We start from the raw sequence: 72,089 nt of genomic DNA, 5'->3' as shown, positions 1-72,089 counted from the left end.
TCCTTCCAAAGAGTATGGGATGGAAAGGGAGAAGAAAGGACGCGTGACTTTACAGTCGAGGAACCTGACAGACATTACCTAAAGCAGGTGATTAAGGTTAGTGTTAGCAGTAACAAGTTGATAGTATGAGTCCTTGATAAGATATGAGAATGGCACTCTACCTCTGTGGTCTTGTTCCCCCAAAACCATTAGCCCAGGCTAATCACGAGAAAAACATCAGACAAATCCCAATTGAGAGATGCTCTACAAAATGCCTGACCAGCTCTCCTCAAATTTGTCAAAGTCATCAAAACAAGGAACAATGTCATAGCCAAGGGAAGCCTAAGGAGGCATGACAACTAGTTGTCATGTATAGGACCCTGGACCAGAAAAAGGATATTAGATAAAAACTAAGAAGATCTAAAAGAAGATGGACTTTAGTTAATAATTACGTGTTAATATTTGTCCATTAATTGTGACAAGTGTTCCATACTAATATATTTATAGCAGGGGAAACTGGGTTGGGGGTATATGGGAACTCTGTTCTATCTTTGAAGTTTTTCTTTAAATCCAAGAGCAGTCTATAAGAAAAAGTTTATTTCAAAAAAAAAAAAAAAAGTGGGGCCCCTGGGTGGCTCAGTCAGTTAAGTATCTGGCTCTTGATGTCAGCTCAGGTCATGATGTCAAGGTTCGTGGGATCGAGCCCCACCCATGTCAGGTTCTGCACTGACAGTGCCTGCTTGGGATTCTCTCTCTCCCTCCCTTGCTCTCTGCCCCTCCTCTGCTCATGTTCTCTCTCTCTCTCTCTCTCTCAAAATAAATAAATAAATAGACATTGAAATAACAAAAGGTAAGATGAGCATCTCATCTTGGTTTTCCCAGGACTTTCCCAGTTTCAGTCCTGCAAGTCTGGCATTCCTGGAAACCCTGTCACAGCAAAACAAGAGGGCCAGTTACCCTACGATAGTCTAGCCCCCTCCACGATACAGATTCCTATAAGGCACTAAGAATGCATCAATAAACTACTGTAGATTTCCCTTTCCGAGGTTTTTAGTTATTTGTTGCCTCATTTCTTTTAAGCCTGGAACGCTTACAACTTCCCATAACCGACCTAAAAAACAGGACGGGGCAGTAAGGATTTTACTTCAGTGGAAATATCCATGGTGAGAAAAGAAAACTTTCTCAGACACAGGCAAGGTAGCACCTCAACATTTCCAAAGTTAAACGTCCTGTGGCTTAACAAATCATGAGTAATTCATAGAAACGTGGTTACGGCAGCTTGGTGGGTCCTTACAGCATGAGGCCTATGTGGTTCTCATGATTTCAGCAATGAATCACCTATACACCCATAACAAGTCAGATCTATCATTTGACGCTCAATGAGAAACTAAAGCTCAGTACGGCCAGAGCTGGCCCGAGTGGCAGTTCAGACAGACCACTGTCTGGGACACATCCCTACTGCTAAAAATCACAAAGGCACTAAAATGTCATTGGAAATGCAACCAGGTAGAAAAAAGACAGAATCTTCCAGAGTTCCTCCTTGGGGAGTTCCTCCTGGGGTCACTGTATAGGGCTCGAAGAAATACAAATGCTACTCGCCTCTAAATCTTATCAAGAGGACAAAAACAAAGCTACACATCAGAGAAAAATCACCCCTCTGGTGTGGTAGTGGCTTGTCTAATGAATGTCTTGTTGGACCTATACACAAATGGATGTAGGGACTACCTTTCAAACCTAAACCATTTGTAAATAAAGAAGCATCTGCAATTTGATAAGCTACTAGGTTGGGAGGGTGTGGAGGCCCCCCCACTTCCTCCCACCCTCAAAATCGACCTGCAGCCCCTCAGTCCCAGCCAGGCAGGCATCAAATTCCAGAGGTGACCTGTGAATTGCATCCTCAAGAACAGCAGATACCATTAACCCAAGGCCTTTCGTTGTACTGAGAGGACAGTGCGGGCTGGGGACCATGGGGTTCTTCCCTGCAATTCCTGCACACAGAACTTCCAAATAGACTTGGAATAAATTTCAAATGTGTGTAGGTTTTAAGAGTAGACAAATTATTAGTCTATCGAGGCATCCAGGTCCAGGGCAGGGAGGATACTGTATTGAGGGCATAGGGCCAAGGCGTTAAGAATTCAGGGTTTACATCCTGCCTGGGGCGCTTACAGATCGTGTAGCTTTGGGCAGAATTTTGACCTCTGGGTCCCTAATTTCTCATCTGTAAGACAAGTATAATTTTATCCTCCAGATTTTCCATGGTGTTTGTAAAACACCTGCAATGGTCTGGCTGGTAGTGGGGTCTGCATTCCCTCCATGGTTTATATCACTCAGGGATACTGTCCCCATGCTCCTCAAATCTGGGATAGGATGTCCCTGCCCGCCCCCACAATGACATCCCTGAACTGTGTGCTGATGACCCCTTCTTGCTCTTGGAGAAAGGAAGCATCCAAAAGGCAGCTCTCTTGGCCTTCTGCAACTGTACCTGGTCCTCACCTTCCCTCCTTCTGGACGAGGACCCCTTCTGACCAGGGTGATAGAGCCCTCAACTATGACCTTGAAGACTGGGCTCTACTGACTATCCCTTCTCACTTGAACAGTGAACCTGCCCCGTTTCTAATCAGCTTTTAGGCTGGCTCAAGTGTCTCAAGTGTTTAAGAAGAAAAAAAAAAAAAAAAGATTCTTCCTCAGGGCGCCTGGGTGGCTCAGTTAGTTAAGCGTTCGACTTTGGCTCAGGTCATGATCCCATGGTTCATGAGTTCAAGTCCCGTGTTGGGCTCTGTGCTCACAGCGCCAAGTCTGGAACCTACTTCGGATTCTCTCTCTCTCTCTCTCTCTCTCTCTCTCTCTCTCTCTCTCTCTCAAAAATAAACATTAAAAGAAATTTAGAAACAAAAAATATTCTTCCTCTCTCCAGGTTCTGCTCTTAATATGTCTCCCCACCTAGCCAAGCTTCTTATAAGCCATGTCTGTCCCACCACCTCCAGCCCTTCAAGCCATGTAGCCTGGCTTCCTTCCAATCACTTCCCTCTAGGAGCTCTCCGAGCTCATGGGCTCATTTGCCCAAGTCTCTAAGCCTCAGACACAAGTATCGCTCCCCTCAGCTCTTGTGGCACAAGGGATTGGGATTCCTCTACGTCTCTGGTGCTGAAATGCTGGCCTTTCTCAGCATATAGGCCTAATCGTTCTCTCTTCTCCAGCCATACACTGTGGGTGACCCCATCCTCTCATAGCTGCAGTTATGTCCATGTGCTGTGGACTTCAAACCTCTCTGCAGACTTCTGTGTCCAACTGCCTGTGGATATCTCCATTTAAAAAGAAAGGGGATAAGCGCCTGGGTGGCTCAGTCAGTTAAGCATCATTGGTTTCTGTTCAGGTCATGACCTCATGGTTCGTGAGTTCAAGCCCTTCATCAGGCTCTGGGCTGACAGTGTGGAGCCTGCTTGGGATTCCCTCTCTCTCCCCCTCTCTCTGCCCCTCCCCAACTCTCTCTCTCTCTCTCTCAAAATAAATGAATAAAAACTTAAGAAAAAATAAAAAGGGTAGGTACGTTATTAAACTGTCTGATGTATTAGTCTGCTGGGGCTGGCATCACAGAATACCACAGAGTGAGTGGCTTCAACAATGCAAGTTTAGGGTCTCCTAGTTCTGGAGGCTGGAAGCTCCACAACAGGATGTCATCAAGATAAACGTGTATATCTCTGTGTGTCCAAGGGTCTTCTTTTTGTAAGGACACCAGTCAGCTTGGATTAGGCCCCACCCTAATGGCCTCATTTTAGTTTAATCATCTCTCTAAAGGCCCTGTCTTCAAATACAGTCACATTCTGAGGTACTGGGGGTTAGTGCTTCCCCACACAAATTTGGAGAGAATGCAACTCAGCCCATAACAGGCATCACTTGGTATGTTAATTTGTGATGAGTGTGTGAGTCTGAAAGGCTCTTCAGCATCAAGAGGTCACCATTGTCTCCATCCTTACTCCTGGCACCTCATCTTTTGTCTATAGGTCCTTCCCAAGATATGGCGCCCATGTGGTTCACCACCTCCCATGGTCCATCCATCCCAGGCACACCTCTGAAACCTGCTCACTTCTCTTAATCCCCTCTGCCACAAACTAGGTTCAAGCCCCCGTCCTCCCTCATCCAGATTATCACAAGGGACTCCTATCTGGTCTCTCTTCCCTCAGTTTTGCCCACCTCTAACCCGTCCTGCTCATGGCAATGAGAGTGAGTGTTCTCAAACGCACTTCTGATCATTTTAAAATCCTGCTTAAACCTTTCAACAGATCCCCTGACCTCAGAATGAAATCTACATTCTTCAGCACGGCCAACAAGGACGAACCCCAATCGAAGCCCTGCTTCTCTTCCCTTCTCTGAATTTCTCTCAGTTCTTCAAATGCACCACGCTCTTCTGCCTGGGGTCTTCACACATTTTTTTTTTCTCTTCATATTCTACTTCTCCCCAAGCGAACCCCTACTGACTCATCAGTTTTTGGTTTAAACATCACTTCTTCCAGGGATTCCTCCTTGATCTCCCTCTTCAAGGGGATTAGGTGCCTCTCTGTGTACTGCTCTGTATGATCGATTACGTGTCTCCTCCACTAGAGATCATAAGAATAGGAAACAGGTCTGTGTTTCTCTTTTCCCGATGCCCAGCACTGTGTCTAAGATATAATAGATGCTCAGTAAATACTGAATGAAAAAAAAATGAGTGAATGCAAACAGAATAGGGCAAAAGTAATGCGCTCTGTGAGAGAAAACCTGAGTCCTTGTTTCTACTCAGCCACTAAGCCGTTACATCACAGTACACGTAGGCCAAAATGAAAATAAGGTTGGGTCAGACATCTCTCAAAGTCTCTACTGATTCTAAACAACTGTAATTCTTCATCTCTGATTCCAGGTAGAATACACTGTGCTGAATATCCAAGAAAGAGTCCTTTGCCTGCTACTGATTCAGACAGAATGCCAATAGCCCGATGGAAATATAAGAGGCCCAGGAAAGGCCAGCAGAAGACAAAAGTAATAAAAAAGACCACTTGCTGACACTAAAAGTCATCTAGATTAAGATGATTAAATAAATCATTTTCCACAACAACCCAAGGAGAAAACAGACACACCGAATGTGATGACTTTGGCCTCCTTTCCCCATCCTGTGTTTCTCTTCCTCCTTGTTCTTAAGAAGGTGTGTGTCGGGGTGGGGGTGGGGGGGTCTCTTAGATTAAGATGACTAAAGTCAAGTCCGAAACTTCCTCTTAGCTTGAGGAGGTCGTTGTCTATTTCCAACAAGGAAAGTACAGTCTGAGTAGTAAAGGCTCCTTCTCAGTTTGCAAGAAGCAGGACAGGGGAGAGCCCAGGGGAGAAGTTTAATTAAGAAGTCACATCTAAAAGATCTTTAGTCAGTCGTGGAAAATAGAGGGTCCATGTGCTTCAGACCTAAACAAAACTTGGCAGCCACCTTTCTCTTGTTTTATTTCTCCTCTTCCATTTGATGTGGAAGCAACACTTTCTACCACCAAAGAATAAAGGTGACAAGGGCAGAAATATCTGTCCATAGCTGAGGAATGCTTCGGGGGTCTGCCACTACGTGTGCGTTGTAGGGAAAGCTGGTTTAGCCGCAGATTCGCAGAAGTTAAGCAGAAATAAAAGGACACGACACCGTGGAGTTCCATCGGACGCGAGTGCTGCGACAGTTTGTGAGGCGTGGTGCAGAGGGCTGTGGCTACAAAAGTGAAGAAAACAGAGTTTTGTCCCTGAGGAGGTCAGTCTCTCACAGGGGTTCTCGATCTGCGTTGCCTACGGAAATCACTAGGGAGCTTTATACAAAACACGGATGCACTGTTGGTGGGAACGTGAAATGGTACAACCACTGTGGAAAACCATGTGGTGGTTCCTGAAAACATTAAAAATAGCATCATCATTGGGGTGCCTGGGTGGCTCAATCAGTTAAGCGGCCGACTTCGGCTCAGGTCATGATCTCACAGTTCGTGAGTTCGAGCCCCGCGTTGGGCTCTGTGCTGACAGCTCAGAGCCTGGAGCCTGCTTCAGATTCTGTGTCTCCCTCTGTCTCTCTGACCCTCCCTCATTCATGCTCTGTTTCTCTCTGTCTCAAAAATAAACATTAAAAAAAATTTTTAAAAAAATAGCATCATCATGGGATCCAGCAATTCCATCTCTGGATATATATACCCCAAAGAATCGAAAGCAGGGCCACCCATGTTCGGAGCAGCATTAGTCACAACGGCCAAAAGACGGACGCAACCCAACTGTTCATTGACAGTGAATGATAAACGAAATGTGGTATAAACCTACAAGGGAATATTATCTGGTCTTAAAAAGGAAGGAAATTCTGACACATGATGAACCTTCAGGACATTATGCTAAGTGAATAGGCCAGTCACAAAAGGATGATTACTCCTTGGCTCTAGTTCTATGAGGTACCTAGTCAAATTCTCAGAGGCACAAAGTAGAATGGGTTTGCCAAGGGCTGGGGGAAGGAGGTAATGGGGAGTTACTGCTCAATGGGTACAGCGTTCCACCGTCCAAGATGAAAAGAGCTCTGTGGGTGGGTGGCAGTGATGGTGGGACAGGAATGTCAATGTGCCTTATGCTGCTGAATTTTCCACTTAAAAATGGCACAAGATGATAAATTTCATGTTATGTGCATTTTACCACAATTTAAAACTACACAGATACATGATAGTTTCAAAAAACACAAAACACTGATGCCTAGGCCCCCCCCCCCCCCCATGAGTCTGAATTAATTGGAGTACAGCCTAGACACAGGGATTTTTAAAACCTCCTGGCAGATTCGAACGTGCGGCCTAGTTTGCAAACCACTTCTGTGAACCATAAAAACCACCAGTCTACGGGGAAAGAAGTAAATCTGGAGTTAGAATACCTGTTTTCATCATGTAAGGCCACACGAGTGCTTTAAACTTGGCTGAGCCGAGTTTACACCTTCACGTGTAAATTGACACGACAACCCCCCCCCTCCCCAGGGTGGTGGTGTAGGGATTCATTTAAGTTAGACTACAGGAAAGGCTTTTCTATTTTAACAATCATAAGATATAATTAGGTGAAAGAAAATAGCAAGCACAAACAGAGAGCGTTTGCTTTTCTCAAGGACATCTACCGGCCTGTCTATTCCGCACCTGAAGTGGATGGACTGAATCTCTCCTTCCCTCCCTCAAAAGTCTCACAGAACCTTGTTAGCATCTTTATCGTAACACCAACCCTGATGTGATCTGCGTATATGTCTGCTATGAATTGCATTATTTGACAGCATGTAAACCTGAGGCATTCGGTGCATTTCAAACAATATGTCCCTGTCACCAGGGGATTCACTACTCCAAGGACAAGCTTTATTTCCATAAATAATAAGATGCATAGGCACAGAGCAAGAATGGTCCCCCCCCCTCCCCGCCCCAGACAAAGAGATGCTGTGGAAGGTACATAGGATCACAATCCGGACAAAGACCCTGCTGTTTCTGACGCCCAAGCCACTCAACCATACTCTTCTGCGTTGGTACAAATATTAGTGCTATTATAATTAACTTGAAAAGTTAGCCGATGCAAGCCTAAAATATAACACATTTTTTTAATGAGATAGAAAGCTATTTTCCCTTAAGTCTTTAAGCGATATTAAAGCAATGAGCTGGGTCAACCCTCCCAACACACAAGACCACCCACTGCTGAAACGTAAGGAAAGAGAGACAAAATTCCCTGTTCCTGCCTATTATTAGGTTATCCCTCTCTTAATCAAGGCATTCGTTTAAAAATATAAGTAGCTCAGAAAAGGCTAACCTTGACATATAATATACAACACAAAGGTATCTTATTTCATTTGGCCTTCCATAAACTCCAACCAGGAAAATTAATTTGGGTAGAGATGGGCGGAGGTTACAATTTTTTGAGGGTTTGCTAATATGCTAGGCCCTTTATTTTCTCATTATATTGTCACAGCAACTCTATCGGATAGTAATGTGTTCCATTGCAATTAAGAAAAACATTGAATTAAACAAATAGAATGAATTTGTCTCACATATAAAAGTCTGAAAGTAGGAGCTGCTGGCACTGATTCTAGGCCTCTTTTGGCCTTTCCTTTATGCCTATTGCCTCTTAGCCACAAGATGGGAGCTCTAAATCCAGACGTCACAGTGATGCTCTAGAGGGCAAGAGGCCAGGACCACTGGATATTTTCCCCTTTCTCTTTTTTTAATCAGGAAAGCAAATGCTTTGCCAGAAAGGCACTCCCACTGACTTCTGCTTATGTCTGCCTTTGACTGGGTTCTCCAGAGCCTGAAATGGGGGTTCTTATGTAAGTGACTGATTGAGGGAGTGTTTTCAGTAAAACTTTTAAGGGACTAAAGAATGGAGTATAAGGCAGAGGGAAGGAGGTAGGCAAAGATGTGGATTCTGATGAAATCTCACCTCGGCCTTGGGTATGTGGCATAACCTTCCAGTCAGTTCCAAGCAAGGAGGCTGCCCTGGTTGAGGGCAATTCACAGAAGCTGGGGGACAGGTACATTGTCCCAGTAAGGAGAACCGGACAGGCCACCAACAGCATCTTCTAGAATTTTATGTTCCAAAACTAGGTCACATGGCTATTTCTGGACACAGTGGCTATTTGCAAAGTATTCAGTTCGCCAGCCTCTAGAGTGAAATGTGAATAACTCCCAGTCATCGAATGAAGCCAGTTAATGGTGTCTTCTGAAACAACTACTGAGATGGGTTTCTTTTTGTTAAAGAGGGAAACTTTTTCCTACTCAAGATACTTCCTTCCGCGGGAAAGGAATTCCGCTGGAATGGCAGCTCTCAAACTTTGTGGTCTCAGGACCCCTTTAAATTCTTAAAAATTATTGAGGATTCCAAAAAGCCTTCACTTATCTGGGTTATACTGATACCTATTTACCAAAGTAGGAATTATATAAAAATTTAAATATTTATGCATTAGTTCATTTAAAAACAATAATATGGGGTGCTTAGGTGGCTCAGTCAGTTAAATACCTCACTCTTGATTTCAGTTCAGGTCATGATCTCACAGTTGTGAGAGTGAGCTCCAACTCAGGCTCTAGGCTGGGCACATAGCCTGCTTAAAGTTCTCTCTCTCTCTCCCTCTGCCCCTCCCTGGCTCACGCTCTCACTCTCTGTAAACAAACAAACAAACAATAACAAATCCATTAAAAATTAACATAAATAACTTTTTTATCAGAAACAATTATATTTTCTAAAACCGAAAAAAGGTAAGAGTATAATTGTTATAAGAACTGATACGTGAATTCAGCAAAGTCACAGGATACAAAATCAATGTGCAGAAATCAGTTGCATTCTTGTACACTAATAATGAAGCAACAGAAAGACAAATAAAGAAACTGATCCCATGCACAATTGCACCAAGACTCATAAAATACCTAGGATACCTAACCAAAGATATAAAAGATCTTTATGCTGAAAACTATAGAAAGCTTATGAAGGAAATTGAAGAAGATACAAAGAAATGAAAAAACATTCCGTGCTCATGGATTCAAAGAATAAATATTGTTAAGATGTCAGTACTACCCAAAGCAATCTACACATTCAATACAATCCCAATCAAAATTGCACCAGCATTCTTCTCAAAGCTAGAACAAGCAATCCTAAAATTCATGTGGAACCACAAAAGACCCCCGAATAGCCAAAGTAATATTGAAGAAGAAGACCAAAGTGGGAGGCATCACAATCCCAGACTTTAGCCTCTACTACAAAGCTGTAATCATCAAGACAGCATGGTATTGGCACAAAAACAGACACATAGACCAATGGAATAGAACAGAAACCCCAGAACTAGACCCACAAACGTATGGCCAACTCATCTTTGACAAAGCAGGAAAGAATATCCAATGGAAAAAAGTCTTTTTAACAAATGGTGCTGGAGAACTGGACAGCAACATGCAGAAGGATGAAACTAGACCACTTTCTTACACCATTCACAAAACAAACTCAAAATTGATAAAGGACCTGAACGTGAAACAGGAAACCATCAAAATCCTAGAGGAGAAAGCAGGAAAAAACCTCTCTGACCTCAGCCGCAGCAATTTCTTATTCGACACATCTCCAAAGGTAAGGAAATTAAAAGCAAAAATGCACTATTGGGACCTCATCAAGATAAAAAGCTTCTGCACTGCAAAGGAAACAATCAACATAACTAAAAGGCAGCCAACGGAATGGGAAAAGATATTTGCAAATGACATATCGGACAAAGGGCTAGTATCCAAAATCTATCAAGAACTCACCAAACTCCACACCCGAAAAACAAATAACCCAGTGAAGAAATGGGCAGAAAACATGAATAGACACTTCTCTAAAGAAGACATCCAGATGGCCAACAGGCACATGAAAAGATGCTCAACTTCACTCCTCATCAGGGAAATACAAATCAAAACCACACTCAGATACCACCTCACACCAGTCAGAGTGGCTAAAATGAACAAATCAGGAGACTATAGATGCTGGTGAGGATGTGGAGAAACGGGAACCCTCTTGCACTGTTGGTGGGAATGCAAACTGGTGCAGCCGCTCTGGAAAACAGTGTGAAGGTTTCTCAAAAAATTAAAAATAGACCTACCCTATGACCCAGCAATAGCACTGCTAGGAATTTACCCAAGGGATACAGGAGTGCTGATGCATAGGGGCACTTGTACCCCAATGTTTATAGCAGCACTTTCAACAATAGCCAAATTATGGAAAGAGCCTAAATGTCCACCAACTGATGAATGGATAAAGAAATTGTGGTTTATATACACAATGGAATACTACTTGGCAATGAGAAAGAATGAAATATGGCCTTTTGTAGCAACGTGGATGGAACTGGAGAGTGTTATGCTAAGTGAAATAAGTCATACAGAGAAAGACAGATACCATACGTTTTCACTCTTATGTGGATCCTGAGAAACTTAACAGAAGACCATGGGGGAGGGGAAGGGGGAAAAAAAGTTAGGGAGGGAGGCAAACCGTAAGAGACTCTTAAAAACTGAGAATAAACTGAGGGTTGATGGGGGGTGGGAGGGAGGGGAAAGTGGGTGATGGGCATTGAGGAGGGCACCTGTTGGGATGAGCACTGGGTGTTGTATGGAAACCAATTTGGCAATAAATTTCATCTTTAAAAAAAAAGTGTAATTGTTATATATTTTTACAACCTTAATGTCTGGCTTAATATAAAGATAGTTGGATTCTCATAGCTGCTTCTGCATTTAGCCTGTTTTGCAATATGTTTTTTTTTTTTTTTTAGTTAAAGTATATCAAGAAAATGGAACTTCACAGAGATATATAATTGGAAAAGGGAGGAAGATTTTATACGTTCAGATAATTGTTGGTATTCTGCTTTGATACTACACCAAAATTCAACAAGTGGTAGTTTCTTAAAACTTAATTGCAATATAAAATATCAAACCACATCAATGAGCTTTTCAAACTCTGTTACATTAAAATTCTCTGACCAATCTTGCAGTTTGAATGGATGTTGGTAACATCATCTATCGAATATTTAGGAAGTTTTGGTTAACTGAGATAAGCAGATCTTCCAAATGTCGCCTCATTTCATTAGACAGTACCCCAAACCCATGTTCATTAATCACCACCAATATCATCAGAAAAGTCTTTAAGTATTGGAAAGCTGTCAAGCCTATTATGATAGAGACAAGCTTTCTAAACTTCTAATTTTTTGCTTAATGGCAAAAATTGCATTATTAGCAACAAATACTGCCAGTTAGCTTGAAATGACAGTCATTTACGTAGAGAAAATGTTTGCCAAATGCCCAAGTCTGAATAACCATAGTTTGTTTTCCAGCAGTGTCTGGAAGGTACAATGCTGTTCTGGAGGGAAAATCTATTTTAGCTCGCAACACAAACAACAGCACAAGTGCTTTTCCTGTAGACAACGATTGTGTTCCAGGATCCTGCATCAGTACGCACAATGGTTGATACGATCAAAATAATTATAATTTATTAATTATAAAATTAATGATATATATACACATACATTTAAGTAGGCTCCACACTTAGCGTGGAACCCAACATAGGGCTTCAACTCACAGCCCTGAGATCAAAAGTTGGATGCTTCCCCAACTGAGCCATACATGCACCCTTGAAGACATTCTTGAATTCTTGTTTTTGGCTTTTTTCCTGAGAATGGGGCAGGAAAGAACACAGTGACTACGAATACAATTTGGTGTCCCCACCCTGATTCATGCTAAGACACAGCAGTTTCATCCATCAATGCAAAAATCAACACGGTGGAAAAGACAAATAACGTCTTAGCGTTATTATGGAAATACTTTTGACTTTGCTGAGTTGAGCAGGTCTTGGGGACCCCTGAGAGGGTCTTGGGGACCCAGTGTTCTGAAGACTACACTTTAAGAACTTCTGTACTAGAATGCATTGCCAGATTCATTTTTACTTCCTGCCTGCCACTGACTTCCAGAAAGAAAGGGAAAGCTGAACTCCGCATGGCCAGCTCCTTCTTAGTCTCAATAATCAGAATCCATATTTCTTCCCCTCCTGGAGAGTGAAACAGGTTTCTGTCAGTACTGAAAGTCCTCTCCCTTTCTTACTAGTTACCTTGCTTATTGCTTTTTTAATCCCTCAGTTTACCTCTCTAGGTAACAAGCTGTTTGCAGCAGTGACCCTGTACCAAGAGGGGACATATGACCTTGTCTTAGACACTGGGATGCGCTTCTCTGGGTGTCTCACACGTGTCTGGTTGAATCCTAGTCCCCTAACCACTAGATATTTGTCTTAAAGTCGCTTAACCAGTAGGTCTGGGGAAGCAGTTCCTCCTGGAACAAAGGGAAGGTCTGCTCGGGGCAGATGTCTTCTTGGCACTGTGCCTGCATGTTCTGGAATCAGCATGAGAATTTGATTTTGACTATCCAGCCCGATGGCAGGCAGTTATGGTGGGACTGCCAATCAAAATGCACTTCCTCCCAGGCGTAAGGGACATGTTAGAAAATCAAGCATATTTCCCTAGAATCTGAACCTTGAGTTAAGTGACTTCGAGGCTGAAAATGAATGATCATTTATCCTGAAAGCAGACCCAAAGAGACTGTTGGCTAGCTCTTGCCATCTGATTTCTAGTTCTAGCAAAACCACAGTTCATCCATTTTTATTCCTGTTCTCTGAGCTACCCCATATCCTCCTGGTAAAACCAGCCAAAGTCTGTTTCTGTTGCTTGTACCAGATGACTCTGATTGATACACCCCTGAAGACAAATTGCGAGCTCTACCCTAGGAAGCATAAACTGCTTACAACTCCCCAAATCATAATTTTCCAGGCTCGCAAATGTTAAGATCCACCAGCCACCCATTATATCTCGCTGAGGCCCAGGATCTGGGACTTGTGCATATTTTCACGGCTGCTGCACTCATTTCCATGCCACCTACTGTCAAGCCACAGTGGGAAATCTTTCCACAGCTATTTCCTGGGGAAGCGATGATATTTCCAGAACCCTTGCAACATAACCTTTTAATTATTATTTGATAAGGAAACATTGTTTGCCGGATTTTCGTATCATGCTTTCAGCACAGAATATGTTGGGGGAAATGAGCATTTATGCTTTGGTGCATGACCAGCTGAAGCCATATAAATCCACCAGGTTATTTAAATATCATGCAAAGCAGAAGCCAGAGAAGTCTGAGACGTGACACGAAATTTGCTATTATCCTGATCGCACTGGCTAGCCTCTATACAGATGATAATGTGTCTATTGATTCTCCACAGTCAGCAGTATGAAGCTTTGTATCCCGGAACAGAGTTTGATATGGCAGGGATCGGAAATACACCACACGGCGTTCAGGGTCGGGTGAATATCCTATATGTTGGGGTCACAGATTTGGATGGCTAAGGAATCAGGCAAAACTGAAAGTAGCAGACTGATGGGGACAAGGACCAACCAAAGAGCTCATGTCTCCTATCAGGGGAGGAAGCTGACGTTCCACTCCAGACAATGGGAGCCTTCCCTAAAAAGGAACCTGTGAGCTTTGCGACCATTGCATATCACTTTTCACATCACAAAGGGGGATAGAAATAGAGTTGCTTTGAAGTTCAAATGACATAGGAATACTGAAACATGCTTTGTGAAACTCTGAAAAGGATGGGTTACTGTAAACTGTCTAGTCCCACATTTCCCAGCAAAGTTTACATGTCCTCAATATAATTATTTAGTAACGCAGAGATGAAAGTTCCCATGGAATTCTGCTCTTTAAACAGAGACACTCGGAGACTTTGATGGGTCACAAACAATTTACAGGGTCGAAAGTGTTAGCATAACTACATGCAGGCAGGGAGACACAGGGTGAAGTCTTCAACACGCTGATATCAGGATTAAGATGGTCCAATGGCAGTGCCTGTATTTTAGACCTCTCATAGTAGCTGTCTGCAGTGTCCTAAGTAGTGTTTATTATTGTTGTTGTTATTATTATTACTACTATTTCCTTCCAATGTCACATGACCGGCTATAATTACAGTGAATTGACATCCTAAAACATAGCCAGATGATGGTGAGCAAAGAAGAAAAGACTGAAGTTCTTCTGGACAAGCTACTCTGTTTATTCTCAGCCTTAGCAGTAAGCAGACTGGTAAAGGGCATGCCAAAGCCCAGGGGAAAAAAAAAATCCCCCACACAAAAGTTTTTTTAAAAGGATTTGCATCTTAAAAGTGATCATCGTGAGAAAACAGAATTGTGACTATGTATGGTGATGGATGTTAACTAGACTTAGTGCATCGATCCTTTCACAATACATACAAATGTCAAATCATTATGCTATACACCTGAAACTAATATAATGCTATATATCAATTATATCTCAAATTTTTAAAAAAAATGATTTGTGGCTGGATTTGACTTGTGCTCACCCAGTTTATCACCATTGGTCCAAAGGGTATATCGGAAAAGAGCAGACATAAGTATTGCATTCGTTGGACTGAATGCCAGGTGACAAGACATGCATGTTTTGTCAAATACCTTGTCTCTTTCAACATTCGCAATAAGCCTACCAAATATGTAAACATACCCTCATTTGCACATATAAGAAAAATGAGATTCAGACATCTTAAATACCCACCCCCTGTTACGTAAGCGGCAAGTGGTTTTGCCAAACTTTGTTCCCAGGTATGTCCAAAGCCCTTGTTTTTTTCCACGACAAATCAATGGCCTAAATGTCCACCCTGCACAAAGAGATGTTTTGGTCAGTCAGCCTATGAAACTTCAAAAGGTTGAATTCATTACAAACGTCCCATAACCAATAATTATCACATAAAAATCTGGGTTTCCAGTTTGGGAGAAAGACAAAATATTACACTATCTGCCAACCTTGAACGTGCAGTTGCCATCGTTTCTGTCCACAGATGCCGGATGGTGGCTTTCCGTCTTTCATGGGGCCACATCTACCCCCTCATATCCCACTAACTCATATCAACTGTGCTTCATTTGCTAACCTTACTCACCTGGTTCCTGTGGACACTGCAGTTTGCCCCATCTCCCTTCTGTCCAGCATGTGTTTTCATCCCAGACAAAGGGCAGCTGTCACATTCTCCTCTACCATCCCTGGGCAGAAAGTCTGGGGAGTACTGGGAAATACACACTGTCAAAGTACAGCTAATTTGCCTATGGATTTTCTTGAAATTGTGTGCTTTTGGAGATGTTTAAAATTGGAATGCTACTTTGGGGCGCCCGTGTGGCTCAGTTGGTTAAGTGTCAGACTCTTGGTTTCAGCTCAGGTCATGATCTCACCATTTGTGAGATCAAGCCCCTGTCAGGCTCTGTGTTGACAGCATGGAGCCTGCTTGGGATTCTCTCTCTTTTTTTCTGTCTCTGTCTCTCTCCTCTCTACCGCTCCCCCACTCATGTTCTCTCTCTCTCTCTCTCTCTCTCTCTCTCTCTCTCTCTCTCTCTCTCTCCCTCCCTCCCTCCCTCCCTCCCTCTCTCAAAATAAATAAACTTTAAGAAGTTTTTGAAGGCTACTTTAATCAAGGTACACTGAAATCAGTGCATTCTTCCCTTTCCTTACTGACCAGAAAGAAATGTGCATCTTTGTTCAGACTTTAGTCATGTAAATAGCCATTTTACTCCAATGGCTTTGTCCCTAGAGAAGGCACAAAACTTAACTGGTGGGGACACGTGACTCTCTTCAGTTTGTAGCCAAATCTGCCATTGAGGTACTTGTCAACTTGGCAATCAAAACTATGCCCTCTCACCAACTACAAACTCTGAATGCTAACAAGATCACCCTACATAATGTCTCATGTAGAGTCTTAGAGTGCCAAGGGTCATTGAGATCTACACAGGTCAACGGGCTGTTGGGTTAAAATACACACACACACACACACACACACACACACACACACACACACACTGTCCAGTGAAATAATTCACTGGTAACTGGCTTTGCCTTACTTCCTCAGAGTCTTCCTTAACTAATCCAGTCTCCCCCTCATGTCATTTGCTCCGAGCAGTCATGTATTCAGTCTGTTATAGGATTTCATACTGGTTGAATTATTAGCTCTTGGAATGGAATTGTAGAATTTAAGTGCTGAAGGCAACTTAAAGGATCATTTAATCCAGGCCTTTCATTTTATAGATGAAGACAGTGAAACCCAGAACATTTAAATGGTTTGCTCAAGGTCACAAAGATAGCTGAAAAAGGGCATACTTGACCCAGTTCCATGGTCTTTACACCACAACATGCATCCATTTATGATGTACCCTCCCAAGCACAAGTCTGAAAATAGGGTGGCCTGGCTATGAGGTCTATGATTTACTTTTAAATGCTTTAGCTCAGACAGTGTGATATAAATGTGTGTGTTTGTTAGTCTCAGTGCACACTCTCGGGGACACTTGGTTGCCCTGATCAAGAAGTCACAGCTAGCATTTAATCAAAATGCCACACACCAAAGAAGAGTATCACAAGGCTCTAGCTACCTTCAATCAACACCGGAGGCTTTGCTAATTATAATAAGTGTTATTAATAGGCTTTCATTGGTGAAATTAGTGACCCTTTTATTAGCATAATGGATACTATAAATGGACCGCCACTGGTAAAATTGCTGAGGTTCAAGAGAAAATGTTTTCGAGACATTCCTTACCTTTTCACAAACAAGGTGAACCCTTCACCTTTGCCCAGAAGGATGGCATCCGGGGCCAGAATCAGAAATGGTCCTATGTCCAGCCCTGATTTCAGATTCTGGTTGGCTGATACCACTGTAGGGGCAACTGAATCCTGCCTCTAGCTGGGACATCTGCCCCAGCGAATCCTTCATTTAAGATGTGGTTAGAGCTCCTAAAGAGAAGAGAACTGGGGCTTCCTAAGATTATGGAACAGATTGCGTGAACTCTTCCTGACCCTACTTACTAATGCATGTTTATTAAATTAATGTCCATATGTGGGTAGAATATGGCTGAACACTCACTTTATATATAAACTAGTTATAGTGAGATTGTCAGGAAGTGTCCACTGTCACTTACTTCTTATTGGCAGCTACTGACACCAGGAAGAGTCTAAGAGTTGTGAGTGACTACTACGAGTTGAATCGTATCCTTGAAAAATTCACATGTTGAAGTACCAGCTCCCACTACCTCACAATGTGACCTTATTTGGAGACAGGATCTTTACAGAGGTTATGAAATTAAGACGAAGTCATTAGGGTGGGCTCTAATCCAATATGACTGGTGTCTTTACAAAAAGGGGTAATTGGGAGACAGATCCAGGCACAGAAAGAACCCATGTGAACCAAAGGCAGAGAGGAGGAGGATGTGTCTATAAACTAAGGAATACAAAGATTACCAGCAAACCACCAAAAGCTAGGAGAAGGGCATGGAACGGATTCTGTCTCACAGCCCTCAGAAGGAACCAGCCCTGACGATACCTTGACCTTGGCCTTTGAGACTCCAGAATTGTGTGACACCTGTGAAACGGTTGTTTAAGCCACCTCTTGTGTGGTACTTTCTCACGGTAACCCTAGCAAATTAATACAATGACCAAATAGGCATAGATCTGTTTGTAAAAAGACTTCAATAATTGTTTGGGCTGGTAAGTCCAGTTTCACAAGGGTTGTAAATAGCAAATAACTGTGTAATTCCCCAAATATCTAATTGCGTTAAGTTGTACCCCCGCTTAAAAATCTACCCAACAAACTCGATCGGGGAAGGAGGAGGTTGACACTACCTAAACCACTGTCAGTGCTCTCTAGCCAAAGTCTGCCAGAAACACACGGACAGTCAAACAAAGTTGTGCGTATTGTCTCATTGCAACAAGGGAGAAGGCACACCAAAGGCCGTCATGAGGTCTCACCCTCAGTAAGAGGGTGTTCGAAAGGACTTGAAAGATTTGGGCTTGGAAATGATTTGGGGGATAGATAGTTCAAGGAAACAGAGCTTCGAACTTAATCGAGTGCTGTCAGAAAGCAGGATGATTCTATTATTGGATATTTTAATAATTCTCATCTGAAAGGCAGAAAGAGCAAAATGAAGCTAGAGCTGTAACTGGTAAAGAAGCAACAGCCACTCATATTAGCCCATAAAGGGCGGAGTTTTGTGGTTTAGGTAATGTTCTCCCTTTTACGTATGCTCAGACATGATTATGAGGTTGTCATATTTTTCTTTTGTCCCATTATGGTCACAGAGTGTCTTGCATGATATTCGTGTTCTGTGAAATTGTTGATGTTTTAGCTGGGCGTGCCAACTAGTCCCACGCCCAACAGAGCTTGCTTTTCTCTTTCTCACCTCACCTCTGATCAATCTTAACATTATTAAGAGACAGGGCAGCTGGATGACACATGTCGCCAGATATGATGCGAGAATAAGTACATCACATTATCTTGGCATACCGCATTATCTTGTCAAAGAAGAAAAAAACTGAATCTAAATCTAATTCAGCCTCTAAGCCAGCACTGTCCAGCGGAAATATAATTCAAGCTACATGTGTGATTTTAAAGTTTCTAATAGCTACATTTAAAAAGGCAAAAATAAAGAGGTGAGATTAATTTTACAATATATTCTATGTAACTAATATATCCAAAATATTATCATTTTAATATGCAATCAATATAAAAATATTAATAAAATATTCCATTTTTTAATCATAAGTCTTTGAAATCTGGTATTTTATACTTATATCAAGTCAGATAAACCACATTTAAAATGTCCATTCACAATGGGACATCTGGGTAGCTCAGTCGGTTAAATGTCTGACTTCAGCTCAGGTCATGATCTAGCAGTCTGCAAGTTTGAGCCCCGCATCGGGCTCTGTGCTGACAGCTCAGAGCCTAGAACCTGCTTCAGATTCTGTGTCTTCCTCTCTCTCTGACTCTCCCCCACTCACACTCTGTCTCTCTCTCTCAAAAATAAACAAACATCAAAAAAAAAAAATTTTTTTTAAATGTCCACTCTCAGGGTGGCTGGGTGACTCAGTCAGTTAAGCATCCAGCTCTTCAATTCACTTCAAGTCATGATCTCACAGTTCATGGGTTCGAGCCCCACGTCAGGCTCTGTGCTGTCAGCTTAGGATTCTCTCTCTCTCCCTCTCTCTCCCTCTCTCTGCCCCTCCCCCACTCTCTCTCTCTTTTCCTCTCTCTCTCAAAATAAATAAACTTTTAAAAAAAGGAAAATAATCTATCTTTAGGTTTATTATTTTAGTTGTGATAAAGTTTCACTGGTACATAAATAGGTCAAAACTTACCAAACCGTAAACTTTAAATACGTTTGGTTTGCTTCAATAAAGCTGTTTGATAAAACCATCTACTATAGGACCACAGATACTTGAGAGCCCAGTACAGATTAGAAATTTTCACATACATTAGCTCAATTGATGAGGGAGACAATTTATTAGAACTTTTTGTTGCAAGTGACAGAATCTTAATTCCTTCTGACTTAAGACACAAAAATGAGGAGAGGATTATTGTCAGACCTGGTATTTAATTGTACCCTACTTATAAGCTGATAAATTAGCCTTTTAGTATTTCATGGATGCTGGCAGAAGACACAAAGCTCTAGAATCAGAGACACAGGACTTTACCACTCATGGTACAATAAGTAGCACAGGCATTAGCACACTTACTTTGGTTCCCTTAACCCAGAGTCCTTCAGGGTTACACAAAATGGCTCAGATGGATGCTCTGCACCCAGTAGGTTTGCACCACAGCTGAGGAACACTGAGTTTAGGAAATCTATCACTTTTCTAGCAAGCAGTAAGAAAGCCTGGTGGTTTTGTTGTTGTTGTTGTTGTTGTTGTCTTTGTTCTTTTTGTTGTTGTTTTGTTTTGTTTTTGTCCCGGAGGCAGACACCAACTCATCCTTCCAGGTTGTTCACTGCAAATAGTACTATGAGAAATGGCCCAGTAAAGAGTGGCCAGGGCCTTGTATTCTTGGCCGTAAAATGTATAGTAGTGAGAGAGACCCATGGAGGCCTCTCTCTCAACAAGTATTAGGTAATGTAGCTGATAAATTCCTCTAGAGACATTAAGTCTGTAGCTTCAGGATCAAGGAGCTCACATGATGCATTCATACCTCTCTTTATCTCTGAGCTCTTTTGTCTGCTGCGTTGGCATTATTCTCAGACAGACTCTTTCATGTGGTACAATTACCTCCCCCTGGCCAGACTTGGGTCACTCCCCTTTCCCTGATTTGTGGCCAGGGGGTAGACTGCTTTAGTCGGCCAGGATCAGAGCAACTCTGTATAGTTGGGCAGATTATACAGTAGACAAAATAACCACTTGTAAGGAGGTGCCCTTCATACTAGATATAGATCTGTATATGAATTGCAACAATTTACAACAGATATTCTGAAGAAGGTACTGTATGGGTTGTCCTGGCCAGGGCCATGTGTCCATCCTCAAGCTGGGAGGTGGGGTCAGTCCTACTCAAACTAGAGTGATTATCCAAAGTGACACTGAGGAGCATTTTCAGGAGTGGGAATGGATTCTGGGCAGACAAAAACAACAGATGCTCACTAGATGTGAGTACTATTATCCCCATTTCCTAGATGAGGATACTAAGATTCTGTAGTTGAGAAACCTGTTTAAATTATATAAAACTACAAGAAGGGACAGACTCAAACAGAGATGTGTCTGATTCCACAATATACTCAGTTTCCATTTAACCATCCCATTCACTGTCCTTAATAGGTCAAGTCTAAACTTACTTGGTATTCAAATTCCTCCAATGAATATTCTCACCTTACTCATCTAATCTCAACCCTCTCCATTCAACATTGAAGCCACCCTACAAAAGGAGTCTTTACTGCTCTCACACATTCCTGCTAGGAACCAATGATCCTTCTATTCTACTCAATAACCATTCGCTCCAAAACTCGAAACCTATGCTTCCTTAAAGTCAAGTTCAAAACTTGCATCACAAACTCCAACTTCTTTCCACAAAAGGAAATATTTTATATTAGTTTGAAGTAACCTCAACTCACCACTCAATGTCCCCAATGGGGCTTACATGCTAACAAGCTAGAGATCATGCTTTTCCTTACAATACATAATAGACAGCTTTTAGAACATCTAGACAGCCCCAAACTGCACTTCTTAGAATTCTTTCTACCCCCCAACAGGAATGGGCAACTAGCCGCCATTTTCACATTGAGTGAGGCTGTGCCAGGCTGGCCTTGGTGATTGGACAGGATATTTCCAGCTGACCTAACCCGAGTCAATCAGATTTTCATCTGAGACATGGGCTTGAATCCAACACCTGGCTGTGCCTCATCCTTTAGGGGAAGGAGCTGGAATAGAGAAGACCATAAATTCAAAAATGTACAGGCTGGCTACATGTGACCTTGTGTTCTGGAAAGCAGTGAGAGTCAGTTTGCAGAAAGAGGAAGAAAAATAAATAGACTCTTTATGAGGAAGAATTAAAGAACACAAGTTGCCTCTTCCTGGAGGCTTTCGGTTCCTGATTCCAATGTCAAGACCTTCTAGCACTGCCTACCTTTTTTTTTTTTTTTTTCCATGTGAGACTCCTGGGTTAGTCTGAAGTAAGTTCCATCTTCTGCAGTCAAAGAGCCTAGGCAGACCTAACCTAAGGCAGGGCATACAATAAGCACTTAATTTTACACTCAGTGAATGCAACAGTAAGGTAAATGATTAGCTTGTTATTTCTCATTACCCAGCATCCAGCCATTCACTTACCAGGGTTTGCACTTTAGAGGTGGCGAAAGAGGTGCTGGAGGAGGGGGACTGCTGGCAGGTGGCAGAGTCCCCAGGTGAATTATGCGGAGCCTCGGTAAAGGCAGGCAGGGCGGCGGGAACGGCATGGAGGGGTATGTTGTAGGAGGCTAAGGAGACAGAACTAGGGAGAAGTGAGGACGACTCTCCAAGTCCCCGCTGGGTAACTAGGGGCCATAACGAGGCCACTCACCCAGTCCAACCAAATAGAAGGGGAAGGAGCACGTGCAGGAAAGTAAGGAGAACTGGGGAGAAGCTACATGCACAGGCTTTTCTACCTTTCCTCAATTTCCGTAGCATAGACAGCTGGAGAAACCAATTTTAAAAATCACCTGCTTTCCATTATGGAGTCAGATTCTCCCTTTTATTACCATCTCTTTTCTCAGGCTCAATGACAGCCTGTTATTGGATTTTTAATCTGATGAAATTGATGTTGAAGGAGAGGAATGTATTATTTGAGGCCTCAAGGTTATGTCAATTTTGCTGGTTCTCAATGATCCACATTCTGTGTTGGGCCCTACCTGAATGAGGCTCTCTGGGGAATCCTAAATGATGCCGGGGAGTTGGGGAGAATGGGGAGGGTATTCAGAACTGTCTCTCCCCTCTGCCTTTCTTCACTTCTCACTAAGGACTAAACCGTGTCTGTCTCAGTAAGGGAGGGATCTGAGAATAAATAGTCCAGGGAGGGTGGCTGACGTGCAAATCTACCTCAATAGCCAGCTCAGAAAGAGGCGGATGGGGGGGGGGGGCCTGATTTGGGGCAGTATGTAAAGGGACAGGGCAGAAGCCTCCCCAGGTAAATAAAAGTTTTAAGAGCTCCATACATACCTTCAGGTGTGCTGCTCCCTCTCCCTGGACTGCATTCTTTACCCCCTTCTTTGCTTGTCATACTCCTACTCCTGCTTCAAGACTCAAGTGAAAAGAAACCACCCAATCCTGTACATTGTTAGTTGTTACATAAAAGTATATAAAGAAAAAAAAAAAAACCAACTGGAATAATGTCCCTTTTTCTTAATATCTTCCTCATACTTATCCAGGAAGCATGAGTTTCATCCCCCTTTGTTTTCCCACCTCTACCATGGTTTTTATCACACTGTTTGAAAGTTTCAAAAGGATTTCTGGCAGGATGGCTGAGTGATTAAGAAGGGCACAGATACTGGAGCTAAAACTATCTGGATCTAAATCCTGCTTCTGCCATGTACCAGCTGTGTGACCTGGGGCAAGAAATTAACTCTCCGAGGTCCTTACTTTATTCACTTATAAAATGGGATAATAGTACATGCATCATAGGGTTCTTACAAGAATTAAATGTTATGTGCCTAAAAGGGTGTCTGATGTACAGTCAGCGCTGTGCAAGAGTGAGCTCTCATTAATACTATTCCCCTTTTGGGCTACTAACTCGCCCAGAAGTCAAGCCTGGGTCTAATTTTATCTGTGGCCTCCAAACTAAATAAATCTTTGCACTTGCTCAGCTGGCCGATGGCCACAACTACTTGGCTCACAACTCCACCTTTACCTTTGCCCAACCTTTGAATTTTGGCTTCTGCCAGGAAGAGTCCTTTGGAACACCGGGTCCCCCAGCTGCCTATTTTCTTCCCTCCATGGTCTCCAGGCTGCAGTCACAAACTGCCTTCGAGTTATTCTTATCACATTACCAATTTCAGTAAGTCATCTCCCAGATGCAAGGACCACCTTTCCTGGCTGGCTGGCTGATCTTTCATATATCATTCATTTTGACACCAACCCTACAGCCAAAGCAAGGAGAGATGGGCAAGAACAATACTTTTATTTTTTAATTACACACAAATAAATTTTCATTTCAAAAAAAGGGAAAGAATAAAGAAACAGAAGCAAAGACACACGAAAAGGTGAAACTACAGAAACATAGAAAAAGCAAAACAAAAGCTCCCCCACATCCCCTCACACTCCCCTCCCTAGAAACCATCACTGTCATCAGCTCACCGTCTCCTTCCAGGCCTTTCTATGCCCTGTTAGGCATGCAAGGAAATAGCAGTTTTGTTTTGCTTGCTTCTTTATACATAAATGGGATTGTTTGAGGGTTTCTTGGTTGCAGCTTGGTTTTTTTCATATAGCAGTTTGTCTTCGAGACCTTGTCCAAGTTTCCAAGTTGCAGAGGATTTTGTAGGATGGCTTCACATAGTCCATTTTCCTGTTAGTGGACATTGAGGTTGTTTCCAAATGAAATGATGATTTCATTCTAACACATTTTCCACCCTATGAAATTATCATTAAAAAGTATGAATTCAAATCAAAATAAGAAACAAAAGTATGAATTCTGGATTTTTTTGGTATTCTCTTTTTTTTTGTTTTGTTTTGTAGCTATATACAACAATAATCATAAAAATTTTATTCCTAGATTTGGTTCTATATACTTAAGTAGCGTTAGAATAAAAATAATTTAAGATAAAGTAAGGGGCCTATACTTTGCTTTTTTTTTTACAGACAAGCTTTTGGACCTTGGACAGGTGTACAAGTTATGTAATGCTTTGTAAAAAATTATCCCCAAACTTAATAGCTTCAAACAACACACGTCTATTGTCTCACCATTTCTGTGCATCAGCCTAACTGGGTCCTCTGGCTCAGGGTCTTATAAGTAAATCAAATTGTCAGCCAGGCCTGGAATCTTCCCTGGCTATTGGCCAGACACATCAGTGCCTCGTGATGTGAGGCTTTTCTTAAAGTTACTTGCAATGTGGCAGCTGGCTTCGTCCACATAGTGTACTCAACAACAGACAGCTGGATGGAAGTCTTAGTCTTTTTGTAACCTAATCTCAGAAGTGACATTCTATCACTTTGGCCACATTCTAGTCATTTAAAGTGAATTAGCTGGTCCAGCTCTCACTCAACCGGAGGGGATTACCTAGGGGGCAGACGCCAAGGGGAGGGACCACTGGATCCCTCTTAAAGGTCACTTACTATAGAGTCCTGGCCTCTCTCTACCTGTTGTATTATCTATAAATATATACCTGATAGGTCATGGTGAAGTTTAAAAGAATTAAAATATTAAGGTGCTCAGAACAGTGGCACAGGGTGAGCACTGGAGAAACATTAGCTAAGTATGGGTACAAAAATAATGCAAATGCATACACCTACACTGTGCAATACACAGTACTAAGTACATGATGGTTGTTCAAGAAATACCCATCATTACTCAGAAGAAGTTTGAGCATGTGGAAATTACCCCAGAAACAAAAGTATTTTATAAAAGTAAAAGTTCCTACCATAATTACCAGAGGCCTCACAGTCACCTCCAAAATTTCCCACGAGCTTTCCCCTTATCAGAACTTTCCACGCAGCAAGCTTCAATGCACTCCTGAGTCATCTTTAAATCTCAACCGAAGAAGCCAATCACACTTTGCTCTGAAAATGCACACGGTTTGCCTGATTGCCGAAGTTGCCCAATTTGCAAAACCGCACAATTTGTAAGTTACAGAAAGAAGGGCAAGAGCTCGTCTGTCTAGCTGGAGCAGTTTTCATTGTGCTCAGCAGTTTAGGTGAGATTAGGGGCTCACCTGGGAGGTTTTTTTAAACAAGACCTATCCTGATATTTGAAGGAAAGAAAGGTTTCTCAGCACACCCCTCACCTTTTTTTTTTTTTTTTTTTGAGAGAGAGAGAGAGAGAGAGAGAGAGAGAGAGAGAGAGAGAGAGAAAATGAGCAGGGGAGGGGCAGAGAGAGAAGGAGACCCAGAATCTGAAGCAGGCTCCAGGCTCCACGCTGTCAGCACAGAGCCCCACACGGGGCTTGAACTCACAAACCGCGAGATCATGACCTGAGCTAACGTCAGATGTTCAACCAACTGAGCCATCCAGGCACCCCAGCCCTCATCTTTAAATGGTAGTACAAAGTGGGAGATGGGATGAGGAGAGGTGTCCTGCTTCATACGTGTCCCTTTTGCGCAATCCGGGGCTCAGTGGGCGGGGAAGGAGGCCAGCCTGTCATCCAGCAGATGTGGTAAATGAGTCAATAATCAGGAGATGACAAAAGATTGAGGACCCCCCACCCCCCACTCCCCAGACCACAAAGTCACGCATACAACACAAGCTTGGCAACAACAAGAACCCCCAAGGGCAAATAACACAGTTCATCTTAGCATACATGCCCTTGTGACAGAGTACTCTAGCTCACAGTGCCCACTGTGCAAAGGCCACCCTTCTCTGATTCAAAAGCCCCATGCAGGCGCCTGGTGGCTCAGTCGGTTAATTGGCCGACTTCAGCCAGGTCACGATCTCGCGGTCCGTGAGTTCGAGCCCGGCGTCAGGCTCTGTGCTGACCGCTCAGAGCCTGGGACCTGTCTCAGATTCTGTGTCTCCCTCTCTCTGACCCTCCCCTGTTCATGCTCTGTCTCTCCCTGTCTCAAAAATAAATAAAACATTTGAAAAAATTTTTTTTAAAAACAAAAGCCCCATGGAAGGAGCAAGAAAGAAGTAGGACTAGAAAAGCCAGTCTGGCAGCCTGGAGAGGTGATCAATGTGGGTCGACCAGCAGGCCTGTCCACTCTTGTCCTACCAACCTTTAGCAACTGCCCAGAGGAGATTTTTTTTTTTTCTTTAATCACCCTAGTTGACTTAATCAAGAATGCATTGACGTAAAGGAGGAAACAAGAAGAAATTTCTTCATACCCCGGGAGGCATGTGACAGGGTAAGAATGGATGGGTTAGCTGTATTTTTAGAAAAATTGTCTCTGCAGAGAGCTGGTTTTCCTGTTCTTTGTTTCAACATCTCCAAAACCAAATTGCTTTTTGAACAACCACGGCCTAGCGGGCTGGAGAACTGAAGGCTCACGTAAACATGGCCAGAGTAGGGACCCTGTTTGTTCAGTATAAGCTCTGGGAGTAGAAGGCACCTGAACTGAGAGGCCAGGGGTGGAGGGAAGGAAAACAAATTCTGGTAATAAATTCGACACACTTGGGTTTTAAATTAAAAGTGGAAAATGTTATATTTTCCCAGATAAAAGTGAAACTATGGGTGAATTTTTCTGTTGTTGTCACTATTATGTTCGATGTGCTCTAAAAAGATAAAGATAAAATAAATACAATTTAATTTTTTTTCCGCTCAAGATCAGCTAAGGAACGAATTTATGTAAAGTGTACCCACAAAATTCGGTGCTTTATTACAGGCTCTACCACTATTTTCTGACTGTTGAGTGCACTGACCTCAACTCCTTAACCAGGCTATAAGTAGGAGTTGAGGATAAATGAAAGGGATATAGACTAGTAGTTAGAATGGGGCTCTGGAGCGTTTTCCAACATTATTAGCTGTTTCATCTTAAGCGAATTAATCTCCCTGTGTCTCAGTTTCCTCAAGTATAAGATGGAGATAACAACAGTACCCATCACGTAGGGTTATTGAGAAATCCTTAGAGCCATCCACGCCTGGCACATAGTGGGCACTCAGTAAACATTAGTTATTATTTGGTATTCCCCCAGAGTACCCTTCCACAAACTCAGCGTCAGTCGTATTATTGTTTTTCAAAAATCTACTGCGGTCACTGCCTCCCTTTGAGGCTAAAGGTCTTAAGAGGCCGACTGAGGTTCCCATGCTGTCCACTCGCCCAAGTCTCAGTAAATCCCCAAGTGCATTCTCTCACTGTGCTTTAACTCCTGATGCAATGTTTTCACTCCCCACCCCCAACCTAGTAAGCCGAAATCTTCTCTCATGAGTATCTGGTTATTGGCATTGCTCCCTCACTAGAATGAAACTGAATAATAACCTTTCTCAGAACCCAAACAATGGCTGGCACATAATAAACGTTCAAGAAACACTAAATGATTGAATGACACCATGTCTATTAATTTTTTTTCAAGATTTAGATCAGATTTCACCAATTCTATGCATGTAGTCTTTCTAGATGTCTTTATAAGATTACATTTTATTTCTTCTGGGCTCTAACAGCTTTTTTTTTTTTTTTTTGGATGATTTTATTCATTACATATTCACTATTAATTTTTTTTTAAATAATAGCTAACACTGAAGAAGTGCTTAGGATAGGCCGAGTTCTTCACATATATCAAACTCACTTAATCCTCACTGTCCCATTTATAAGGTAGGTACTATTTTCATTCCATTTTTACAGATGAGGAAACTGAGGCACAAAGAAATTAAAGACTTTGGCCGAAGGCACACAGATGGTAAATGGAAGGCACCGTTCTTCACCCAGTCCAGACTTGTTCCTTTCCACTCACTGTCTCTCCTACAAAGAATCATCCGATTCCCATTTCGGTAGCACCTTTCCCCAGTTTCAGCGTCAGTGGCTCATATTATGCAGAACAGCAATTCCACGCGGCGCATACAGCATACATTAAATTAACATGGGGTTCACTCTGGAGTATCATCACCTCTCTAGGGCTTCCCGGGGTGTGCGGAGTCGGCGCCTACAACTTGCGTTGGACTTCCGGGGGATTTCAAAGATGAGGATGCACCGCCTTGTATCGGAGGGTCACCTAGTCTTCCTGAGGCCTCAAGACCCAACCCACATTTCTGGCACTTCCAGTGATCTTGAACTCTCCTTTTAGCCAACGCAGTCCATGATCTCCATCCCTGGCCTGCTATGCAAGTCAGTGGCTCTCAATTCAACGTCGCCAGGTCCGCTGGTAAATTAATAGAGTTTACCTCCTTCCCACCCTGGGAAGCAGGACTAAGGAGTGGTCCAAACCCACCTTTAACAGCCCAGCACTAGGTCCTGGGCCCGTTGCAGACCCAGCCGGAGCCCCCTGCCCTACTCCCGCCCAAAGCTTAGCGTCCTGACCCAGCGTTCCAGACTCGGCCCGCCCGCCGGCGCCACCCGCCTCCCCTCTCGCGCGGGTGACTCAACCCGGGGAAAGAGAAACCTCTCGGTTTTTTCCGACCTGGGCAGGGGCACGCGTCCCGCCCCGCCCACCACCCTAGCCCCCGCCCGCCTGAAGTTGTCCTTCTGGTTTGCGCCCGGGAGGCGCCGGCGTGGCTCCCCGGGGTGTGGCCACAGGACTTCAGCTACGCCTTGCCAAAGGGCGGCCCCCTCCCCAACCCGGAAGGCAGACCCCGCGCGGCCGCGGCGAGCCGGGCATGCTCACTGGCGCGGGCCGGCCCGCAGCCTGGGCAAGAGAGGCCCTCGCTAGGCGGCCCCCCGCGCTGCCAGCTGGACTCGGGCGGAGCCGGCGCCCCAGCGCAGGGTGGCTCTGCCAGTCCCCGCGCGCCTGAGCGGCCGCACACGTGTCCAGGCGTCACGTCCGCGCGCGCCCCCGGGGCTTGCGTCAGCTGCCGCTCCAGAAGCTGGTGGGCCGGGGTTCTGCGCACCGCTCGGGTTCGCGGCCCGCGACGCCGCCGGGAGGAGGAGTCTGGGGGCGCGGAAGACTGTTTGGAACGCCGGGGGCCGCGGAGATCGTCGGCGCAGTCCAGTCCCTCTCCTGCAGGAGCCGGCCGTTTCTGCTGCTCGGTTCCGGGCTGGGCGCGGTGGCGTTGCCTCGGAGCCTGCCGCCCGCGGGGCGCGCACCGCCTTGACCCCGGCGGCCCCGCGGCAGGCAGGCGCCCGCAGTTCCATGGTTGGTTCGGAGCGCGATGAGCCGCCCGTCCTCCACCGGCCCCAGCGCTAACAAACCCTGCAGCAAGCAGCCGCCGCCGCAGCCTCAGCACGCTCCGTCCCCGGCTGCGCCCCCGGCCGCCGCCACCATCTCGGCTGCGGGCCCCGGCTCGTCCGCGGTGCCCGCCGCGGCGGCGGTGATCTCGGGCCCCGGCGGCGGTGGCGGGGCTGGCCCGGTGTCCCCGCAGCACCACGAGCTGACCTCGCTCTTCGAGTGCCCGGTCTGCTTTGACTATGTCCTGCCCCCCATCCTGCAGTGCCAGGCCGGGCACCTGGTGTGTAACCAATGCCGCCAGAAGTTGAGCTGCTGCCCGACGTGCAGGGGCGCCCTGACGCCCAGCATCAGGAACCTGGCTATGGAGAAGGTGGCCTCGGCAGTCCTGTTTCCCTGCAAGGTAAGCCCAGGTGCCACCCGCGCACCTCCGCCTGGCGACCTCCCAGAACTCCTGTGTCCTCCAGCCCACTCGTATGAGCTGAGAGGCAGGTGGCATCTCTCTTATTTTAAAAAAAGAAATGTTTACACTTGTCCACCCTCCCCCACGCCCACCTGTCCACTTTGGGAGTAACTCTGAGCTGACAGTTGCCCGAGTGCTGCCCCCGGAATAATTGGCACGCGATCGTTTTTTAGAACGCATCACAGCTCTCCCCTCCAGGTGCCTGCGAACTCTGTAGACTCTGTGCTTGGTGTGCTCGGTAGGGTTAGACTGGACAAGTAAAACTTGGACCAGGAAGCTGGCGGGCGGGGTGGGGGTGGGGGGTGTTGGGGAGGGAAGAAATAAGCGAGCTAAACGCACCCTTTACCAGCGCTCCGCTTGTAAGGATCTGTACTGGATTCCCCCTGCACCCCGCGCCTGCCCTCTGCGCACGCCTGACACGTGGGAGCCCTCGGGAGTGTAGCTAAAAAAAGGGCGCCTACAGCCTGTTTTCCTCCAGCAACACGAAAACCCTGCGAACCACGCCTTTCCCTCTCCTAGCCTTCCAAGGACTAGGGAGATGTGTGTTTGTACTAAGTGGGGGGAAAACAAGAGTTGATTAGGAATTTATCAGGAAGGGCACATAGGAGCTGTTACAGTTCTCCCAAGCCCATCACTTTATTTATTTAGTTTAAAAAGTTAGCAATGCTCTTGCAAGAAAAATGCAAACCACTGAAGAAAAGTCACATGAAAGACCAAGACCTCTCACCCCCTTTCCCACCATTGTTAGGCTTACTGTGTATCTTTATGGATTTGTGTAGCCACGTTTACACTTTCACAGCTGAATATAGAATCCTGGATGTCAGCGTGTGTCAAGAAGCTTCCTAAACACACACAGACATAAATTCTTCTCCAGAAATAACTTGTGCAAATTGCTGTTGTAAAGTCGTATTATTATACGTATTTTTTCTATGTCTGAAACCTAGCTCTACCTCATTGTATTTTAAATGGCTGCCTAGTTTTTCATTGTGTGGACATATTATATAGCATCTGTTTACTTACATCTAGTAATTAAAAATCTTCAGGAGCAGTTTCTGAGACATACCTGTCTATAGTACCTCATGATCATCTAGAGCTGGACCATAAAGTTCGTTTTCTAAACTTAGAAATGGAAATCATGTCATTAATAGTCTTTTTTTTTTTTTTTCTTAAAGTAACTGTTCTGCCTCTTGGGCCATCTAAGCTGTCTTGCATTTCTCCTTGGTGCTGCTTATTTTTATAGGGCAAGAGCTTATTTTTAAATTAAAAATAATCCACCAGAGAATTGATGCTTGGGACTCAAGTCAGTAAAATGAGTGATTTAATTTGGTCTGTGCCCTGCCACAAATCAAGTTTAAAATAGCATATTCAAATACAGGTTTGAATCCGTGTTTGGGCTATGGGTTTTCAGTTAACCTTAATAAATTACTCTGCTTTCAACCACCTCTCATATAATGTTGACTAATTCATCCAGCCCAGTAGTTGTTTCTCATGAAATTTGGATGTTTCTATAATTTTTTTAGGGTGATGAAGAAGATGGAAGCCTTGTGGTCAAGAAAAGATTTGGTGATAGTTGACATAAGAGTGGGTATTTGATGTTTGAGACATATCGTGGGGACTGCACGGGGTGTCCCATAGGATTTCGGAGGAGCTACCTTTTCAGCTCTTCGCTTTGTCCCAAACGTTCAGTGGCTTACAGAAGAAATGGCTTTAGGTGAATTACAGTTCACAGAGGGACATTTGGTTTCAGTCAGTATTCCATAACTTATTTTTAAAAAGAAATCTCATAAGAGCATTGTGTTGCTCCCAAGAAGAAGGGAAGGAAGCAGTTATGCTATATAAAGTGTGAAGTTTCACTTTCAGGACCTAGGATTCGGGTTCCTATTGAAGCATGTTTTTTGTTCCTCATGTGTAATATGCTAGTGAAGCCCTTCTTGAAGAACAGTTCTCTTGGGAATCAGGGGTACTCAGTGTTTCTAGACATGTCAGTGGTTTTCCAAGTCCCTATTCTATTTGAATGCATTTAAGGAAAGCCATCACGTTGCAAGCTGAAACTAAACAGGGTCAACCATTCCCCTACAGACCAGGCACCAAGTTTAGAAAGTGATCTTGGAGTCACTCTTGTGTGAGAGATTCATAAAGCTGGAGAATGCATGCCTCAACCTTGACCAGTAATGCAAACTATTGACAGGACAGCTCAGCCAATTAGTTTAGATAAACCAAACTTGGATATTATACAGCAAGCACCAAAGATAGGTCAGTTGAAGGTTGAGAGCAATAGGGAGTGATCAGACCTATGTCAGACTTCAGCAAGATAGGTCTGTGTAGTGAGCCCTTGGCTTGCGCTTACTCCTGGAAATCATAGGGACTGCCTTGTCACTGCCCCTGCCTGCTCTCAGAACTTCTCTTATGGGCTGGCTCATGTGAGAAAAACAATGTTGGATGATATACCAGAGCCCAGGTCTCAAGTGTAGCCGGGCGCTGCCATTGTTTGCCTGAGAGACCACCTCTTGGGGCCTTGATTTCCTCATCTGTAAATAAAGGGATTGAACTGCTTGACTTCCAAGGACCTGTAGCTTCTAGAATACCATGAAAAGAAGGAAGGCTATGTGGAATGGTTATTGGGTGCCTGTGTTCCAGCTATCTTTCAAGGGTCATCATTTATTAGTTTGCCTTTCTTTTTTTCAGGTAAAGAAACAAATGTCTATAGAGAGGTTAGGGTTAAGTGACTTGTCAAGATCAGTAGGCCTGTTCATGAACCTGCATCCCAAAGGCACACATCCTTTGTGCTACGTAGGGATTTTTGCCTTTTATTCCAAGGCCCCAGACTATAACTTAAGGTTGGCACCCACCAGGAACAAACAAAACCATCTGATCGGATAAGTTTACCAGATGGGCCTCTGATGGGAACATCCCAAAGAGACAACATACATGTTCGCTATGGAATTCACTGGTAGGAATTTTGTAGGACATGTGGGATGGGCAAGTCAGGGGGAAATAGCCCACAGAATTAACATTTGGGGGTATTTCATCACAGCTCTGAACTGCTGATGCTTCAGTTGGCTCACAAATGGATTTGTTGCCAAATAGCTTCCTTACATAGGTATGGGGCCACTTAATTAAAGGCTAAAGTGTTGCCAGCACCTTTGACAGAGGGAACCACATGCATTATTAGCTCAGGTCTCCTTTTAAGAAAAGGATCTCTATCAAAGTAGGGCTGTCTTGCACTTGTGCTATTTTTAGTCCATTCTATGGCTTGCTCTATGCCTGAGAAGTTTTGACATCCTCTTCCCATATCTCAAACCCACCAGCTCTCAGTGGAGCGTGGGTATAGGGGGAGAAGTGAAGGTTGACACATTTGTACCCCCACTCAACAGTGTATGTTATCTGAATATCAGCCAAGTATTTCTCTCCCCAAAGGTGGGGAATGCTAAACCACTCCAGCCCACTAACACTCTGAAGCATTTTCTCTCCATTTTTTTCTTTGTTTTCTCTAAAAGTTTCTAACAGCGTGTCTCCAGATAATCACTGAACTGGAAAGCCTCAGTCAGACAAGTCTTCCCTGCAGTTGGGTTGTGACAGTGTTGCTTTTGTTCCTGAAAATAGAAAGTTAAAAGCCCCTCAGTGTGGACAAACCTAAAAGGCAGTGGGGACAGGTGAAGTGAGGGAGAGAGGTGTCTGACCCGTGGCCAAGGGTTCAGGAGACCTCAGGGAGCAGTCGAGGCACTTTCTGCTCAGCCCTGGCTGATCGGCAGGGGTGAGAGTGTGGATGCAGCCTGCCAGACCTTTGGATTTTTTTTTTTTTTTCAAGAAAAGCCAGAAATCTGGATTTTTTTTTTAAATGTGAAGTATCTCAATTTTTTTTTTTTTTTAACATTGGCCAAATTCATATTGAAGGCCAGAACGTGCAAGCCAAACCACCCCTGTCTGCAGACCAAATTCCAGCTGCCAGCTTGCAACCTCTGGTCTGGTTCTCTTTTAGAAAGCATTCGCTGAGCCTGGAAGTTTGCCTTTAACTCTTACTCTCCGTGAACTTTGGAATTCTGAGCGGTCCCAACTGTAGGTGGTTTCATAGTTTATTTTCATCTATGTTTTGCCAAGAGAATAGTCTATCCTGGCCTCCTGGGGAGCCTGAACTGTTGTCCCAGTGACTAGACATTTGACTTTGAACAGGTCAGTTTATGTCTTTGGACCTGAGTGTCTTTAAGTGAAAGAGTTGGACTAAATCACTATACCATTATTAAATCATTATACCATTAGGGAAAATTTTTTTCCCCCTAAAATTTCACAATCTAGGGAAAAGAGTACTAGGCAAAAGACAGAACTGGGTTCTCATCCTCGCTTTGTATGACCTTGGTCCAGTCACATACTTCCCTGAGCTTGTCTGTTCATCAGTTAACAAGAATGGAGATAACACCAAGCTGGTAGGTTGCTCCGAGATGTGACTAGAATTGCTAAGTCTTTTGCTTCACCAGATCAAATGGAAGGTGGGTGGGATCAAGGCGGTTGCTGGGTGATGGATGATCAGTTGCCCAGAAGTCTGAGAGGATAAGCCACTTTGCCAAAACCATTTCAAAGGTCTTTTCTTCATCTTGAAAACTCCTCTAAGACAAAGACCATTTACTTTGGCTATTTCCCCTGTGGTCTTCACTACTGACCGAAGTTGGCTAGGTTTCCTCTTGAAAGCGTGCGCAGGCAAGCACCAGAGCCCACGTACATCTACGGTGAGGCTCCAGATTTTCAGGAACCAAATTGACAGAATTTTTGAGTGTAAAATTAAGAACAGAAGCACTAGAGGGGCACCTGGGTGGCTCAGTTAGTTAAGCGTCTGACTTCAGCTCAGGCCATGATCTCACAGTCTGTGAGTTCGAGCCCCGCATTGGGCTCTGTGCTGACAGCTCAGAGCCTGGAGCCTGCTTCGGATTCTGTGTCTCTCTCTCTCTCTCTGCCCCTTCCCCACTCTCTGTCTCTTGCTCTCTCTCATACATAGGGGCACTTGTACCCCAGTGTTTATAGCAGCACTTTCAACAATAGCCAAATTCTGGAAAGAGCCTAAATGTCCACCAACTGATGAATGGATAAAGAAGTTGTAGTTTATATATACAGTGGAATACTACTTGGCAAAGAGAAAGAATGAAATATGGCCCTTTGTAGCAACGTGGATGGAACTGGAGAGTGTTATGCTAAGTGAAATAAGTCATACAGAGAAAGGCAGATACTATATGTTTTCACTCTTATGTGGATCCTGAGAAACTTAACAGAAGACCATGGGGGAGGGGAAGGGAAAAAAAGTTACAGAGAGGGAGGGAGGCAAACCATAAGAGACTCTTAAAAACGGAGAATAAACTGAAGGTTGATGGGGGTGGAGGGAAGGGAAAGTGGGTGATGGGCATTGAGGAGGGCACCTGGTGGGATGAGCACTGGGTGTTGTATGGAAACCAATTTGACAATAAATTTCATGTTAAATAAATAAACTAAAAATTTAAAAATTTAAAAAATTAAAAAAGGAAGAAAAAAAAAAAAAGAACTGAAGCACTAGAATGCTGGGTAGGAGCCCTAAAGTTTATGCTGATTCTACACATAGTTGGCAGGCATTTTTCACAGGTCACCACCTTCTAGAACTAGGAGTAAATCACTGTGACTTAAAGTTGACATTAAAGTTGACCAGAAGGGAGGAGAACTGAAAGGTACAGCAGGTCTGGTCTGTAAAATGCCTAACCTGAGATTGGATTAGATCCTCCTGTTCTGTGTTAGATCCCTTTTTTTTTTTTGAAGCTCCTACAAAATACCGTATGCGTATGACTACAGTAAGACCTTATAAAATGTAAGAGCCAGACTCGTGCAGACAAAATTTGTGAACGATGGCATTTTTCACGCAAACTCATAAGGTCCTCACTCCTTGCAAGGGACACACAGTAGGTACACATTTGCTAAAGCGAACGCCCGGTGCAATACATTGTGTATTACTGGCGAGTTGTGCAGGGTGGGATCATACATGGGGCATCAGAATATGACTCTGCTCTGCACATACTGAAGAGGAAAATAAGAAAGCTAAAAAGTTTTCCTGATTAAATATATCTTTATGTTAAACCTGAGAATGTGCTTTCTTAGGCTTACTAGAGATAGTGAAAATTCTCTAGCAGAATTTCATCACTTTTAACCCAGGTCCTCATCTAGCTCCATTAGCTTTTCTTAAACATTGGGAAACTGTTGGTCTCATCTCCAGTTGGTTTTCTGTAGTGATTTTTCGACTATATGGTGTCTGTGAGATAAAAGATTACCCCTTCCCAGTGTTTAGCCACAGACACTGTAGACGGATGAAAGATATACCTGTGTTAAATGTGTGGGCCTGGGCCCTATTTTAAAACTTCGAATGGACAAAAGTAGTATCTTTGGGTTACTCCTATCCCCAGGCTACCTTCTCCTCTAGTCGTTTTTTTGTTTGTTTGTTTTTTTCTTAATTTAGTTTTGAGAAACAGAGACAGCGCGAGTGGAGAAGGGGCAGAGAGAGAGAGAGAGGGAGGCACAGAATCCGAAGCAGGCTCCAGGCTCCAAGCTGTCAGCAGAGTCCGACGCGGGGCTCGAACTCATGAGCTGTGAGATCATGACCTGAGCTGAAGTCCGACACTTAACCGACTGAGCCACCCAGGCGCCCCTCTGCTAGTAGTTTTGAGGGAGGCCCTTCTCGAACCTCCTAGTCCAGATCCCCGCTGCGTCCCCACATGAGGGGTTTGGTGACTTCTCCAAACCTCAGCAGCTCCTTGGTAAAATAGGGTGCACACTGGGTTGTTGTGAGCATCAAACATGGTAATAATTCATGCAAAGTGCCTAGCACAGCCCCAGCACTGAACCACAGCACGGTTAGAAGCTAGCAGAAAACAAATGGTCAGTGTGTGAGGTCAAGTCCAGGCATAAACTTTAAAAAGAAAAAAAAAGAACTTCTTTTCTCCCACATACTCTCCTACTGAGTTTCTCTTCCCTCCTCCTTATCATGTAGGTTTTCATACAGCTGAGTTACTCTGGCCCCGGCATCGGTTTTTCAGTGACAAGGCCTCATGTTTTTCATTTCTATAATGCTTTCAGAGGAGAAAGCCTGGTTAGATTAGGCAGTGTTTTTTAACATGTATATTTTATTTTACACATTATAAAGTATGTTTTTAAAAGTTATCATTATTTTAAAATGTAGAACATATAAAAATATAAAATTAGGGGCACCTGGGTGGCTCAGTCAGTTAAGAATCTGCCTTGATTTCAGCTCAGGTCATAATCTCAAGGTTGTGAGTTCGATCCCCACATTAGGCTCTGACCTGGACATGGAACGGGTTTAAGTTTCCCTCTCTCCCTCACTCTCTGCCCCTCCCCCACTTGCACTCTCTCTCAAAATATAATATATAGTTAAAATATATATTTATATATAATATGTATATGCAGTTAAAATCTCTTATAATCCTCCCACCTAGAAATAACCACTATACCATTTTTGCATTTGTCCTTACAAACTTACATCGACATCAGTGGGGTTTTTCACTCAAAGAAAAGCAGGTAAGATAAACCACACACAATGTCATAACGTATTTTTTCATCTAACACATCGTGACTGCTTTTCAACATTGGTAAATAGTCTTTAAGTTCATGTTTAATGGCTGCATAGTATTCTAATAGTACCAGAGATGTTTAAGCAAGCTCCCATTTGCGGTCATTTAAATCATTCGGTTAAAAAAATTTTTTTTAAGTACTGCTAGAGCAGTTCTTGTGCATAGGAAAGTAATTATTTCCTAACGGTAACTTCCTAGAAGTTGGATGGTAGGGCCAAAGGGTATGTGTAGAAATCAAAAAGCTTTTGATAGCAGAGCCAAACTGCTTTCTCACTTGGAATCCTTCACAATTGAGTGTCCATTTCTTTACACCATCACCTACAATGGGTGTTATCCTTTTGGCTTTTTTTTTTTTAACACTACTGCCTGCTTTTTCTCCCTGATGGAACCTTGGGCCAGAGCTGGCTCTTCCTGACTACCTACTAACTTTCATATCCCCCCATACCTGGGAATCTCCTGCAGCCTCTCCCTCCTACAAACCATCTGACCAGCCAGTCCTTGCCTCCCCCGCAACTCCCTCCTTCTGAAGCTACGAGTCTAACAGAGGAGACAGATGTGCCCGCAGAGCCCTCCTCACGCAGCAGGAGCAGAGGAGTCTAGAGACCTCTCAGCAGTGTTGGGGGACAGAGCCGCATTATGTAGGATAAGCAGCTATCTACCCACAAAGAAGGAAGGGATGGAAGGTCCTGATGGGGTTACGTAGGGAGGCCAGCAGAGCTGCTTGTACAGAGTGTTGTTTACCTTGTCTGAACGAGGCATATTATCTCATGTTATCTCCTCCTCATCACTTTGTAAAGGAAACAGGACACAGTTAGTATCCTGCCTAAGAGATTTGCCCAAAGTCCTACAGTTTGTAAGTTCAGGGAACAGAAACTCCAGGACGGGCCTTGTAATTACACACACAGTGTCTTTTCCCCCTCAGCCTCCTGCCTTTCCCGTTATCCACTTCGCCCCTCCCTGAGGAACAACGATCCCCCCTCCCATTCCAAATTCACATAATGGCTTCTGGCGGGATGACCCCGGTATCAGGAGGGCCCTCTTATTAAGGTTGCCAGGTAAACTACAAGGTGCCCACTTAAATTTGAATTTCAGATCAACAATATTTGGTGCAATTTCAGGTAATTTTCTTTTGGTGCAAGTATAACCCAAATGTCGCCTGGGACATCCTGGGCATCTTGTGTTTTCAGTTGCTAGATCGGGCAGCCCTACCCCTTAAGTCTTCCGGTGAATGCGATTGTTTTAGTTGAGAAATAAAGACTGCAGAGGGATGCAGCCCTGTTGGAGGCGGGTCGTAGCGTTTAGTGTGATTATGCAGGTGGGAGCCTGGCTTGGAGGAGTAAGGGCATAGTGACAAAGAGCGGGCGAGGCACTGGTAGGGTGGCAGAAAGCCTTTAATTCCGGCTCTGACCCTGAGGTGCTTTTGTTTGCTTGAACCCACGCTCTAAAGGCACCTCACAAAACTGCTTCTCCGGGAGACTGTGTCGTTGCCTGCTGACTCTGGTCTGGCCGTGGTCAGATGAGAAGCGTGTTGGGTCAAACGTCAACTTTTGTTTAAAGTTTCTGAGATTAAAAATAACCCCCTGCCAGCCCAAGGAGGCTTTGTACGGCCAGATGTGCTCCCCTCCCCAACGGCGGGATGTTCTCAGATGACCGGGCTAACATCGCCCCAGTCTGCCCCCAGGACACCTGTGGTAAAAAAGTCATCTGCACCGTGGGGTTTGTCAGCGTTCTCTCAGGCAAACAGAGGAACTCTTGAGCCCAAGACTTTATTTTTTTTTTTTTGTTATTTTTTTAATGTTTATTTATTTTTGAGACAGAGAGAGACAGAGCATGAACGGGGGAGGGTCAGAGAGAGAGGGAGACACAGAACCGGAAGCAGGCTCTAGGCTCTGAGCTGTCGGCACAGAGCCCGACACGGGGCTCGAACTCACAGACCGCGAGATCATGACCTGAGCCGAAGTCGGCCGCTTAACCGACTGAGCCACCCAGGCGCCCCAGAGCCCACGACTTTAATTAGCATTGCCTTCTCCAGCAGAAAGCTCATGAAGTTAGATGTCCGTGTTTTCTTAGTCTCGCCACCGTTTGACGGTGCTGGCCCTGAGTGATACCGTCTTCTCATAATAATCAGTATCCGTGGAACCGTTACGGAACCTTTGGCTGAGGATTCTTTGCGTTGCCTCACAGTGGAGGTAAGGAATCCGCCCTCTGGGTTAGTGCAGATCCACTAAGGTTCTTAGAGGATGGTGGCTAGACAGATGCAGGTTGAGCATCGTGACTGAGGCAAAAGAAGAGAGTTCACTTTCTCCTGTTGCCCAAGTCTAACCTTAATGAGAGTCTGCGGATGAGTGGTCGACGGTTTTGTAGATCCACGCAGAGGTGACATGGTAGGCTCAATTTGCGCTACACGGAACGCAAGGTAACTGAACTCTAACTGGTGGTTGTAAACCCCTCCCCTTTTTTTAATATTTATTTATTTTTGAGAGGCAGGGGGGAGAGAGAAGGAGAGGGAGAGGGGCAGAGACACAGAATCCCAAGCAGGCTCCAGGCTCTGAGCTTTCAGCACAGAGCCCGACGCAGGGCTCGAACTCAACGACTGTGAGATCGTGACCTGAGCCAAAGTTGGACCCTTAACTGACTGAGCCACGCAGGCACCCCAATAAGCTCATTTTAAACAAGAGGGATAGGGGCGCCTGGGTGGCGCAGTCGGTTAAGCGTCCGACTTCAGCCAGGTCATGATCTCGCGGTCCGTGAGTTCGAGCCCTGTGTCAGGCTCTGGGCTGATGGCTCAGAGCCTGGAGCCTGTTTCCGATTCTGTGTCTCCCTCTCTCTCTGCCCCTCCCCCGTTCATGCTCTGTCTCTCTCTGTCCCAAAAATAAATAAAAAACGTTGAAAAAAAATTAAAAAAATAAAAAATAAAAAATAAACAAGAGGGATATAGAGCCGCTCGAATGACAACCGTATCGTTTCCCCATCTATGTAAGATTGCAGAAAAGCTTCAAACACCCCCACCCCGAATAGTTTATGTAAATAAAATATGTGAAATGCCTTTATGAAAAATAACAAAACCCATAGTGACCGAAGTCTAATAAAGACATTTTTCCTTCTTGATCTCAAGATATATTGATTTTTTTAAATTCTAAGTTCCATAGTAAGACTTTTAATTAAAGTAAAATTAATACGGTGGAGAACAATCATCTGCAGATAAACCTAATGTCTGTTCATTTACCAACAAATGTCAGGTGGGCAGGAAGTAGGCAAATCAGTAAATCAATGAACAAAATAAATAGACCCATAAATTAACTAGAAAATAACCTGTGATCATCCACTGATATTTTGAGGGCAGAGTAACAGACTTTTAGTCATGAAGGAGCTAGTTCGACTTGCTAGAAGTCCTTTTAGAAAGTGGTAAAATTGGGGCACCTACCTGGGTGACTCAGTCAGTTAAGCATCTGACTTCGGCTTAGGTCATGATCTCGTGGTTCATGAGTTCGAGCCCCACGTCAGGGTCTGTGCTGACAGCTCAGAGCCTGGTGCCTGCTTGGGATTCTGTCTCCCTCTTTCTCTGCCCCTCCCCTGCTTGCACTCTGTTTGTGTCTCTTAAAAAGAGTTTTTTTTAAGTGGTAAAATCTGGGGCCACCTGCACGGCTCAGTTGGTTGAGCATCAGGGTCTTGATTTTGGCTCAGGTCCTGATCTCACGATGCCTGAGATTGAGCTCTGCATTGGGTTCTGCACTGATGGTGTGAAGCCTCCTTGGGACTCTCTCTCTCCCTCTCTCTCCGCCCCTACCCTGCTTGCACTTTCTCTCTCTCTCAAAATAAACATTAAGAAAAAGTGGTGAAATCTAAGTTTAACTGCCAGTTAAAATGTAGTTTCACCATGCTTTGGTTCTATATGAGGTTTAACTACAACTGCCATTCAAACAAGTTTTTTTTTTTTTAATTCTTTTTTGAATTTTTAAAAAATGTTTATTTTTGAGAGAGACAGACAGAGCATGAGTGGGGGAGAGGCAGAGAGAGAGAGGGAGACACAGAATCCAAAGCAGGCTACAGGCTCTGAACTGTTAGCACAGAGCCTGATGCCAGGCTTGAACCCACAAACCAAGAGATCATGACCTGAGCCCAAGCCGGGAGCTTAACCAACTGAGCCACCCAGGCACCCCTTTCATTCAAACAAGTCTTAAGAATGTTGAGGGGCGGGGGGGAAAGATTGTCAAGAAGAGAAAGACCTCTACCAATAGTCCCCTAATTATCTGCTGATCATACATAGTAAGTTATACCGCCAAGAGATCATCCTTCCACCTGAACTGGTATAACCCAGATTCCATGTGTGAGTTCACCTCCCCGGGAGTAAAAGAGGTTTACCTGTGTAAGAAAAAGGGGGCATGGGTAGCTTCGTCCTGGAGCCTCTTTCTGACATGTCTGGAATCAAGTAGAGGAATTTCCCTTGGACCACTAAGGGTGATAGATAATGAACCTGCAGTGGCTAGTTAGGATAACAATGAGACTGTAGTCCAGGGCCAACAACTTTTAAAGGATCAGAGGAGCAATGGAGAAAGCTTTGTCTTCCATGAGGGGCAGAGAGGTCAAAGAAGTGTTGGTTATTATAACAACTGATGTCTTCATTGTAAAAATTTATTGGTTCACTAAAATGACTCCCAAGAGCTTCTAGTAAATAAAAAAGAAAAATTAAGTAACTTAGTTGCTTTTACCGGTAGGTATGCAGTTAAAAGTATATATTCTTTAAAAAAAAAAAAACAACAACACCCTAGTATAAAATTTAATTCATTCAACCAACCCTGCAGAAAGAATCTCTGCCCCATGGAGGATAAATATGCTAACTCAGTCCCTGAATTCTGTAACACGTTTTTATTTTTATATGATTTCAAATTTCCACAACGGTTGTAATAATAGTACAAAAATATTCCCATATGCCCTTTATCCAGACTCAGCAGTTGTTTCCTTTTTGCCCCATTTGCGTTTTCATTTTGTGTGTTCTTACTTCATACATACAGTTATTTAGCCATTTTAATATAATTTGCAGACATCTTGCCCCTTTCCCCCAAATACTGCACTGTTTCTCCTAAAAACAAGGAGGTCTTCTTATATAATTATGGTCCCGTTATCAAAATCAAGAAATGTGACCTGCAGTAGATACTATTGTCTAATCCACGGTTCATATTCAAACTTCAGTTGCTGCCCCAGTAATGCCCTTTGTAGCAGACCCCGGTCTGGGGTCCTACATTGCATTTAGCCGTCTGTGTGCATTTTGTGATCATTACAGTTTATTAGATGGACAGAAGAGCACACTTTGCTTTTGCTTACTCTAAGACCACGAGGTCGTTTCTTGGATTTAATTCAAACGTTTACGAACATCAACAACAAAATATTGATCGTGCTTTGTTTTTTCTGAGACACTCTCCTTTGAGGCGCCGGCAGATGGTTTGCTAATAAACTTCAGTTTCCTAGGAGGTGTAAGTGGGCGGGGGCGGGGCGGTGACCCCACAGTCCCTGAGCAGGGACATGCTTCTGCCGGAGCTCAGGGTGCCTCCATTCTAGTAACTTGTTGGTTGTTGGAGCTCAGGAAATTGTTCTTGAATTGCAGGGACTCACACTTAATGAAATAGATTAAGTAACCTGTTCTAAACCAGTCACAGGATCCATGACCTTGACTAGCACTCTGGCTAAGCAGGGTTATTCTGTTTATGTGCTCATTCCATAAACAAATACAAAGTGACTGCGTTTATTAGGTAAATAACAGGTGTCTAGTGTTTGTTTTCTGACGTATCTCATCAGATTTGTGTGTGAACGGGTTCCTCTGCCAGAAAAGGAAAAACCCTACCTAAATTCCAACTTAAATACACCCTTCAAACCCCATGCCCAGGGAAAGAATTGGCACTAGTTCCTGCTTTCTGCAAAGACTTAAAACTGAGGCACCAGGTCACATGTCGCCTTTCACAGCAGAACACATTTGCACAAGAGTTTTGAGCCACCGCAACCTGAAAAGTTTCTAAAGAGCAGTCAGAAATGTTATGTCAGCATTTGTTTCTCATTCTGCCGGCTCATCTTCCCCCTCCCTACATTCTGCTTTAGCTTGGGGCTTCCGTGTGCGGGTGTATCCCTGCGCCCTCGCTCCCAAAAGAGGTTTGCTTAAAGGGAATTCCCACTTCACCTCACCCCACCCCCTGGGGGACCGTGAGCAGCTGTGGCCCTGTGGAGAAATCTCGTTTATAGGTGTGGACGTGTCCCCAGGACACACAGGCAGCCCCAGCGCTCTGTCTCAGGAACAAGAGTGTGCAACAAGAACCGGGGATCTCAAGGAAAGCTGGCATCCTCTGGATCCCTACTGTTTGGTGGGGCAAGCCCCAGCCAGGGTGTGAGAAGTGAAACCTCAGGACTTTCTTGCCAGGTACCAGAGAAGATGGGAGGGCCTCCTTACTGGTTACTTATTCGTGACGTGCTGCTCCGCTCTTCATTCCTTAGGGAGAAGCGTTGTCATGAAGGGCTGTTTTTTCTCCTTGCAATCCAAGGAAAAAGTTAGTATTAGGACCTGCCTGCTTCCAGAAGCAGTGTGTCTGCGGACCCTGGGTTTGGGGGTGGGGGGCAGGTTGGGGACTGGGGGTTAAGGCAGATGTAAGTTTCTTTTACTGAGAACATTGATTCTTTGACTCCAGAATTACATCCCCTACCTTGAAAGAGCACTGGAGGAGGAGCACGGGAATGCAGGGCTTGCCCCGCGTGTGGCCAGAAATGGCCATGTGGCCGTGATGAGTCAGTCAGTCTGTAGAACGGGTAGAACTAGCACCCTGGCCTACCTCCAGGATCTGCAAACCACCAGGCTCTCCTTGTGTGTCTCTTCACTGGCAGCTGGCGTTCCCGAGCTGTCCTGGGTAGTGCCCGTTGGGTGGGGAATGACCAGCCTGACCTGCTTACTGGTGTGGGCCCCTTCTCACAACTGGCATTGTGGCTGCCCAGCCAGGTTTTGTCATTCATCAGAATCAACCCCAGGCCATTCTGCCCTTCCCCAGACATTTGGCCATGCCTGTTACATTCCTGGGTGTCACAATGGGGAAGGATTGCTACTGGCATCGAGTGGGTAGAGGCCAGGGATGCTGCTAAACATCCTACAGTGCACAGCACAGCCCCCACCATGAAGGATGATCTGGTCTAAAATGTCAGTACAGGTATCCCCCACTTTTTCAAAGTCCATTTGACATGATTTTGCTTTTACAAAAGACCTGTTTTTGCTAACCAAAAGAAATCCGAAGAGGATTTTCACATCTACGAAAGAAGGTGGAAAGGGAAAATAGCGTTCAGCATTTCTTGGGCAGTGCACATCCTGAGCAGCAGGAGTGGCCTCACCTAGCTTCTTCCCTGGGACCTACACTCAGCATCAGGACTCCATAGCTTTGAACTGCATCTGTGAGCATCTGTGCTTTATCTCAATTTATTTTGTGCATCTGTTAGCAAGATGTATCCTAAGGTATCAGAGAAGCCCAAGAGAGGTTATTTCTTGGCACTAGGAATGCTGGAAAAGTTTTTCATCTAAGTTAATGGCGATTGCTTCTTTGCTTTATGCCATTTTGTCTCACAAAGGGTTTTGTAGAAGCACTGTACGTTCAGATAGCGGGGAAAACCTGTAGTGCTACTGTACAGGAACCCAGAAAACAAACTAAATTGTCAGTAAAGTCCCTGAGGGTATCTGGACCTGCCTTCTCATTTAGGTTTCATCCCCACTGTTTGCTCCGCTCCCCCAATGCTAGAACTGGTTGGAGCTGTTCCAGCCATAGTCCACTTTGCCTACAGTGAAGCTTTCCCAATCTCCTCCTCAGCCCATCCCCACTTTGAAATCGACTGTCACCACCACCACCCCCCGCCCCACCAATCTTTGTTAGCATAGTTGTCTGTACTTCTGATAGTCTTGAGTTATTTGTTGTTGCATGGCATGGCCCCTCTCGACCGGAAACCCCAGGAGGGCGGGATCTGCAGCGGATTCCCTCTGTGTGCTCCAGGGCAGAGGTTGGCAGCCCTGAGGACCCCTCGGAGCTGGTCAGGAAGACACAAGCGAGGGGCCGGTACAATTTGGGTTTGCCGCTCAGAGGCACGTACAGAGCCTACAGCGTCAGGGAATTCAGACTCTGAACCCTCCCTCTGATCCCCGGATGCGAGCCCCTATTCCAGAACAATGCCGCAACATGTATGCAGTGTAGCACAAGAGCGCATGCGTCTGTGTGCGTGTGAGTGCACGCATATTTAAAGTTTAGATCTTTTCTTTTTAGAGATCATCTCTTATCCAGTCGTCATAAAAGTGGCACCAGTGGTCATGAAGACACGCCCTCGCCCATGATGGAAAAGAGAAGGAATAGATTGCCTTTAAAGTTCAGCCTGTTTAGAAAAAGCAGAGTAAGCACCTAACACTTTAAAAATATACTTATTTAAGTTAATAGAGGCTGTAGCAAGATATTTTTTTGTAAGGTCGTTGTCCACACGAATGCTAAGTAGCGCCTTTTCTATTTGTGTAGCTTGGGGGAGGTTCCCTGTTCTCTATATTGGGCTGAAGGAAGAGTGAGTGGTTTGTAAGGCAAACCAGATAATTCAGAATGTAAAAATTCCTACCTGAGCTACACAAGAAAAAATTCTAAAATGATTGCTAGACGATAAATATTTGTTGTACATCTGAGTTCGTGAACACGGAGTGGTTTGGGGCTTCGGGTCAGGGGCTTCGGGTCAGGGATACAGGTGGTATCCTTCCCTACACTCTTTGCCAGAGTTCATCTCATTCTTGGAATGATTCGTGGGCAGCTGCGATAAATGGCCCGTTCCGAAACTTCTTCAGATCCAAGGATTGGGGACTTGTTTCAGCCAGAGAATCTGCCACAGAATCTGGACTAATTCTTGCTATTTTTATTGTGGGTAAGGTGTGTTTTTAAGCTGGGCAGAAATGCCTTACCCATCACTCACAGAAAAACACCAGAAGGCTCTGTATTCCTAACCACACCCTAGATTTAAAACACAGTTAGTAGGGATTTTGTTTTTTTAGGGGCCTTAAACTGTGAAGAACACAAAGTAGAAATACATATGGATAAATAAGTTTGTTTTTCCTTCTGATTATAAAGTTTTTTTATACCCATGCTTTTAAAATTAGACCATGGTTTTAAAAAAGATGAATAAGCATTCCCTATGGGCACAGTAAATAATGAAAACATTTCTGCCAAGTTCTCTTGAAGGTTATTATAATCCACTTTAGGTGTGGGGGAGAAACCAGCTGCATTTCTTTCTTTAAGCCACCCACTTCCTCATGAGGGGAGACTCCTCTCCCTAAGAATGGAGACTGCCTTCTCGCCCTCCTCTCAGTGAGTCCAGTTTAGGGTCCTGTGTGGAGAAGGTCCCCAGTGCCTGCTTGTTGCTAGTGACAGATTCATCTGTGGAGATTAGGATTCGACCGACTTCCAAGTTTATAAGGGGTTTACCCCTGGGCAGTGTAGTGACCATCCAAACAGACACGGGGCTTTGTTTTGTTAGCAAATGGGCATGGCATCTTAGACACATGGCCTGGCCCTGCCCACCTTCGCTGTCTTTACGTCTTGGTAGCGGGGTGGGGGAATCCAAGCGGGGTCACGCAGCCGATGTACCTGCCACCACGAGCTTGAGGGGGATGCGGCCGGCTTCTAGTTTCACCCAGAAAGGTGATTCAGGTTTCCTGATTCGTCACAACACACCAGCACAGCTCTCTGGGGAAGTGTCTACCTGTGGGCTGGTGCCCCATCTGGTATCTAGGAGTTAACAGTGTCATTCTTGGGAGGGTTGGGAGAAGTCTGGTTCTTTGCCGTGTGGTCTTTTCCCAAGATAGGTGTGATTTATTCATCAGGACTGTCATCCCAAGTGCAAGGGAGAAAAAGGTTTGGTTCCTACCCTATTAAGGCAGCATTTGAGGGACAGACTGACTATCAGAAAGCTCGTCTGGGACAAGTGCCTGCCCTGGAACTTGAGGAAGTGGTCTGGACCCTCCTCATTTTAACCTCCACTGGCTGGAACCCACCTGGCTGGCAGGTTCCCGAGCTGGTACAGTAGCTCTTGGGTATGATTTCCCGTCACCCAAAAAGTGTATGTGGAGCCCCTTGGGACTGGGGATGGGTAAAAGGTGAGGAAAGTGAGGTCATAGTTCCAGCGATGTCGGGGGCCTTCAGCCCCCTTCCGCCCTGACTGCTCACTCCCGCAGGCAAGAGCAGGGAACTGCGGGGGCAGCCGGCCCGCAGCCGGCCTCTCAGTCACCAGCTTGAGCTAGGAAGAAGGGGCAGGGGACAACCAAGAGGAATTAAACTGTTTTCATAATTGTCTCTGGATGAAAACCAGTCTGGAGGTAACCTGTTCCTTGCCCAGCCGCACACCTAAGCAATTTGAAGTTCTCAAAAATTCTTTAGGTTTCACAGAAAATACGGGGAAGGCCCGGTTTCCTAGGGCTGGCTCAGCAATGCCGTTTGAGATGTTAATAGTAAGGAGCACTTCAGTTCTCACGTTTTCAACAATGTGGGAGTGAGGACGTGGCCCGCCGTCCCTTCCCGGCAGAGGACATTCCCAGTTTTATGTATGGCAAGACTGAGGATGAATACGAACTGAGACTTGTGGTCTTAACTCCTCTCAAGCGAAAGTAGTTGAGATAAGAATTCAGTTTAAGCCCCGGAAACCTAAGTGAGTGAATCGTCTTAGAGGTTTGCACCAGTAGGAGTTTTGAGAAGGTGCGATGGCTCAACGTGTTAATCTTTCTGTCCTTGCAGTATGCCACCACGGGCTGTTCCCTGACCCTGCACCACACGGAGAAGCCAGAACACGAAGACATCTGTGAATACCGTCCCTACTCCTGCCCTTGTCCCGGTGCTTCCTGCAAGTGGCAGGGGTCCTTGGAAGCCGTGATGTCCCATCTCATGCACGCCCACAAAAGCATTACCACCCTCCAGGGAGAAGACATCGTCTTTCTAGCCACAGACATTAACCTGCCGGGGGCTGTCGACTGGGTGATGATGCAGTCGTGCTTTGGCCATCACTTCATGCTGGTGCTGGAGAAACAAGAGAAGTACGAGGGCCACCAGCAGTTCTTCGCCATCGTGCTGCTCATTGGCACCCGCAAACAAGCCGAGAACTTTGCCTACAGACTGGAGTTGAACGGGAACCGGCGGAGACTGACCTGGGAGGCCACGCCCCGGTCCATCCACGACGGGGTGGCCGCGGCCATCATGAACAGCGACTGCCTTGTTTTTGACACAGCCATAGCGCATCTGTTTGCAGATAATGGCAACCTTGGAATCAACGTGACCATTTCTACATGTTGTCCATGAGGCACCAAGGTTATTTGGGCACAGTGCTCTGTGGTTAATAAAGGTTTTTATAGATGTTTTATTCACTGTGTCTTCACAAGTCAAGACCCACAGTTACCCCCCATGTTCTGTTTGAACAGCAGCTTCCCATCTGGCACTGGCCCAACAAAGTTCACTAAACAGGAACGAATGGGGTTGGCCTATTAGTCATTTGGAGTCTGTTCTGTGATCTGAAATCAACTTTCTTACGAAATTGTACTTACTTACTGAACAGCACTTGACAGGTTGCTCAGGGCTCCTGTAGGCCAGTACGTTAGGAATTAGAGGCTCCTTCCTGTCTGACTCTCTCTATTGGTCTCGCCAAGTTGACAAAAGCACAGTGACTGTCGATAGATACCTTAACCTTTATCTTGTTTTTAGGGAGTAGGAATTGTTTTAGTCTTTCTCAAACTGGATGGCTGATGGCTAACCAATATGCACAGAGCCCCCCATAGTACTCACCTTAAACATGCAGATTTGTGGAGCCTGTGCATTTAACAATCTCAAGTGATTCTGTTCGACAATAAAGTTTGAGAATTACTGAGTTAAATTGTGGAAAGGGTCCAGATTTTAAAGGTGCTTTACGACTGCCCTCTACTGATACCGTTTGTCTTTCTACGGCTTCATTCCCTCCTCACCCCTGAGCTGCCGCTCCCAAATTAAAACCAGAACTGCAGATCCCCATGAGCACACTCCTGAGATTTGGTCACTGTCTTGTGTTTGGGGTGGATTGCCTAGAAAAGCAAATGGTATGGCCATTGATAGTTCTCACCTAATTAGGTTTTGCTCATCACTAGTACAGATGACCTGTTTACACGTGGCTTCCCTCAGAGGCCATCCTTGACTGTAGCTGGTGGGAAAGACTAGATCAGTAGAGTCGGAAAAGCTTTATAACCAGTGTCATATGCTTGCTATTTAAAGGTATGTGTTGGGTGGTTGTTGTTGTTTTTTTGCCACATTCACTTTAGTTTTTTAATAAATATTTTCCAAAAATGAATATTTGGCTTTCTTTTCCCCGTTGAATAATGTTTATTTAGTGGGTGCCTACCACGTGCAGGCACATGAAACTTCACGGCTACGTTGGGCTTGGAGCTATCGCTATTTCCACACGAAGAAACAGCCATTTGCCCAAGGTCATGACACAGGTCCATATTAGATAGAACTGGGGTCCAAACTCACTTCCTTGAACCATGGACTGCCATTGGTGTTGCAGGTCTCTCCCTTGGAGATGTTCTTTTAGGTGCCAGCACCGTGGAAGAAGAGTATTTCTCCTGCTTTACAGAATCAGAAGAAGAGGCTTGGCCAGGGCTGATGTCCAGTGTCCTGGGTTTGAGCCAGGGTGATCCACTCCCTCGGTCCTGACCCTGAAGTCTCCAAGGAATTCGGAATAGTAGCCCCAAATGCCTGATGAGGACTAAAGACTGCCTGAACTTAGCAGCCCAATGGCATTAGAGTAGCACCTTGTGGAAGGGATGGCTTTAGAGTTGTTTCGATTTTTTAGGTGAGATGTGGTATTGGGCTTTTATCCAGGATAGAGTTCTGGCAGGCAAGGAAGGTTCTAGAAAGTTTCACCGTACACAGCATGGCCATAGACGTTTCTGCCACAAGTGTTTTTGCCACATTTTCACTGCATAACTAACTGGCCATTAGGCAATTTTGCCATAAGAGACAAAAATGACAAAAAATTAAAGCGGGACATTCATTAAAAAGGACATAATGGGGGCGCCTGGGTGGCTCAGTCGGTTAAGCATCTGACTTCAGCTCAGGTCACGATCTCACGGTCCGTGAGTTTGAGCCCCGCGTCGGGCTCTGGGCTAATGGCTCAGAGCCTGGAGCCTGCTTCCGATTCTGTGTCTCCCTCTCTCTCTGCCCCTCCCCCGTTCATGCTCTGTCTCTCTCTGTCTCAAAAATAAATAAACGTTAAAAAAAAATTTAAAAAAAAAAGGACACAATGAAACATGAAAAATAAAATTAAGAAGACTTCATTGTGGAATACAAAATAATTGAATACCCTTAAAATGTGTGTAGATTCATGGCAATACTGTGCAAATAACTGATTTTACTGGGTGGATTATACCTAAACGCTTGTCCCCAAGTCTTTCATTCATAGTATTAACACTTTTTGCTTGTTGATTAGTCTCCTCATTTGGCATTGTGCTTTTTCTTTTTTTTTTTTTTTTCTGCTAAAATTTCTTCCTTTATTAAGAAATGTATAAGCTTCCCAATACTAGGATTACATGTTTGTAACGGAGCTTTGTGTTGTGTTCTGAAAGCCTTTGTGCCATTGTCTGTTCTTGGCATATTGTCACATGTTCATTGACCGACCTTCCAAAGTTATATGGGAAATGTTAAAGAAATGCTAATGTTGTGATGCACTGTAAATGAGCTTTGTCGTCATCGTGATAGGCTATCACTTTCTAACATAGGATGTCATCTGGCTTTATGCTCATTTCACATTTCCTGTAAGTTTTATCACCATACTTTCTGTTAAGTCGATACATGGACTTGTTACGACTCACTATTTCATCTACTTGCCCTGTACGGACCATTATGAGGGCTAGCTAAGATTTATAGGAGAACTTTGTCAATGGAGAAATGAAATGAAACTGATAAGTAGTTTCAATACATTAACTGCCAGAGGCAGTTGATTCATCAATGGAGGAATGAAACCAGTTATTTGGTCTTTTATAGAAAAATTGCCTTCTGGACAATTAGTTGTCCAGACACGACAACAATGCTTGTGGCAAAGATGTTTACAGCAAAAATACCAGACACGCTTAAGGAATTGCTAAAGTAACTTCTCTTCTAGGCTATTCTTCCAATGAAGGTGAGAAACAGTGCCCTTAGCAAAAAGAAGGTGCTTATAACGTGTTTGGTAAATGGATGAAAACTATAGCTCTTGTTACCAAGAAAATCACATTTACCACACGGCAGGGGGGGGAGGGGGATCTGTGGAAGCAAAACTAGGATCTAGGAGCAGGTGGACTTTGACTCTCAGAGCTGGAGCTGGTCCAGATTGGCTGTCCATTGTGTACATGATGCCCAGACAATGTGTTTTGTGCATCAGCTTGACTAGCTTCTTTCACCACCACTCGTGTCCGTATCCAAGCCTTCTTGTGATGTGTGATGGGGAAAATCAGGACCAATTGGTCAACAAGGCACCAAAGGTAAAGGAAGTTACGTTCAAAAGCCCCGTGAAGACGGACATTGTGGAATCAAGTTCTTCCTAAAGCATAAAACGTTAGGTTTTCAGCCTTGGGAGGTAAAGTGATGGGCTAGCGGCCATAACGGAGCATTAGTGGCAACACCGATTCTAGAATTCAGACTTCCTGACTCCCAGTTCAAACATGTTTCCAGAACTTGACAAATTAAAGTTTTAGGCAACAAAACTCTGAACATCTACTTTCCAGAGCTACTTAACTCCCTTGAATCTCTGTCACTGGAAATCTGTAAACTTAACTTTTACTCTCTTTTTTGAAAGTAAGCATTTTCTGCCTGTAAACAAAAATCCCCAGGTTATTCCCTGTTTTAAGAGGAAGTGAAAACAGCAAAAAAAGGTTATGTAAATTAAAGCGCCTTTTTATGTAGTTCCAGTTGCAAACGCAATTTACCACACAGTGGGAGTCATTTGTCAAAACTCATCACATGGTCCACTTCTGCCCCATATAAAAAAAGAATCTCTTTCCCTTTCATGTCCTAGTTGTATATTCTAATTTGACAGAAATCAGGCTGATCAAGCAAGATAGTATTTTCGGCCTGTGCCTTCCAATGCCTGAGCCATTCTGAAGAGAAAAAGATGCTCAAAATTCTTTGGGAGAAAATGTTCATAGTTATTAATTCTGGGTGGCAAGAACCTGAGTGTATGTCATGTTTCTATTTCCGTTATTCTATACTTAAATTTTTTTTAAACCAACTGACCTTGGGATCAGAGGTTCTCAGCCTTTCCGTGAGCAGGATGAGGTCTTGGTTTCCCTGATTCCTTAACATCTAGGGGATTAAGAAGGTGATGTCCCTACAGTGAACTATTCGGTGCACATTGTCAGGAATTTGCGAGGAGAGGCCACTGAGGCATCAACAATTGAGTTGGACCTAGAACTACCAACAGATTCAAATGAATGGCTGAGCGTCTCTGTCTTGTCAGCAGAATTACGCAACTTCTCTACCATATTGTCCAAGGACATTTTCCTTGTGCCTAACTTCAAGTTCTTGGGTGTTGCCAAGTGACAGCAGTGTGACCTTAGGTTGGTCCCACATTTGGGACCACATCTCTGGTCCCATATTTCGTAACCTGCAACGTTAGAAGGTTTGTTTTTTAAATGTTTCTACTCTATATCTACTAAATATACGATCATAGTAGTCTAGTAGAAATGTTTCTACTATCTCATTTCTGTGAGACAATTGAGCTATTTAGGGTGTGTAAATCATTCCAGCCAGGTTTTATATGAGGTGATTCTGGGATAATTGTGACCCAGCATGTGTCAATTGGCGTTAGCTGGTGACTCATGCTCCAGCTGCCTCTTGGATTCCCACAGTCTAGAGCCAGGTACGGTGCCTGGGGACAGAGACCTGTTTTGCTTTGTAGTTCTGGCTTGAGCATCCTGTGGCCTTGACCTTTCCTGACTCACGCAGCCTGTGCTTGAAGTATGATTCTAATTTCACTGACCTATGCTGGCCTGAAAGAGAGGAAATCAAGAGTTCTTAAAGAATAGGAAATCCAACTCTCTGTATTGTTAAAGCTGCTTCAGCTACTCAGTTGGAAGCTTTACATTTTGTACTTGTGCATTCTTTTAATTTGTACTGGAGTCCTCAAATGACAGGGCAAGGAAAAATGTTAGACCCTGTGATACCAATGCCTGCTATCACCACTGCTATTTTACAGAAGAAAGAGAGAAAGGAAGGGAGGGAAGGAGGGAGGGGCCTACAAAGGGAAAGCCACAGAACCGGTTGGAATTTTTCATGATGACAATATGGTGTCTTCTACATTGAGCAAACGGGGAAAAATTATAAAACTATTAAACCTACAAGCCAACATTTTATGATAAGGCAAATGAAGGGAATTTGCTCCAAGTCTTTTAGAGAAAGAGGGAGAGACAGAGAGAGGGAGAGGGAGAATCTCAAGCCCAAGCTCATCGTGGAGCTTGTTGCAGGGTTAGCTCTCACAACCCTGGGATCACGACCTAAGCCGACATCAAGAGTCAGACGGGACGCCTGACTGACTGAGGCACCCAGGCGCCCCTGCTCCAAGTCTTGATTCCACCAACTTCTCCCAGGCTCCCCTGCCAGCACCCAGGCCTGGACACCTGTTAAGAGCTTCTAACTGCTTGTCCTCCCTCTTGCCCCGGTCCAGTCCATTCTACACATACACATGGGCAATCAGAGGCTCTTTTTAAATGAAAGTTGGTTAGTGGCACAAGCTCTTTAATATTTTCTTTCAGGGTACCCTGTTCTTTTCCTTCATAGCACTTTCTACAGTTATAATTGTATATTTTATTTGCTTAGTGTCTGCCTCCCCTCAACAAACTGTGAACCTTTTGTTCATCCTTGTATCCCTGGTACCTGGGCACATCATGAATATCTGATTGAATAAGTTACTACCAACATTAGTCTGATGACAGCATTGAAGAAAACACCTCAAGAGTTAACGCTGTCTGTTTTTATAGCAAAAATCACTGAGGGATTTGCCTCGGACAGGCAGGCAACAGAGATAGAGAGATAATCTAACAGTCCAGAGAGGGGAGGAAATAGTCTCTCTGTCCCAGTCATTCCCTAGGCAACGGCAGAAATGCTAGCCTGAAGGGCCTGTATCATAAAATTTCTTACGTCATAGTGTCACCTGACATTCATATCAAAGTGTTTGATGATCCTTGCAGAGCACACAGAGGAGGATCCCTTTGACCTACAGGAACTGTGTTAGAAGATTAGATCAGCTTGCAAAGTTCACCAAGATAACAGCTGTTGCCATTTATTGGGCATCTATTTGTGCCAAGTGCTTCATCTAGGTTAACCCATCAAATCCTCCCATATCCCAAAGAGGATAAGAGTTTATTAGCCTCAATTTGAAGTTGAGGAAATTAAAGTTCAGGGAGACAAAGCAACTTGCTTAAGTTCACGGCCGGTGAGCAACGGAACCGGGATATGAGCAGGTTCTAGAGTCCATGACCCCTCACCATGTTACACGATGCACCATTACTGATGTTTGGCTTTCACACATTTTGACCACCAAAAGCAATACTGCTTGTTTGCGACAGATAGCGATGACCAGGACATAGGGAGGCAGATGTTTGCTGGATACAGAACACCTGTGCTTGAGAACTGCTTTCTCTACTGTCACAGCATGTTAGAAGAGGACAGTAACCTAGAGATCATTCAGACCCTCATTACTCAAAGTGTGTTCATGAGCCAGCAGCCTCAGCGTCACCTGGGAGCTTGTTAGAAATGTATCATCTCCTGGCAAACCATAAGAGACTCTTAACAATAGAGAACATACTGAGGGTTGATGGAGGGGAGGTGGGTGGGGGGAGGAGTTAAATGGGTGATGGGCATTAAGGAAGGCACTTGTTGGGATGAGTCCTGGGTGTTGTATATAAGTGATGAATCACTAAATTCTACTCCTGAAATCAACACTACACTGTATGTTAACTAACTTGGATCTGAAAGAAAAGAAAAAGGACAAGAGGAAAAAAGAAAAAAAGAAAGAAATGTAGCATTTCCCATACCCTAGACCTACTGAATCGGAATCTGCATTCTTACACAATCCTGGCTGATCTGGATCCCAAGTTTGAGAAGCACTGGTGTAGATCAGGGTTCTCAACCCACCCGCCCCTCAGAATCACCTGGGGACCAGAGCACCAGAGTTAGAATCCCTGGCAGTAGGGCTGAGTTTCTGTCGTCTTTCTAAAGCCTCCCCGGAGAACCCACAGCAGTTAGAGTTGAGAACCACTGATCTGGTCTAACCCCCATCTTATTTTTTCCCTTGTTTTATACTTCTGTTAAAATGCAAAGCAAAGTGACCTACCAAGTATAATGAAGAGTGTAGACTTCAGAGATTAAACAGATCAAGATCTGGATCCTGATTCTGCCACTAATTAGCAGTGAGACTTTCAGCAAATCACTAGCCTTACTGGGCCTCAGCTTCCACATTTATAAAGTGGAGATAATAACACCCACCTTAGAGGATCACTGTGAGAAACATACACGCAAAACTCAGAGACGAGGACATTGGTGCACAGATGGACCCTGACGAATGGCAGCTACTCTGACTGCCCGTCAGGTCGCTTGGGCAGCAGATGGCTGTCCGAGGAACAAAGTGCTGAAGCACTGAAATTCCTTCCCCCAGAGTCATCTCCAAGTGCGGAGCCAATGTGTTCAAATAACTTTTGTTAAGACTATGATGAAAGGCATGCGGGAAGAAGCAGTGGAAAGCCAGGCGGCAGGGAAGGAACTTAAAAGGGGTCTCCTCTTCCATGTGCTCCCCACACTCCCAGTCCTTGCCTCTAGTCCCCGACGGTTCCCCCTGCCAGTCTGCTGCCCTGACTGCGGAACCTGCATGTGCCAGCCATCACATGTCTCTTCGTTTGGTTAGTATTTTTAAAACATACAAATAAAAGCCACTTTCTGTATCACATGTTGACCTGTATTTATTAGAACAGGAAATTAACATGGGCGGAAATAGCCCCTTGGGAAAAATGCCTTCACTGTGGCTGAAACTAAGAAAACACAAAATGTGGCTTGCATCTCTACCTGAGAAAGTCCAGGGCTCAAAGAGTGTGGGAAAGGAAAGGTGTTCTCACTCTCCTGTTAGTTTCTTTCTTTCTTTCTTCTTGTTAACTTTTGTGGTAAAATATACTCAACAGAAGATTACCATGTTAACCATTTTTAAGGGTACAGTTCAGTGATACTAGGTACCCGCACATAATAGAGCATCTTTCTAACAGTTTTATTCTTACACTTCCTTTCCTTCTTGCGCACACCTACACATACATACACATACACAATATCTTCACGTTGTTGGGGCTTTGGAATGTTTCACCTGTATAATTAGAAATGGTCTGAAAAGGGGTCCCAGGGCGACATGCACTTTCTTCTCACTGGAAGGAAATTTATTTGGTGACAGCCATGTGTCAGGTGCTTTCACATACTTCATTCATAACAACATATAAGCAAGAGAGAGTGTGTTACATTCACTTTTTACAGATTAGGAAACTGAGGTTCAAGGAGGTAAATTAGCAAATACACAGCCACAGAGAGAGAAAGGACTATGGCCAGAATTTACACGCCTATCTGTGAGATTGCAAAGGCCATGCTGTTTTTACCTTTTAATAAGAAATGTTTTTGGGGGGCGCCTGGGTGGCGCAGTCGGTTAAGCGTCCAACTTCAGCCAGGTCACGATCTCGCGGTCCGTGAGTTCGAGCCCCGCGTCAGGCTCTGGGCCGATGGCTCGGAGCCTGGAGCCTGTTTCCGATTCTGTGTCTCCCTCTCTCTCTGCCCCTCCCCCGTTCATGCTCTGTCTCTCTCTGTCCCAAAAATAAATAAAAAACGTTGAAAAAAAAAAAATTAAAAAAAAAAAAAAAAAAAAAAAGAAATGTTTTTGGGGGCGCCTGGGTGGCTTGGTCGGTTGAGTGTCCGACTTCGGCTCAGGTCATGATCTCACAGTCCGTGAGTTCGAGCCCCGCGTCGGGCTCTGTGCTGACAGCTCAGAGCCTGAATCCTGTTTCAGATTCTGTGTCTCCCTCTCTCTCTGACTCTCCCCCGTTCATGTTCTGTCTCTCTCTGTCTCAAAAATAAATAAAAACGTTTAAAAAAAATTAAAAAAAAATAATAAAAAAATGTTTTTTATTATAAATTATATGAGCTATTGTTTTTTTTAACAAAAACCCTTTTTAATACAGAAGAATGTAACGAAAACATAAAAATCACTCACAAATTCCTCTCCCAGAAATGATCACAGATCCATATAGAGGCCTTCCTGTATACCAGTATCTGTACTTCCCTGGTGTCCCACTGAAGATGGGACGGAAGAGGGGGATGGCAGAAGAATGTGACAGGGAAAGATGAGAATTTTTATGTGTTTGTTCTCTATATATGTATATGTTGCTTGAATCTTTTACAATAGACATATTCACGAGTTAGTTGTGCATAAATGAATAGAAGATAATTGGAAGTAAAATCCAGAGGAGAAAAAAAAATTGATCAACAAGGGAGAACTGTCATCCTGGAAACACTGAAAAAGGAAAGCCCGAGGGGCAAAGATTGGCTCATAACCAAGAGCTCTTTAGGGTAAACAATAAGGCTCAAGCTGATAGGTATGTTTCTAATATAAAGACAGATGCATCAGGCTTTTAAACCAGGAGGTCATTAAACCTTCCTATCACCTAGCAGTGTGGTAGTGTTAGGTCTAATTCTGTACCTGCCAGACAGCTTTCCGAATACAATTTAACTTCCCGGGTAATTTGCTTACAGAGTGAGATTGTTCTGGGTAGATTACTATAAATTTTCCAACTACTGACAGTTAAGCCTTTCTGCCAATTAAATTAATTGGTTTCCAAATATTTCTTCATTCTCTGAGAGCTCTATTGGTCAGTCAGCATCACTAAATTATGTCAATCCAGCATACTGTCAATTTGAACTTGCTTTTACAAATCCATAAGTCTGGACTCTGGATTAAGGGAAAAGTGAATTGAATGCCATTCCTTAGAGTACTTTCTAGGCTGAGAAGTAGGAGGACAACAACAGACATCCTGGTCTTACACGTCGAATATGGACCAGAAAACGCCATTGTTAGCACCACTGTTCCTCAGGTCATGTGTTTAGACAGGGCCAACCTTAGGCCATTTAACAGCAGTGCAATGTGGTGGTGGGCCAGGGCAGGTTCTGAGGAGATAGACCCGGTCACGGACTCTGGGGGAAATCCCACCCAGCAGGCAGATGGTATCTGGCTCAGGTATTAGCGGAAGGTGCTACCAGTTCAGCGTGCATTCAGCTTCAGTTAATGCAGGTAAGCGTGAGGTGTCATGAGGGCTGAGAAGAGTAATGGTGAAGGGAATCCAAGAGTACATGACAGGCAGGGATCCAGGCAGATATTGACCTCAGGTGAGTCTACCTGCAGGCATCAAAACCTAGTACCTGGGCACAAGACTAGGTTTCTTTCATTCATTCCTGTAACTAATATTTGCAACATACCTCTTGGGGAGACACTCTTCTATGGAACTCTCATGCTCCTACATACCTTGTTTAGTATACCAGGGGTACAAGGCCTGACTGTTCTTTACCTGGGCCATTTCTCAGGGTGGTGATGCCAGCAAACAACATGGAGGGATGAAGTAATGCTTTCTCTAGGAACAAAGAGCAGGCTTGCTTCCTCCTTACTCTAAAAGTCACGAATTCCCCAAGTTCAATGTTCCTCACTGCAAAATAAACTCACTGCATGTACAGTCTCCATCTGGCCCATATCATGTCTCCCGTGAGAACTGGAGGCAAGAACTCCCGTGAGAACTGGATCTGATGCAAGCATGCTGATGCTATGCTGCTTGCTGTCCTGGGAGTAATAAACTCCTGTGTTTCTGACCCTAGAGTTTCATGTCTCCTCTAGCATCCATGAAATAGTAAAAGGCTAGCGTACAGCTTGTAAATTGGGTAAAACCAAATTCCAGACCCAACAGCACCTAGTGTGTGCCGGGCCCCATACTAGGTCTTGAGGATGATCCAGTGTACAAAGACAGGCCCATGCCTGTTCTCAAGGAATGGGCATTCAAGTAGGGGGGACAAACAATAGATGACAAAATAAACAAGAAAATATCAGAGAGTAAGAAGTGCTCTGCAGACAACATAAATGGAATGATGTGCTAAAAATGACCAGGTGCCTACATTAGACTGAGGGGCCACAGAAGGCCAAAGAATGCAAATGAAAACAAAAACCACCTGGAGGGAAGTGTTGAGGCAAAAAGAGAATTCCAACTACAGAAGGCCTACGGCAGAAGCAGCCAACGTGGCCAGAGCACATTGGACATGGGGAAGATGGTTCGAGGGCAGGTCGGTAAGGAGCTAGATCCTTGACCCATGAGGCCAAAGCTAGGGGTTTGGGTTTCTTTCCAGGTGCCATGGGAAACCACTGGAAAATTTTAAGAAGGAGCACAAATGATCTGATTTAGGTTTTTTAAACTGGCTCTAGCTGCTCAGAGAAGAAAAATGGTTGCCATGGGCAAGGATGGAAACATTTAGGAAGCTATAGCATTAGTCCAGGTGCAACATAATTATGGCTTGGACAAGGATGGGTGGAGGCAATGTAAACAGAAGTGGGCAGATTTGGGCTGAGTTTTAAAGGTAGAGCTGGCAGAAGTTGCTAAAAGGTCGGATGGGGAGATGGGGAAGGAAAAGGGAAAAACGATAGGTGATCACTCCTAGATTTCTACCCTCAGAAAAAGGTGAGTTCCAGTTGCTGAGATAAATGAGACCAGGGAAAGAACTGGTTTAGGGGAGAATCTAGAGAGTCACAGGCAGTTGGCTGAATCTGGCTCTGGTGGGGGGGGGGGGGCGGGGGTAGGCCAAGCTGGAGGTGTCACTTTGGGGGCCACCACCATATTTATGGTGTCTAAGCTGTGAGAGGACGAGAAGACTTGGGGAGTTAATCTAGACAGAGCAGGAGAATGGGACTCAGACCTATGTCCCACAACAGCAGCATGAGGAACCAGAGCCCAGAAGTGAGACTTCTGAGCATGGCCGCCAAGATGGGGGAAACCCTAGAGGATCTGGTATCACAAGCCCCCCACGAAAATATCAGGTTCAAGTAGAACAGAGGGGTCAGCTACTGACCATCGCTAACATGACTGTCCATTTCCATTTGCCTGACCAACCCTTAGTACTGCCCCAGTTACTGAGTCTGCTCCCTGGGACAATGATATCAAGTAAGAGGCACGCTACAGCCCAAAGGCAGAGTTTCCATTACAGCGGACAAGTGTGTGGGGCTGCTTGCGTCCTAGAGTTACAGAGGCTTCTGCTGACAAGAAGTCATGTCCCATCCAGAATGTGACACACTTGCTGCCCTTCTCCCCAGCCAACCCACCCTCCTCCCCTGTCCCCTAAGGGACTGGAGGGCATACCTCTGGGTATATACTTTCCTCTCTCTCATCTTTTCAGCTATGCTAATGTTACTCACCTTTCAAGGCCTAACCTGGTCCTCCTCATTCAATACACATCAATCAATTGTGTGCTCAGTTCTGTGCTCTACATCTGTGATATCACTCAATTCTCATAAACACGTTGAGGTGAACATCATTTTCATTAACAAATGAAGAAAGTGAAACTCAGAGAGGCTAAGTCACTTGCTTAAAGTCACACAGCTGCCAAGGGGTGAACATGGGATTCAAGTCCAAGACTGTGGCCCTTCCAACAGACCTCCCTGCTTGCAAATGTGGCTGGAAAACAGACTCTACAGTCTAGCACAAGTCCACGAGCAGAAGACAAAGAGGTAAATTATAATAACAAAATGTGCAACTACCACGACGACATAAACTATGTCATTATAAAGCAAATTACAGGGTGGCTGAGTCTGGTGAAGCCTCTGACGTTGGTTCAGGTCACAATCTCACAGTCATGAGTTCGAGCCCCACATCAGGCCCTGTGCTGACAGCTCAGAACCTGGAGCCTGCTTCATATTCTGTGTCTCCCTCTCTCTCTGCCCCTCCCCTGCTTGCACGCTCTCTCTCTCTCAAAAATAAATAAACGTTAAAAAGTAATAAAGCAAATTACACTCAGAGGCTATACACATTGCTACAGAGTTCAAAGGGAGATGAGAAATGCTTCTTGGAAGAAGCAGAGAGTGCAAGGGGCCTTGAGAGTTAGGTAGGATTTTGCAGGGCTGAGGCAGTTGGGAGGATGTGCAAAGAGAAAGGAGCAGCCTGTCTCTGACCAGCCCCAATGCACTCAGCGCCTAAACCCAGCCTCGTCCACCTCCCCATACCCGTTACAGGTTTTCTATCTCAATTTCCTTTATCCCTCCGTCCCCAGCACCTAGCCCAAGGTCATGCACCAAGAAGGTGCCTAGTGAATATTAGTTGAGCTCAAAGATGTCCTGTCTGATCTCCTAATTCTAGTCTCTCCTTTACCCAACCATCCCTGTACCAGCTAGGTTTCATGGCTAACCCTGCCCACCATTAAACCTACTCCTTCTAGAGAATTTGCCCAGTTTCTGGAAAACTCCATGCGACCTCCCAAGAACTCACACCCCCACAAACTCACAAGCTTGCCTCAGTTGATATGACCTAACCCAAGGCCAGCCCATTCATTGACTGAGCGGCAACCGATCAGATCCTCTTGAGAGAGTAGGATACTGTCAGTGGTGTGGGCAATGTACCCACACACCCCTGGGAAGTTGGGGCTGTGCCAGGGTGAGCCTAGTAAGAGAAGCAGAGACATGGAAGCAGAGGGAGTGGCTGAGAGGTGGAGGGAGGAGCCTCACTGCCCAGCCTCCCAGGCCTAGTCCTCAGCGCCAGGAGGCCCAGCAACTCCTTTTCCAGTTTTGAGCTACCTAGGGGACAGCCTGCTATGCCTTCCAAATTAATCCCGCGTCCCATGTTACTTTTTTCCCTTTCTCAATTTTAGACTGTATTTATTGACCCCGCCCCCCCACTGTTACAGACAGTGACACAGTTTCTTGCTCTGATTTTAATTCTATGATTGTTGTTGTGGAGACTTATAATGTTTTTAAAATCTTTTATTATGTCCATTTTCAAAATAAGGAAGGGAGAATAATGCAGTGAATTCGATGTACCGTCACCAGCTCCAACAATTACCAACCCCTGGCCAACGTTGCTTCATCTATACCCTCACCTACATCCACAGGCGGATTTTTAAAATCAAAACTCAGGTATTTTATATCATTTCATCTCTCCTTCAGTACAGAATATCTGAAGATTGCAATTTTTATATGACAATACTGTTGTCACACCTATTAAAATTAATAACTCCGTAATAGAATCACATACCCAGATTTCGTATTTCTCTGGTTGATGTATTCTGTTTGATTTTTTTTTTTATTTTTAAAAAAATTTTTTTTTCAACATTTTTTATTTATTTTTGGGACAGAGAGAGACAGAGCATGAACGGGGGAGGGGCAGAGAGAGAGGGAGACACAGAATCGGAAACAGGCTCCAGGCTCCGAGCCATCAGCCCAGAGCCTGACGCGGGGCTCGAACTCACGGACCGCGAGATCGTGACCTGGCTGAAGTCGGACGCTCAACCGACTGCGCCACCCAGGCGCCCCTATTCTGTTTGATTTGGAATCCATGTGAGATCCTACATCATTACTGATGAAAGGTTACATCTCTCTTAACCTATAGATTCTCTCTCCATCATTTTTCTTTCTCTGAAATTATTTATTCAAGAATCCAGGTTTCTTATAGTTTCATTGCATCTTCACACTGTCATTTAACATAATCTCCTGTGCCTTGTATTTCTTTTAAATCAGTTAAGACAAGAGGCTTGATCGAATTCAGATTTGATTTTTTTTTTTAATTAAGGCTGCTTCATAGGTGGTGGGGGTATTGTGTATTTCCATAACAGGAAGGACAAAATCAATCTCTCTCCCTCTCTTTCTCTCTCTCTCTCTTTCTCTCTTTCTCTCTCATCAGCCACTGAGCCACTTATTGGGTATTACAGAATCAGATTTCAAATCCATCACTCCATCTTTATTAGCTGGAAAATTTCTGTAGTTGGGAACGTCCCCTTTTCAACTATTTGAAGGTACATTTTAGAAGGGCAATGTAAGATATATATATTTATTTTCCTTAATGAGTTTACACAACAGTGAGATGATTTTTTTGTCATCCTCCAAAGTAACCAGTGAGGGAACATTTTGTAAAAATATCATTATGGATCATGAATTTAAGTATTTTGTATGTATTTCAACCCATTACCATGATTATCCTTACTGACATTCATACCATTCCATCTTGGTCTGCTGAAAGCTTATTCTGCTTGATTCCTGGGTCCTTTTCATATGACTGAAATAGTAGTCTTTGATGTTCCAGACTTATCCCATTCTTTTCCTGTCCTCAACCTAGAATCAACTATTTCTCCAAGGAATCTTCATTTCTTTTAATGGGAAATAATATTTCAAGATCACAGTCTAATGTACACTATACTGTAGTCTGTTAAGTATGCAATAGCCTGGTATTTAAAAAAAAAAAACAACGTACCTAACTTAATTCAAAATAGTTTATTGCCAGGGGCACCTGGGTGACTCAGTCAGACAAGCATCTGACTCTTGATATTGGCTCAGGTCATGATCTCACGGTTCATGAGTTTGAGCCCCACATTGGGCTCTGCACTGCGTAAGCATGGAGCCTGCTTAGAAGTCTTTCTCCCTCGGAGGAGCCAAGATGGCGGAACAGCATGGAAGTTTTTTTTTCATGTGTCTCGCGTCCATGAAATACAGCCATCCTGCACACCTAGAAAACTGACCTGAGAATTAACACAACAATCTGCACAACCTGAACCACAGAATTCAGCAGAAAGAGAAAAAATTCATTTTTATTTTTAATTTTTATTAAAAATATTTTTAATTTTTTTCTACTATATTTTTTACTTTTGTGTAAATTTTTTCAGATTCTATTTTAGTTCCATCATTTCATTTTACTCTACTTTAGTGTATTCATTTTTCCAAATTTTTGAATGATTTCCTTTTTTTTCTTTTTCTTTTCTTTTTTCCCCTTTTTCTCTTATCTGTCAAGCCACTCTCAACACCCAGACCAAAATACACCTAGGATCTAGCATCATTTATTCGATTTGTGTGTGTGTGTATGTGTGTGTGTGTGTGTGTGTGTAATTTTTTAAAATTTTAATACTTTTTTTAATTTTTTCTACCTCATTAATTCCTTTTCTCCATTCAGAAGTCTTTCTCCCTCTCTCTCTGTCCCTATCCTGTGTGTGCGTGCTCTCTCTCTCTCTCAAAATAAATAACCTTAAAAAATAGTTTTTTTCTTATTAAAAAAAATTTTTTAACATTTATTGATTTTTGAGAGAGAGAGAGAGAGAGAGAATCTTAGCTGGGGAGGCACAGAGAGAGAGGGAGACACAGAATCCAAAGCAGGCTCCAATCTCTGAGCTGTCAGCACAGAGCCCAACACGGGGCTCAAACTCCCTAACCAGGAGATCATGACCTGAGCCAAAGTCGGAGGCTTAACAGACTGAGCCACCCAAGCGCCCCCCCAAAAATAGTTTATTGCTAACAAATGCTAACTATCATCTAATCTTTCAACAAATGCTAACTATCCTCTGATCTTTCAACAAGTCATAATCACTGATCACAGATCACCATAACAAATAATAATGAAAAAGTTTGAAATATCACAAGAATTACCAAAATGTAACACAGATACATGTATGAGCAAGTGCTGTTGGGAAAATGCCACCAAAAGAGTTGCTTGATGCAGGGTTACTACAAACCTTCAACTTGCAAAAAATGCAGTATCTTCAAAACACAATAAAATGAAGCCAATAAAATGAGGTGTGCCTATATTTACAATAGCCAAGACATGGAGACAACCTAAATGTCCATCGATGGATGAATGGATACAGGAAATGTGGTATATCTATATACAATGAAATATTTATTCAGCCTTAAAAAGAAATCAAATGTTGCCATTTGCAACAACATGGATGGACCTTGAGGGCATTATGCTAAATAAAACACAACGTACAGAGAGAGGCAAATACTGCATGATCTCATTTATATGTAGAACCTTAAAAAAAGGAGAAAAAAAAAAGCTCATGGATACAGAGAGAAGATCAGTGGTTTCCAGAGATGGGGGTAAAGTGGGAGAAAAGGGTAAAAGGTATGCATTTCCAGTTATAAAATAAATAAGTCACAGGAATATAATATATAGCATAGTGACTATAGTTAACATTACTGTATTACATATTTGAAAGTTACTGAGAGAGTAAATCTTAAAAGTTCTCTTTACAAAAAAAAACATAATTATATATAACTGTGTATGGTAACAGATTAGTTAGCTAGACATAGTGGTGATCATTTTGCAACATATACAAATATCAAAACATTACATTGTATACCTAAAACTAATATGTTATATGCCAATTATACCTCAATAATAATTTTTAAAAAGTAAAATGTTAAATAAAAATCACAATCTGGGAAGTAGGAGCATTCCCTTTATTCTTGAACTGGTTTGAATGGATTTTATGAGACTGAAGCGCTACCTACTGCACTAACAAGGCACCTTGAATGGATTTTATGCCAAACACTCTTTAACTAGAATTTTCAATGCTTCCAACAAAATTAATCACAAAGAAACAAATTAGATCACACACATCTGATTTACAATCTTCCCTTGTTTTTGGACAATGATATCAAGACAATTCAACAGGGATAGTATAGCTTTTTCAATAAATGGTGCTGGGATGATTAAATATTTACATGCAAAAGAATGAAGTTGCATCCCTACCTCACACCACATGTTAAAATTAACTCAAAATGGATCAAAGACCTAAAATGTAACAGCTAAAACTATAAAACTCTTGAAGAAAACGTAGGTATAAATCTTTATGAGTCTGGATGAGGGGATTGTTTCCTAGATATGACATCAAAAGAACAAGCAACAAAAGAAAATGGAGGTAAACTGGACATCATCAAAGTAAAATGTTTTTGCTTCACAAGATACCCTCAAGAGAGTGAAATATAGCTCACAACTTTTTTTCACAAATCTAACATCTGATAATGGTCTAGAATTCAAAATATGTAAATAATTCTTACAACGCAACAAAAAGACAACCCAAATAAAACAATTTAAAAATTTAAAAACCCAAAGAATCTAAATAGATATTTCTCCAAAGTAGATATACAAATGAACAATAAGCACATGAAAAGATGTTCAGCATCATTAGCCATCAAACAACTGCAAATCAAAGCCACAAACAGATCTCATTTCATACCTCTTAAGATGGCTATAACAAAAAAGACAGATATGAATGAGTATTGATAAGGATGTGGAGAAATTTGAAATCTCATACACTGCTGGTGGGCAGTTCTCCAAAATGTTAAACATAGAATATCACATGACCAAGCAATTCTACTCTTAGACATATATCCAAGAGAAATGAAAACATATGCCCACACAAACATGAATGTTCCCAGCAGCGTTATTCATTATAGCCAAAAAGTGGGAAAAACTGAAATGTACATCAACCGATGAATGAGTAAATTAAATGTGGTTTATTCATAGAATGGATTATTATACATCAGTATAAACAAATAAAGTACTGGGGCGCCTAGGTGGCTCAGTCGGTTAAGCGTCCAACTTCGGCTCAGGTCATGATCTCGCGGTCCGTGAGTTTAAGCCCCGAGTCAGGCTCTGTGCTGACAGCTCAGAGCCTGGAGCCTGTTTCAGATTCTGTGTCTCCCTCTCTCTCTGACCCTCCCCCGTTCATGCTCTGTCTCTCTCTGTCTCAAAAATAAATAAACGTTAAAAAAAAAAAAATTAAAAAAAAAAAAAAAGAAAGTACTAATACATGCTATAACATAGATGAATCTTGAAAATGTTATACTAATTGAAGGCTAGGCAAATCTACAGAGACAGAAAATGAATTAATGGTTGCCTAGGGCTGGGGATACTGAGAACCAGAGACGAGTAACTATTAACGACCATGGGGTTCTTTCTGGAGTGATGAAAATGTTCTAAAATTGATATTAGTGATGACTGCACATCTCTGAAGACACTAAAAACCACTGAGTTGTATATTTCAAATGAGTGAATTATATGGCATATGAATTATATCTTAATAAAGCTGTTATATCTATGGATATATTATATATGTGTATATGTTTTATATATATATATATATATATATATATATATAACAGCTTGATATATATAAATAAATCAATATTGATCTATACATAAGTGTATCAATATCTATATTTTCACATCTCCCCCTGGTAATTTTGTGCCTCTAGGACTTGAAGCAATATTCATTCATTCATCTGTTTATTCAATACATATTTCCCAGGCAACCACTATTGAATCATTCATTTATTCAACAAATATATAGACTACCTACCTTGTGCTAGGCACTGTTTCATACACGGAAGATTCAGCAAAACATACAAAAACGCCTAGCTTTTGTGTTGTTTCCATTGTCATGAATTAAAATAGGCAATAAACAAAATATACAGGAGGATTTTATACAGCTCAGTATATGGAAGTAATTGATGCTATGGAGAAAAATAAAGCAAGGAAGACATATTTTTATGGCATGGTCAGTGGGGGAATGGTAAAGGGGAGGGTTTGCAGTTGTAACTAGGTGGTCGGGGAGGGCTTCACTGAGAAGATGACATTTGAGTAAAGATTTGATGGAGGTGAGGGAGTGAACCATGCACACATCTAGAGAAAGAACGTTCTAGGCAAGGAAAATAGCAAGTGCCAAGGTCCTGGGGCAGATATGCCTGGTATGTTCGAGGAATATCTGGGGGCAGAGTCAATGAGAGGGAAGATGGAGGGGGCAGTGCCTGGGTGGCTCAGTTTGTTAAGCATCCAACTGTGGCTCAGGTCATGATCTCACGGTTCATGAGTTCAGGCCCTGTGTCAGGCTCTGTGCTGACAACTCAGAGCCTGAAGCCTACTTTGGATCCTGTGTCTCCCTCTCTCTCTGCCCCTCTTCTGCCATGCTCTGTCCTTCTGTCTCATAAATAAACTTTGAAAAATTAAAAAAAAAAAAAGAAGAAGGAAAGTAGAGGATACAAAGTTAGAGAAATAAGGAGAGAGACAAACTCTGTTATTCTTTTGAGGTAGAGCCAAATGGAGTGTGTACATCAAAAGAGACCAGAGATTATTCTGGATACTGGTCCTCTGAGGGGTGCATAGGCAGCTTGCCTGTTTTCAAGATAAGGCTACAATTACTAAACTTACAATCACCAGTTTACTGAAACTGACACGGTTGGGAGCAAATGTTTGGGGAGTCCAGAGATCCAGTTGATAAACAGCCTTTATTAAAAACCAATTCATATAAAATTACAATTAAATAAATTGTATTAAAAACAAAAGCATTATGGGAATGCAAGCTGGTGCAGCCACTCTGGAAAACAGTATGGAGGTTCCTCAAAAAACTAAAAATAGAACTACACTACCATCCAGCAATTGTACTACTAGGTATTTATCCACAGGATACGGGTGTGCTGTTTCGAAGGGACACATGCACCCCCATGTTTATAGCAGCACTATCAACAATAGCCAAAGTATGGAAAGAGCCCAAATGTCCATCGATGGATGAATGGATAAAGAAGATGTGGTATATATACACAATGGAATACTACTCAGCAACGAAAAAGAATGAAATCTTGCCATTTGCAACTACGTGGATGGAACTGGAGGGTATAATGCTAAGTGAAATTAGTCAGTCAGAGAAAGACAAAAATCTTATGGCTTCACTCATATGAGGAGTTTAAGAGACAAAACAGATGAACCTAAGGGAAGGGAAACAAAAATAATATAAAAACAGGGAGGAGGACAAAACAGAAGAGACTCATAAATATGGAGAACAAACTGAGGGTTACTGGAGGGGTTGTGGGAGGGGGGATGGGCTAAATGGGTAAGGGGCACTAAGGATCTACTCCTGAAATCATTGTTTCACTATATGCTAATTTGGATGTAAATTTAAAAAAATAAAAAAGTAAAAGTAAAAATTTTAAAAAAATTTTTTAAAAGCATTAAATACTCCCACCTTTCCAATTATTTTGCTACATTAACTAGCACCCAGGTTGCTGAGGTTATTTGTGTCTATTGTGTCTGTATGGTGGAAATCCTAGAAAGGGTGAGCTGGGGCACGTCTCTCAACTCTACGTCACGCTCAGTGCAATGGCGCATAGGTAATTTGAAATGGGTCGTGGTCGGAGTATTTACACCACAGAAATCAGCAAATGCTCCAAATTGCGCCTTGACTTATAGTTTTGTTTTGTCTAGGCTTAAAGAAGTGAAGAAAAAATACTAGTCATACCGCTTTAAAAAGTGTGTCATATCTGGAATCATTGCATCGTAAATACAGCAAAATAGGAAATATTTTTCCAGTACTTGAAAACTATTACACAATTTGGCAAAGAAGTCACTCACATCATTTGTGACATTGATAAACTAGTGAAGTGCTGACAAAGGTCTTTGTTTCTTCACTTTGACCTTGCTAGTATCAACCAAGGTTTGTGTTGTAACTATACTTGTTCGTCAATTACAACCTCAGGTTGGTACAGATAAGTGAGTGCATCAAAAAGCAATGAAAACATTCTGAGGGAATCGACGGACTATATAGAATTTACAATGAAAAGCATTATAAACATTTTTCTTTGTAAATTGTATGCCACAGGTCATTGGTAACAGTAAGACGTGTACTAAGTGTGTGTGTGTGTGTGTGTGTGTGTGTGTGTGTGTTTATATTTATTTTTGGAGAGTTGGTTGTTAAACATTTACCAGCTCCCAGCACCCCTCTGGCTCCAATCCAACTTCGAATCAGCGATTACGGATCATAGGGACCAACAGATAGAAGGGAGAGAGGTTTCTCAGGACAGCCAATCAGCTGAAAGGGATGGAGTTACTTTGAAATCATTCTGCTCTAAAATTCAGTTAGCCAGGCTGGACACCAGGAATTTCTTTGCATTTCTACGGATGGTTACTTTATGGTAGGTGAGACTAGCTCTCCATTTATGGTAGTGATACAGTTTCCTTTTCAAACACAAATCGTTTAAAGTACCCCCAAAAAGGTTAGTTTCCAAAGGAAAACCATTCAGTGAAGGATGCAGGTAAAACACAGAAGGGGCAAAAATCCAAATGGTGGGCTGCAGTGACTTAACCACTTTGGGCAACACTAACTCAGTGACTAAGAACACAGGCTGTGAAAACATGCACCTGGGCTCCAATTCAGGCATTCCAAATGACCACTGGCTTTTTGAATTTACAGCCTCGGTGCCGGCAGGGACCTGAGTCAGTGAGATTAGGGACGCCCAGGGCCTGGCACCAAAGCCGCAGCCTCCAGAGGGGACCGGGGAGGAGCCTGGGCTGGTCTCGGCCTCCTCCTCAACCCAAACCAGGCAACGCCTTCAACCTCCTCTCTCCGACTTGTGTAATGTAAATGCTATATTCACACACACGCACAGAATTTTTGCTTCTGTAAATCAGCCCAGCAGCCAGCGCCCTCTCGCAGTGACTCAGCATTCCCAGTGCAAGCTGCCTCTCCACTCCTATCTGCCGGAGGCCCCGACAGAGCAGAATAAAAATCCCACTGCCACAGTTTGACTTTTGCTTTTCATCTTTTTTTTTAACTTCCCAAAGTGGGGGATTAAAGGGTACTTTTTGAGTGGGTAAAATCAACTTTGAAAGATAAGTATAGTCAGACCTTGGTTGTAAGAGTTTTCATCCCTCTGTATTGGCTTTGAGGGTGAATCAGAGAGCTTGTCGTTTAAATAAAACGTCCTGATGCTTCTCCCAGGTTCCTTCAGGTAGGGCCCATCAGAGTGCCTGGTGACATGTGCCTGGTCCTGTGTTACGCACTGAAGTCATAAAGCCAAAAGGCCTCTGGCCTTGCCTGCAGAGTTTTGACCAACTAGTGAGGGGAGCAGCTGTCAACAGCAGTGTGCGTTGTGATCGCCACCAGACCAGGCGGCCCCATAAGGCCTCGCCGTTTGTTTTCTGATGGTGCTGGGCTGTTTGGCTTGCAAGGAATGGAAATCAGTTGAGTTCTTAGGCGACAGGCATTTACTGCAATCATCACAACAGCAGTATTTGTGTCAGTGGGCATTTGTGCCGAAGAGACTCCACGGGCTGTCCATCCTCTCCCCACCCTTCACCACCTGCTCTGGGCCCCGGCAGGTGGATTTCCGCGTCGTGCATCCGCAGAAATGCCTTGCACTTTGGCTTCCAACTGGATTGGTCTTTGAGTGGCATGGGCTGGAGCTCAGAG

At 43.8% G+C, this 72,089-nt stretch overlaps 1 protein-coding gene across 1 annotated transcript; it reads left to right on the top strand.

Annotated features, from left to right (window-relative positions):
- The first annotated feature begins 29,446 nt into the window (after positions 1-29,446).
- On the top strand, positions 29,447-50,133 carry SIAH2 (siah E3 ubiquitin protein ligase 2). Its single transcript, XM_058730215.1, has 2 exons — positions 29,447-30,136; positions 48,561-50,133. The coding sequence occupies exons 1-2, from the start codon at positions 29,720-29,722 to the stop codon at positions 49,116-49,118; spliced, it is 975 nt and encodes a 324-aa protein (XP_058586198.1). The 5' UTR covers positions 29,447-29,719; the 3' UTR covers positions 49,119-50,133.
- Positions 50,134-72,089: the final 21,956 nt, after the last annotated feature.

Source organism: Neofelis nebulosa, chromosome 5, assembly GCF_028018385.1.
Source record: "Neofelis nebulosa isolate mNeoNeb1 chromosome 5, mNeoNeb1.pri, whole genome shotgun sequence".
Taxonomy (NCBI): domain Eukaryota; kingdom Metazoa; phylum Chordata; class Mammalia; order Carnivora; family Felidae; genus Neofelis; species Neofelis nebulosa.
Note: the sequence above shows the minus strand (reverse complement) of the source record. Positions and strands in the feature narration are given on the sequence as shown.

Coding starts and splice junctions, on each gene's coding strand:
- SIAH2 (XM_058730215.1), top strand. CDS start 29,720: ATGAGCCGCCCGTCCTCCACCGGCCCCAGCGCTAACAAACCCTGCAGC. Junction 30,137..48,560: donor CAGTCCTGTTTCCCTGCAAG/GTAAGCCCAGGT, acceptor CTGTCCTTGCAG/TATGCCACCACGGGCTGTTC.